The 63,301-nt window shown below is 43.8% G+C and overlaps 2 protein-coding genes and 1 pseudogene across 3 annotated transcripts; 2 read left to right on the forward strand and 1 right to left on the reverse strand.

The window, feature by feature from the left end:
• Positions 1-2,679: 2,679 nt before the first annotated feature.
• CAVIN3 (caveolae associated protein 3) lies at positions 2,680-4,814 on the forward strand. The gene is made up of 2 exons (XM_033120734.1): positions 2,680-3,125; positions 3,642-4,814. Exons 1-2 carry the CDS (start codon positions 2,742-2,744, stop codon positions 4,044-4,046), a joined length of 789 nt encoding a protein of 262 aa, XP_032976625.1. The 5' UTR covers positions 2,680-2,741; the 3' UTR covers positions 4,047-4,814.
• Positions 4,815-22,863: 18,049 nt separating this feature from the next.
• LOC117029692 (TBC1 domain family member 12-like) lies at positions 22,864-23,530 on the forward strand (annotated as a pseudogene).
• Positions 23,531-45,712: 22,182 nt separating this feature from the next.
• On the reverse strand, positions 45,713-53,899 carry CCKBR (cholecystokinin B receptor). Of its 2 annotated transcripts, none has more exons than XM_033121842.1 (5): positions 53,706-53,899; positions 47,401-47,652; positions 46,998-47,247; positions 46,528-46,685; positions 45,713-46,348 (listed from the first exon to the last, which is right to left on the reverse strand). In XM_033121842.1, the coding sequence occupies exons 1-5, from the start codon at positions 53,854-53,856 to the stop codon at positions 45,810-45,812; spliced, it is 1,350 nt and encodes a 449-aa protein (XP_032977733.1). In that variant the 5' UTR covers positions 53,857-53,899; the 3' UTR covers positions 45,713-45,809. The 2 variants fall into 2 exon arrangements, with proteins under 2 accessions (XP_032977733.1, XP_032977732.1); XM_033121841.1 differs by having other exon boundaries at positions 45,810-46,348; positions 46,513-46,685; positions 53,706-53,856.
• Between the last annotated feature and the right edge of the window lie 9,402 nt (positions 53,900-63,301).

Here is a 63,301-nt window from a genome sequence, read left to right on the forward strand (position 1 = left end):
ACTTTTCATGCCCACACCAAAGATTTTGAGGGAGTGGGTTCCAGCCACACCCTTAATTTAGAGAATAGAAATATTTAAACTAAGATCAGGTTACACTGCCTTAGATGGTACCATTCTGCATACTTGTTTCTTTTTTGTCTTTTCTCATCCTTATTGGAAACTATAATATGGCTTTTTCTTGGATACTCTATGATAAAAGGTCACGCTAGTATAATTTCTGTCAATCAGGGCTTTCTTGACTCAGGGTATTCTTCTGGGTTGCCCCAACTTAGTTTTACCCACCTTCTATTTCTCAGCATCAGTCAATTCCTGTAGCATTTATACTTGAAGCTTTTGGGAATAGCAGTAGTGCCATCAGTGGCTTTATTGATAAGTTTTAAAGTCCTCTTTGTTCTATATATCCTGAGAGGGACTTAGTAGGTCTTTGAATAATATCTATCCACAGTTCTTGCTTCCAAATGCTCTGGGCTCCCTTAGCACCATTCCTCAAGGCTGGTGATGCTTTTACAGACTTTCTGGAGTAGATACTTTGATTGACTACCTAGTCCTAGCAGTGCCCAGATTTTTAATACGGACATCCACTTTTCCTCCCATACCTCCTATATGCTCCTGGGGAAGCTGACCCTACGCTGCTCTGTAAGTGAGCCTAATTTGTTAAAAGGTGATCATCAGCTCTCTTGTCAGTGATGGGTTAAGGAACTCAGGCCTAAGCCCACCAATGCTTGACACTTTCCTAGCTATAGAATTTGTTTCTGGAATGGCCAAGGCAAATGGAAAAATTAAGGGGCGGGGTGCTCCTGGGAAATAAATATCCTAAATTTTAAGATGATCTTCTCTTTTCTCTTGACCTTATACAGAGATGTGGGGCCTGGAACTGTTGTAGTTACCTTGCTCTCAGCCTGGGAATGAACCTGACACCTGTAGGGGGGCACAATTGAGAGAAGTGTAGAGAATCAGATTGGAGCTGTGACTGACCTACATTCAATCATCACTCTACAATGGCCTTTTTAAAAATTATGCTTGGATTGGGTTTCCTGTTTCTAAGAACTGTTTGAATTGGGTTTTCTGTTCCCTCAGTTTGAAAGCATTTTAACTGGCACATCCTTACGGATCTCTCTGAGCAAATACAGATCCACTGGAAGAGATGGTGATTCCCCTCAGGTTCCCAAGGGAATCCATTTTCTCTTGTGTTAAACAGAGGGGTCATGGGGTGGCTGGATAGCTCAGTTGGTTAGAGCATGGTGCTCTTAACAACAGGGTTGCCGGTTCGATCCCCACATGGGCCCCTGTGAGCGGCACCCTCCACAACTAGATTGAACAAACTACTTGATTTGGAGGTGATGGGTCCTGGAAAAACACACTTAAATAAATAAAAGTTTTTTTAAAAACAACAACAGAGGGGTCAGGCTCCATGACCTTAGATCTGTAGAAGTCAGTCATCAACTTGGCATCAACAGATTTCTGGCAATAGTTGCCCATCCTCTGCTCTAAGTCAGACCTCAGGAGGCCCAGCTCAGTCACACCTTGGAAGCCCATGTAACTATCATGAGTGAAAAGGTTCCTTCAGCAGTTATTAAGCAGCTCTCACAGACTGGGTGAGGAGAGGAAGAGAGAGAGAGATCATCAGAACTGATGGATTGATTGGACTTCTGAGCATATAATCTGTTTATCAAGCATTGATACAAGCAAGGTGTGGGATTTTCCACACTGAGGACAGTACAAATTCATGACCCACATCTCTAACTGGATCCTCTATGTTCACTCTCTCCCACTCTACAACAGTAATTTCAAATCTCTTCTACTAGGAGCAGATATTCTCATCTATTTCAAGAAGAAAAAAAAAAATCAGGCAAGAGCCACAACCTACCTCCATGAAAACAGACATACCAGCACCTACTCTAACCCTTGTAAAGGTTTCAAAGGAAGAGGTGTCCTGCCCTCCATGCTTGGGGTGCAGGAGCCCTCCATGCTTGGGGTGCAGGAGCTAGGCGCTGCTGAGCTTTACCCATGACACCCAAAGAAAGGGAGGGAAGAGAACTAGAAGAAAGAAAACGGTAAATACTACACAACAGTAAGAACTAGAGGAGCAGGAAATGAGGCCTCCAGCTAAACCCTGGTGATGACTAGTAGGAAAATACCAGAGAATGCCTGCCTGCGGTTCACATTGCGCAGCCTGCGCAGCCACAAAGTGGCGCCTGGGGCCTGGGCAGTCTTAGTCTGTAGCGGACGAGAGCCTCCCTATTTGCAGCACACAGTTTGGGGCGCAAGTACAAACCTCAGAGGCGTCGGAGGCCGAGGGAGGGCTGCTGTGGAGGCCCCTCTGGTTATCCCTTTGCTGCACTCACATAAATACTACAGTTTCTCTGCCCACTTGATGCAGACAACAAAAATTTCCAAGGCTCGCCCTTTCTGGTGGAGTGTATGTTCCAGAAGAGGCACACCAGGGAATTGGGGCCGAGGAGGGGAACTCAAAATCTTAGTTTGAGGGATGGGGTGGGTCTCATATTGGGGCAACCTTCTTCCCTGTGGGTCCCCTGGGCGGGGCAACAAAAGGGGGGGGGGAAGCGCTTCCGAAGGACCCCGCCGCCGACATCCCGCTCCCCGCCCTCCCTCCCGCCGCCGTGAAGGCCAACTCCGCCTGCCTGAGTCACGGCTGGAGCTGGGGAGGAGCCGGGAAAGGCGGCCCCAGCCCAGAGCGCAGCCGGCGGCCGCAGGGAGAACAAGCGGGGTGTACGGGGATCATGGGGGAGAGCGCGCTGGACCCGGGACTGGCCCACGGAGCGCCTGCGGGGGGCCCAGTGCACGCCGTGACGGTGGTGACCCTGCTGGAGAAGCTGGCTACCATGGTGGAGGCGCTGCGGGAGCGGCAGGGGGGCCTGGCGCAAAGACAGGGCGGCCTGGCTGGCTCGGTGCGCCGAATCCAGAGCGGCCTGGGCGCGCTGAGCCGCAGCCACGACACCACGAGCAACACGCTGGCGCAGCTGCTGGCCAAGACGGAGCGCGTGGGCTCGCACGCCGATGCGGCTCAGGAGCGCGCCGTGCGCCGCGCCGCCCAGGTACAGCGGCTGGAAGCCAACCACGGGCTGCTGGTGGCGCGCGGGAAGCTCCACGTCTTGCTCTTCAAGGTCAGTGACCTCAGGTGTCCCCCAATCCGGGGCCTTTTCCCGCCTCTGGGCCACCATCTGCGGGCTCCCCCCTCCCATCCGCCTACCACACCCACATTCCTGACCCTGCCCCGTGGAGCAGACTTGCAGAGCTGTACCGCTCCCCACACCCGGCCCATCCTTCCCTCCCACACCACAACCCAGCCTGGCCAATCAAAGCCCAGCTAGGTCTAGTTCAGGCTACTTCCCCAGAATTTTCTCCAAGTTCCAGCCCATCCCGCAATGAAAATAACGGTGGTGGAAGTGGACCCCACGACAGTGCTTCGCTTCCTCCAATTCTTGCTCCTGCGGCCACCATCGTGGTCTCGCACCAACTTGTGCAGTTCACTCCGCCCCCTACTTTCCCATACCTGCCTTTTCTTTCCCACTTGGGCCCTAGAGGCTAAGGGTGGGGCAGGTTCCTCTACTGTAATTGAGGAGTGGGGCTGGTGCGTGGTAGGGGGCTGCCAGGGTCAGTGCTGTATCCATCACATGCAGGAGGAGGCTGAAATCCCAGCCAGAGCCTTCCAGAAGGCGCCGGAGGTCTTAGGGCCAGTGGACCAGTCCGAGCCCAGTCCAGAGCAGCCGGAGGCGGAAGTTGGGGAGAGCTCGGACGAGGAGCCAGTGGAGTCCAGGGCGCGGCGGCTGCGGCGCACTGGGTTGGAGAAGGTCCAGAGCCTGCGAAGGGCCCTTTCAGGCCGCAAAGGCCCTGCCCCACCAACGCCCACACCTATCAAGCCACCCCGCCTTGGGGCTGGCCGGAGCGCTGATGGCCAGCCAGAAGAAGCCAGGCCTGCGCTGGAGTCCAACCTGGAGCCAGAACCCCCTCCAGACACCGAGGAAGATCCCGGGAGACCTGGGGCCTCCGACTTGGCTGTGCTCCAAATAGAGAGTGCGGCCTGATGGCTGGTGCTGCTTCTCTCCCCTGTGCCTATGCCTAGTCCCAAAATAAATCTTCCTCCCAGAATTCAACATTCACGCCCAAATAAGGAGTGAATCCTGCACCCACAGCCCAGCTCTGGCCCTCCCTTCTGGGTTCCTTCAGCATAGCACCCTATGTCCTAGGAGCAGCCGCTCACACGTGCTTGCACTCACCATCAATAATAAAAGTAATGCCACCTAATCCAGATTCCATGTGAAGGGGTGTGTGGGTGGGGTGGGGGGAAAGGCAGTGCAAGGAATAGGACAAATGTTGGAACCAGGAATGTGGCTTCAATTTCAAACAGACCATTGTATGATTTCTCGTTTCCATGGAATCCTGGGCTCCACTCCAGTGGCCCATAGAAATATCCTGCTGGCTGCTTCCTCTTTAAGTGCTTTCCTCATGGGGAAGCCTCCGTCCAGTACAGTCCCTTGCTGTATGTACTCAACAAATGTCAACTAGTGGTTTTCCTCTTAGTCTCGTCTTCCTCTACCTCTAAAAAGTTGGGTTTTCCAGGATTCTGTTCTCAGCCCTCTTCTCATTCTGGATACTCCTGTTAACATTCACTCCCAGGCCTCTCCTACCAGCCACAGATACCCCAGACCACTGTCTTCAGCTGCAGTTGAAAAGTACTGCAAACTCAGTGTGTCCAAAAGAAGCAGTCTATTTTCTACCTTTTTGTTAAATTCTATTTCAATTCTACAGCTATGTATTGAACACTTACTATGTATCATTCAAAATTCCTCCTCCTCTTGTGTTTTATTTACCAGCGAATGGCATCATCATCCACACAGAAACCTGGCAGTTCTTGTTGACTCTTCCCTTTCAAACTCCCAGACCCCATGGAAACAGTCATCCTGTTGCTCTGACCTCCGCAGTCTGTCCACGTTTCTCTCTGTTCTGTTTCAGGCCTTATTGTTCACCTGACAGTTGTGTTATTTGCGATGCCCATCTGATCCCATAGCGTTCCTGATTCAGGCGCTTCAGTGGCTCCCCATCATCTTAGAGTCAAGGCCAAGCTCTTTCACGTTACCTTCAACTTCTTTATATGCCCTTCCATGCCTTTCATGATCTGGTCCCTGCCCATTTTTGTAGCCTCAACCTCTTGCCATTTCCCTTCATTCTATTAATTCGCACTGAGTTATTTATATGCTCTCGCTCTCATCTCTATTGTCCTGCAAAACTCAGCAAGGTTCCCTTGTTTTAGGGCCAGATGCTTCTCTTCCTTGCTCCCTAAATATCACCTACACACCTCAGTGCTAACTGTACTAATTGTGATTACTCCCTGTCCCCACTCCACTAGACTGGCTCCTTTGCAGTAGGGCCCTTTTTATTCATTTCTGTATTTCCCACCCCAAATACTATGCCTGGCACACAGTAGGGCCCCGTGAAGCAAGAGCACCACAGAAGTGAGAAGCAGGAAGGGTATGCTAGGGATGGGAGTACAGTCATCCACCCATTCATTCATTGTCATTCGAAAACAGTTTTGAGTGTCTGCCGTGTTCCAGGCTCTATGCTAGGTCTTGGGAACACCAAGATGACAATCCTTTCTGAAGCCTTCAAGGACCTCAGAGTTTAGGGAAATAAAAACATATAATTATGACGAATGATATAAGTGTAGTGATAGATGTAGGTTATTTTGAGAGGAAAGAAGGAAGGGACACAGCCTAACCTGAAGGAGGAAAAGTGGGGGATGTTTAAGGAAATGCTCTTGGGAGAGGTAAATAGTGGGACGGGATATGGGAATAGTGAGGGGCTACAGAGCTCAGTGGTTAATAGCTTATGTTTTCAGTTTCCTCATCTATAAAATGGGCTAATGATAGTCCTATTGGGCTGATGTGAGGATTAAGTAAGTGCCTAGCACAGTGCCTGGAACGTAGTTTGTTTCAGCTACGTAATTCATTCGTCCGCTCATTCCACAAATACATGCTGAGCTGAGTGTCTGCCAGGCACTATTTTAAGTGCTGGAGATACAGTGGCACATAAAGCCAAGATCCCTGCCCTCATGGAGTTAACAGTCTTGTGGGGGAGCTAGGCAATGAACAAGTACGCTTATAAGCCAGATAAAAACAGGTAAACATGAACTAGAAGGGCCTTCTGGTTACGAGCTCTGAAGAAAGCAGGAAGGGTACAGGTGACTGGGCAGGGGAGGACTTTAGATGAGAATATTGGGGATTAAAAATGGGGCCAGAGGTCAGTGACTTAAACATTTTGTTTTTCATGGATTCAACTCCCCACCTGCCAAGATTGGTGGGAAGTGTATTATTAATCACTTTAGCGCTCCTCCTCTTCCTTAGGTTGTGATGTCTCTCACTTTGGATGTCTCTGCTGCTATTGCTTCTTATGACCACACGATGCCACTGTTGGGGCACCAGTGTCCTGGCGGAGGCCTCATCTAAGAACCCTGGGGTCTGCCTGACCAGCTCTGTGCCTGGAACCAGAGGTTCTTCCTCAGAGGGCGGCTCTGCAGTAGCTCCATCCCCTCTAGTGAAATTCAGGGCTCTTCCTGCAGGCTTTCAAGCATTATGGTGCAGACTGTAACAGCTTCCCTGCAGCCACTCCATTAAGTTTCTGCCGTCACACAAAGCTGGTCTGAGCAGGCTCAGTTCTCTATCCCCAGGGAAAAATACATTCTTGTTCTTTTTCCAAATGCTTGGAAATTCAGCCAATTACTCCCTTTCAACAAACATTCAAAATTAAGAGCACAAATACACATTTCTCACAAAAAATGTCCTGAGAGCTCATTGGGAAGCAAATGAAGGCTCAGAGAGTCTGGACCCTGACCTAAGAATCAAAAGGCTTGGCTAATTTTGGTGGTATGGCGGGGTGTGTGTGTGGGGGTGTGTGTGTGGGGGTGCTACTATTTATTCCTTCCTGATACATCTACAGTAGCAAATAATAAAAATCACTTTAAAACAAAAGTAACTTAATTTCTTAATGGTTCTCTTTCTTATATTTCATTCTCCATTGTCACTGTTATGGTTGTTATTATTAATATAACTAAAGGGATTGGAGACACTGAACCAGAGTACCAAATTGTCATTCAGCATATGTGGCATTTAGATGGCTGCTTTAATCAGGAGGGAGGCATACTGGTAGATTACAAGGGTACAGAGATCGGTTCTCAGTTCCTCAGACCGGAAGCACAGATTTATTATGCGTTCCAGCATGATTAGGCGGAGAGGGACTGATCTGCAATAGCCAAACTCGGAAAACACGGATTAACTTGAGTGCTGGATTCATGAATTTCCCTGAGAAGTCTAACTGCTAAGTGAACCAGAATAGTCTAGTTAGTTAGTCAGAACATTTTTCATACTTCAACATGGGAAATCAAAGCAAGACCTTAAACTGTAAAGCTATAGAATAGTGGAAACAGGATGAAGATAATGGGCAGGAGACTCCAACCTGTATGCCCATTTTCTGCTGTGATATTCCTCCTACATGGGTAAGAACATATACATTCCTGGTAGGAAATTTATTCCCCTGTTAACTGCTGGATACCTTTTGACTTTGCTATATTGAGAGCTGTATCATATATCCTCAGCACTGAGAGGAACCCAAAAGCCATCGAATTTAGCTGCATTTCCAACACTTAAATGGCTGCTACCATCTGCTGCCTATCCTTAGCTGGCCTATACTTGAAAAAGTCCAGTGACAAGGAACTCACTGCCTCTCAGGCAACTATAGTTTTGGACACCCTTCACTGATAGGAAACTTTATACTGAAATCAAAATCTATCTATGATTTCTAACATGTGGCAATTGACCTACCTTCAGCAACACCTGTACAACGAAATTCCTTTATTTCTATGATGTGTGTATCCTTGGAGTCTAACTGCAACAGGGCACACAGGACTGGCTTATTTAGGATTTCTCTTGCAATCTCAGGCCAAACATGGCTGGTTTATTCAGCCATTCCTTGTGATATGTGATCAAATCTTGGCCATTCTTTTGTGAATTGTTCTCATTTACCCATGTCTGTTTTAGATATGGAGGTGGCAAGGTTCAAGGAAAAAGCATGGCCTTTATAGTCAAAGACATGCGAGCTTCATTTCTGGTGAATGATAATTCTACTTTTTTAGGTCTGTTTTGAGGTTTGCATAAGAGTTTTTACTTATTCATTCATTTGCTATTTGTTGTACTATGTGATGGGGATGGATGGCACATTACACAAACAGGGATGCCGCCCTCATGGAACTTACATTAAACTGGCAATTGTAATAAATTTTAAAATAAGTGCTATGATGACAGAAATATAAGATGCTATAGGAGGACACAACAGGGACCTCTAACCTGCAGAAGTGGTAGTAATTACGGAGGAGCTCTCCCAAGGAAAAATGATCTTCCCTCCAACCCTGATTTCCTCTTCTGGTTTTTTTTTTTATCTTGTTGTATTATGTCTTTAAGTTTCTCAAGTAACTTTTTAGAATGACTTGATATTATTAAAAAAGACAGTCATCTGAGGATCCAGTTGACACACTAAATCCAATATATCCCAAACTGCATTAATCTTTTCTCAAAAGCCAAGTTTCCCCTCTGTGTTTACCTTAGAAAGTATTACAAACAAAAACCTGACTCTTCACCCCTACTCCATCCCCATCCCTACATCCAATGAGTCACCAAATCCTACAGATTGTGTTTTAATAACTCTTGTGAATTTTTCTCTCATAAACAACTCTAATGAATTTGGTACCACTTTGAGGACTTGAGAAAAAAACCCCACACACTGGAAGGCAGAGCTGAGAAACAGATAGAAGTTGAGTTTGCACTTTTCTTTTGGGCAAAATGGAACTAGTCATATTACCAACCTTGTAGGTTTGTTATTACTTAAATGAGTGGAAACGTATAAAATGCTCAGAATTGTTCCAGGCACGTGAGAGCTTAATGTTCATTGTTGCGTTGTTGTGATCACTTGACCCCTACATTCAGTCAGGCAGGAAACCAGCTCTTACCAGAGATAACTTCATTTATCTGAGCTAATAAGTATGCTTTTTTGCTTAACTCTAGTTTTCATTTTTTAATGATGTGATTTTTCCCTTGTAGCTGAGCGATTGTAATAGGCATGGGCCCATTGGCACTGGAATCCACATGGAAGACAAGGGCAGCATCTTCCTAGCGTAGGACCTGGCACAGAGTAGGTGTTCAATGAATATTTAGAGAATAAATGAATTTATTCCAGTGAGGTACTAGGGACACAAGGATGAACAAATACCTGCCCTAAGGAGCTGGCTCACAGTTGAGACCTTTCTGTAGTTCTTCTTTGGGGCTCTGTTGGTCCTCTCAGGGCTGACAAAGTCATAGAGATAATGTCTGGGACCCACAATCCTTTCTGGGCCCATGACAAGGTTTTAATATTTTTTTAATCAGAAGAAAAAAAAAATTAGGTAAAATAAATGTTTTAAAATAAAATATTAATATAATCTTCTTTACACCAATACAATTATAAAATACAATTAATTATTTTTTATTTTTCATTTTATATGGAAGAAGGAGCCCTTGAGGGCAAAAGTGCCTAGGGCCCACAGAAGTCATAATGCAGCTCTGCTTCTTCAGTCTCTCCTTTGTCTTCTTCCTCCGTGGAGTTTTCATGGTTTTCGTTTTCCCTCTCACATTCATCCTCACACATTTGATCCTTCATGTGATGCTAATTTCCTTTTGGTCTGACAAATTATTTCTATGTTCTTTGGTTATTATTTAGAATTAATCTCAAATACATTTTATTAAAAATGCACTGGGCCTACTTTATATCCTTTCCCCATCCACCTAGCCCTACCTACCCTGCCCTCAGGTCCTTGGCTACTAGCCCTGCTTCCTGGTTCAGGAGGCAAAGACCTGAGAGTTGCCACATTTGTCTTATCTAACACTGCCTGTTGTGCTGACCATCTGACAGCAAGTGCCAGGCTTTGGCTTGAGCTCCATTGCACCAGCCACTGTAGGAGCAGCCTGCAGCTGCTCTAGCATTCAGGTCCAACCAAGGAGCTGCCCAAGGGAATGGTTTCCAGATGAAGTGGTTCCATATTGCCTATCAATTAATATTTTCTTCAGAAACTGTAGCCAGCTTGTTTCTAAGTATTAGGTAGATCTGTTATATCTCCTAGTCTTAGCTGGTTGGCCTTACGTCATAGGTGTCCTGCGGGGTGCAGTGACAGTCTCCCTGGTCACCTGAGCCAGGTGCTCCAGGAGTGTCCCTTTTGCAAGTTGTGTGTTCCCTCCTGTTATAGTTGAGCCTTGATTGCTATTGGCATGTCAGTGGGTGGGATTGACCCTCAGCCTGACTGGCTGTGAGGTTTGGACTCATCCACAGTTTATGAGCTGCTGTGTGGGAGGCTTACCCTACTGTGTGAGACTTGCTCCAGCAGGCTCTGGTGCCTGTTGAGGCCACCTTTGGTGTGTGCCACTTGTGGGGCTAATTGGGCAGTGCTCTACTATGGTCTGAAACCAACCTCCAAGTATGTTTGTTCTGGGGCCTCTTGGAGGGGGGCTCTGGTGCAGGCCTAGGTCAGCCACTGCCTGTGACTGGCCAGGGGCTACCTGGTAGGAGCTACAAAGTGATCTATGGTTGTTCGTTGCCTGTGCTAAACCTGGAGGCATGTGGGAAAGGCCACTCTGTGAACCAAGGATGGGTGCCATCAGTATCAAGCCTAGGTTAACCCTACAAAAAATGTAGGACACCTCGAGGCCTGCTGCCACCTGCCAGCTCCCGTAAGGTTCAGCCACTATTAAAGCCTTATGTGATATATGAGTTGGGTGAGGCAGGGCCTCAGGGAGTCACTAGAGTGGAAACAGTATTGTGAACAGGTTAATGTAGACTATGGTTTGGTGCCAGTGCTGAGACTGGAGAGACTCAATAAGAGTCTCAGAGCACACTGAGAGGCCAGTTGCCACTCACCTGGGGCCTGTGGACTTGGATAGTTTTCCAAGAAAGAGTGCAAGGTGGGAGGGGCTGGCTGCTCATGGAGAAAGTGCCTCTGGCTGTGTGCGAGTTGGATGGGGCTGGGTCCCAGCTGAGTCAGCAGGGCGGAGCAGAGGAGCTAACCAGGCCAATCAGATTAAGATTTGGCCTGTGGGGATGGGCTCAACATAGGAAAGATGGCGCCTGCCTGCTGGCTGCACAGTAAGAGGACTTCCTCACCGGGAAAATGCCGGCTGTTCTCCAGTCCTCCCACTGCAGCCACACAACTCAGTCTGCACCCCCCATATGTCTCTGAGACCCCTGCATCACCGTCCCTCCATTGGAGCTCAAGGTGAGTGCCTTTGAGTGAGTGAGTCTGTTAACAGACTGTTTAAGAGGACGTCTGGGTTTCCTGAAAGCTTCCATCCCACCCCACTGTTTCTCACAGCCAGATGAGGGGGCTCTTCTTCCTGGCACCAGTACTCTGGGCTTGGGAGCTTGGTGTGGAGCGCTGGGGTCCCTTGCTCCTTCCGCAGGAACCTCTGTGGCTGAGATACTCCTCCTTATTCTCAAATGCCACAGGGAAGTTTTGGGCCTGTTCCGCGTCTCTGTCCCTCCTACCAGTCTCAACATGGCTTCTTCTTTATATTTTCAGTTATAGGACTCCTGTTCGGCTAGACTTCAGCTGGTTCTCCAGGTTGATTTTTCTATAATTTAGTTGTAATTTTAATGTGTTCATGGAAGGATGCAGGCACAGTGTTTATCTACTCTGCCATCTTGGATCTCTCCCTTGTTTCTTTGATGAATGTTTTTCAGATGCCATTTATTTTTCTATTTCCTTTCCTCCTCCCCCCCCCTTTAAGTTAATATTAAGTTCTTTACAATTTTTAAGTGATTATATATTTGAAGGAGGTTCACTATGGAGAATGAGCCAGGGCAATTGTCCAAGTTAGCAGGAATTCTCCTTATGACACAGAGTTTTCACGTTTCCTTTGACAATTCACAGTGCAGAGTTTCTCTTCTCTTCCCTGAAATTACTTGCGGCAAGATGGTTGGCTGTTTGACTGTTTGATTCCTTGTTCAGCTCTGGGGGCTCTGCTATTATATGAATCAAACTACTTTTAAGGAAGCTTCTGCCAGCTGCCCATGGACTCATTCTCATTGCTACAAACTAAATTTCGTTGCTTCTTCACTTCAGGATGTACCTGTTCACCTTGGAGAGGTGTGTTCTCGTGGCTCTTTACATGTGCGTCTCTGTGATTTGTGGCTGTGATCATCCTCGCTTTGATCTTCACTGCCTCAGCAGCACTTCCTGTTTGTGGTTTGGGCTTTCAGATGTTTTCTAGGTTCATCAGAGATAGGCAGAATTTGCATTTATGGTCCTCTTTCCTACTATAAGATTTTTTCCAAGATGATAAGAAAGATGCACTGGTATAGCAAATATGGGGCATAGTGTAATAAATGCGTACAATTTCCCTTCTCCCTGCAGTTTAAAAAACTTAAAATTGATTTTATAGAATATATATCCAAACAGGTGTTAGAATCATTTAAACATAAAACAAATATCTCTGAAAATTAAAGAAAAATATAATGTCACCCAAGGGAACACAGGGGAACATGAAGACAGAGCATCTATTGTCTTATACAGCATTCCCATACAAATAATAGAGGATAGTAATTAATAGATAATACAAACACTTATCAATGGAGTTTTATTTAAAATTCTCTAGCCCTTACAATTTTGGGGGATTAAAGTGTAGACTTAACTTTTCCTTACAGTCATAACTTAAACCTGCTTGCTTTTTCATACACGCACACATACAGATTTTAAAACATTTCAGTATTTACCTTAGTTGAATTCCAGTTTCTCAGAAGACCTTTGGAGACCTTTCCATCTAGTTCTATACATACATACTTTTATATACCCATATTCATATGTATGAATACACACCCACATATATAGACACTTACATATATACATACACAAACACGTACATATGTTTTCTACCTCAGCACTATATTTCAAAACAAAAAGTTAAGTTACAACTAAGTTAATGTAACATTAAAACACAGTCAATACTAAAAATTATTAGACAAATAAAGATACATTTTTGAAAACTTAAATGAGCAAGTTTGTGTAGAACAATATTTATAAGTCCAGCTAATTTCCACAAAATCAGTTTACAAAAGATATTTCAGCTTTTATCTTGCTATCATTTACATTTAATTCTCCCAAATATCAAGCTAGTTGTTATAATTTTTTTTATAAAGTAAATAGAGAACACTTAGAAAACTTTAGTCATAAGAAATTTTAGCTTTGGTATAAATAATAACTGACTCTTTGAATGGATTAAAATATGCCCTTTCCATATCCCCCAAATGCGTTTTCTGTAATAATTTTTGATTATGACAGATAAAAACCATTTTTCAGTATTAAGTTCATAAATGACTTATTTCATCAATGAACATTTTTCTATTTTAATTAGTAATATCAAATAAGGAAATGCTGAAATTGAGAGATATTACATCTTTTAGTTCTGTTATGTTATTTAGTTTTACCACTATATTTTTGGGTTTAAAGCAAAACATTTAGAATAAAAGTTACCAAAGTTGAAGTTGTACAAATTAATTTAAGAAACCTCACACAGGAATTTTACTAAAATAGGAATTGTAATTGATTCCCTCCCATTCTTGATTCTGAAGCAGCTGTCTCAAAGTAGAATTTTTAACTGGCTCAAAAGACTCCCTTCACGCTTGCTTCTCCTTCTAGAATTTACATATGGGAGAAATTGTCTGGGTATATTTCATTTTAAGTATCTTTAGTTTTTTCCCTGATAGGTTGCTTGATTCAGCTCATCAAGGTTATACTTACCCTTGAAAGAAACAAATCATGGAAAAACCATTCTGAAATAAATTTATGACTTTAGACATGATTTAACTCTTGATGGCATTTTACTTTCCTCTGTTGGAGTCCATCTTACTTCAGTATACTTGAGAACCATAAATTATTCTGGCATTCGCAAACCTGGTAATTTAAAAAAATGTTTTCACAGACAAATCACACATTTAACTAGAACTGAAAAGATTTACAATTTCTCAACATCTCACACATATAAATCACACATTAATTCCTGTCACAATTCACTCTCAAAAAATAAGTTTTGAAAAGGAGTTTCTCACATTTATGAATGGAAATTTCATGTTCCCAATGAACTATTTTTAAACACTTACTTAGAAGGAAATGTATTTTGAAAATGTCACATAATTTCAAGGTCAGAATACTCTCTCCTGCCCCCCACTCCTGTAAGACATTCCTTTCTTTCATGCACAGAAAGATTAAACATACACATTTCAAGCATAATAATTCAGAGTTAAAAGCATTAATTTACAATCAGCACAGACACAAGTACTTAATTTTTCAATGTTTTAGCTTGTTTCCTGTCTTTGCCATTCCTTTAGAGAGGATCAGTGAGTTTGGAGAATATACATACATATATCCACTGTTATTCCCTCTCACAAGTAAAACTTTGACTTCTATCCAATATCCTTTGCTAAGTTAAGATTCTTCATTATTTCAGATCCTCTCTATTTTAAAGTTGACACAGGGAGAGACATTTTACCTAATGTAGCGAGTATTATTTCTTTGATTTGCTAGAATTTGCTGTTAAAATTTGCAGAACATTATGTGGATCTTAGGTAGCTGATGTGCTCGAGGGATCCACAAAGGGATCAGAGGATGAAGACATTAGCAAAAGGAAAAAGACCCAAATAGTATCCATTAGGGGAAGTCCTTAAGAGATCACGTCACTACCTGGCAATCTCATGGAAGGACAAATTTTGGTCCTGGGAGCTTGATGATCCCTAGATGATTATATAGAATCAATGGAAGCCATAGTGAAAACTGTGGCAAACATGAGATACATATGCAGAGAAGCGAAAAACTGCCCCCATCACCAAAGCAGCCTCCTGTCAGTTCAGTGAACAGGTGACATATATATATATAGTGCATACTAATGGAAGGGACCTCTATGTGTCTAGACAAGGATGTCCACTATGATTGTTATCATTCAGTATGATTTGGAAGTTCTACCCAGCGTAACAAGACAAGAAAAAAAATAATAAAAATATGTGAACTAGTGAATATGTAAATATGTGACACGATGTCATTAATGTTGTTAACTTAGAGAACAAATGTAGAACAATATGAATTGTATAATTCCCTTAAAAAACATACAAGTATATAAAGTGTGTAATATATATGCCATAGAAAACTATTTACTTTTCAGTAGTGGCATGGGAAAATACACTTACATATTTTATTTTCTATATTTCAGTTATTTGCACTTATAAATATGTATAAATTTTGTTTATAAAATTGGGAAAACTCTACCTAACTCTCTATTTATTTCTTTTAAATATATATGAATACTTCCCATAATCGTTATCAAAACAAAATTGTATATTTCTTAACTAAACGAGATACCTCTCTACGCAGAAATATAAGCAGAAATCTTGAATAAAAATTCTGTATTTTTTTCTTTATATAAATTTTGGCTTTTATTTTTTTCCTTTTTTTTCTTGTGACTATAGGAATATGCATAGCTCTGGAAATTTTCATTATAAGGAGTTAAGCAATCACCATATGAGATAATACCACAAAGAAATACAGAACATCCACAATAATGAAATTTCAAGCAGCTTTTAAAAATGATGACAAAATGATTTTAATTATATGAGAAAATTTTCAAAATATAATGGTTTAAAATATCAGAAAACTGAATCATTTACACAGTGTGATCCTGGCTATGTTTTAAAATTAATATGTGCATAAAAGGAAAAAGAATAGCCCAAAATGTTAACAGTGATGAGAGAACAGGTCATATATTTTCTTCTTTATACTTTCTTTCTGTTTCCAAATCAAATTATTTTTGCAATGAGTGCATATTACTTTTGTAAATAGGAAAACGTATAAAAAATGTTAAACAACAGTAAATATAAATCCAAATAAATAAATGTAAATAAAAGCTGTCAGAAATGAAAATGGAATTTATGAGAGTAAAGTTGAGGGAAGAAGATTGAGGCAATTCTATGCTGATGTGTAAAACTGAAGAGACTCAATTTAGTAAAAGTGCCTCATTTGATTTATAGAAAATGGTGTCCTGAGATGTGAATTTATTTTTCCAGCATCCAAATAAGGTACTTTCAGATTGTGCTGAGGAGGAAAAAAAAGTGCCACTTCCAGGGGCAGAGCGCTTTCCAGTTATACTTAGGAGTTTCACATCCTCCTCCTCGTCATCTTCTGACTCTGCCTCTTCCTCCGTAGCTACTAAGTGTTGTCCATTAATATACGCAGGCCCTGAACCACACTTCAACCGTAAGACCACAGGTGGTGTTATTTCAAAGCCCTCAAGGGTAACCGTAGGCCATACAGACATTTTCAAAGTTACCAGTGTTACTTTAATTGGACTGCCTTCATAAGGCATTGCCTCTGCTTCTACAATGTGCAATTCATCCTTTGCACCAGCCCCTACACCGACCTTTCTAAAAAATAATTGGAACTCATTTTCATCATTATCCACTTTAAAATGATAATCTTCATTGGCCTTTAGTTCACAACCGAAAAGATAGTTCTGGGGCCTCAGGGGACTCATGACCATATCCATCGAATCTTCCATGGGGTGGAGACATGCACTTAGGTGGGAGAGAAGATGGACAGAGATAAATGACTACTGCTCAGCTGCATAGTCACGCAGGACAGAATTGCACCAGGGCCCCACAAAGTGTTTTCTATGAGGCACAAGTAGATGCAGCTCCTGCACTTTGATAGACACAAGTTCTTCCCTGCAGATAATTATGGGGTGACTCCAGTTATACGGTCACCATTACACATGATGCTCTGCTTTCTTTTCTGGAGGTTCTTTGCTCTGCCACTAGGAATCTCAGTTCCTCAAACTCTTCTACTGCTCCATTGCCAGTGCTTCAATATTCTGCTGTAGAGTTGAACACCTCCCTCTCCGCCCTTGCTCCAGCTGTGGTTGGGAGTAAGATTTCCTTTTTGACCCCTGGAAGCCCAGCTTTTTCAAATATCCTTATTTCAGAAGGAAGGTCCTGTGTAATAGGATTTCGCTTCTGTCTTACCAGAAACTCACTGCAACCTTTCTCTCAAGGGAAGGGCTGGGATCTTGATCTTTTCTCCAGGTCCGTGGGCTGGGAGACTCAAGAGAATGCTTCAAACAGATTCGTAGTTCTTTGACTTTCAAGCATGTTACCTAGCCAGATTGTTAAATATACTAAACCTTACGATAGTGAGGGTTTTGTTCTGATAAGCCTTTGTTATTAGCCACTAATATGGCTCTAGACTTCCAGAGTATATACGCAAGTGAGCATAGAATATTTGGTTATGATGATTCTGCCCCCCGTTTGTTCTTCCTGGTAGACAGACACAATAAGACCCACATGTTTGCCTACTGTTTTTCAGGTTATACTAATGAGATGCAATTGAATAGGAAAAATGGAGCTCTGCTCTAAACAAAAATCAACTCAAGACTGATTTGAAGATGGCAGAACACTAAAACTGTAGGGATAGTAGAAATACCTGAAAACAGAAAAAAGCTTCCCAGACAAGGCAAGAAATCGCGATACCTACAGACAAAAATAAAAAAATAAATGTAAATAAAAATAAATATAATAATAAAGAGTTTAATACCATCAACAAGGAGCAAGTCTACCAAAGTCAAACCCTATAGGGACTTTCTGCAATGTGGTGAATGCTTAGTGAATTTTCCAGCACCCCTTAAAGGAGCAGCCACATAGATCCAGCTAGAGTTATGTTCTAATTTACTGATCCCTGTCCCCTGGTCACAGCTGACTGGCCCAGAACTAAACATTCCATCCAAGATAGGTCAATCATAGTCCTTTCTCTAGACTAGTGGTCCTCAGCTGGAGGTGATTTTTGTCCCTAGGAGACATTCGGTAATGTCTGGGGACATTTTTGAGGGTCATGACTGGCATCTACTAGGGGGAGCTCAGGGATGCTGCTAAACATCTTACAAAGCACAGGACAGCCCCACAACAAAGAATTAGCCTGTCCAACATGTCGACAGTGCTGAGGTTGCTAAACCTCCCAGTTGATGGATCCCTGGTGTGAGTCTTACCCAGACTGTTCCTAACTTATCTATGGTTAAGAATTGAGTGAAAAATATTCTCCTGGCATGCAATGAAAAGGTGAGAACAGGGAGTTTTAAGTTTTAGTTATTCCAGAGGTAAATGAGTCCTGAATATTACATTCAGCTCAGACAGGTTGGAGAGAGTCAAACAAATCACAGTTCTCGTGAGGGGAATGGCAGTTTAGCTGGATGTCGGAACTCATCCAGCTCACATTTCAAACATATTAGAGTAACTCAAAGCTTACTGCAAATGTGTTCTTAAACTTGGCAGGGACTGTTAGGAAGAATAGTGGTAAACAGAGGATAAACAAAACATTTTTCTGGTCAAGTAATGAACATCAAACATCTCCTGTGTCCAGAGTGGGCGGTGAGGTGTGGCTAACATGTGACCTAGGGTGGGAAAATGTTCAGCATATAAGACAAAACTTTAAACAGCCACTTTACAGGCCCTTCAATTTTCCCTGAAGCTGCCAGAAGCCAAGGCGTTTCTGATAAATAAGGGGGTACTGCTCACATCTTTTAACATGGTTTGTCAGTACTATGTATGCAGCTGTCAACAAGATGGTTCTGAGCAAATGAGGAGAATTAACAAAAGTCACTGACCCCTTTCAGAGTTATGCCGCTTATGGCTCTATATAAGCATTTTAGCCAAAAATAAAACAAAACAAAAAAAAACCCAGCTGCCTATGTCACACCTCTTCCTTGCTGTACCTCCTCCATCCAAAGATTGTGCTATTTGGCCCACAATTAGGGGCTATCTAACATGCGATGCCCCCCAACGAAGGAAGGGTCTTGTCAGGTATTACTTCCTGGATAGCTTTGCCCTGATCAGAGGAACTAGGTTGTCTTTGAGTTCAGTGGTTGTTCTCCCCCCACACTCACCCCCCATGGCTGTAAGAGACCACCACCCTGTGAAACAAATCACCTTTGGGCAACATTACAATGGAACTTGGGTTTGTTCTCATCATGTAGATGCCTCAGGTTTCCAGTATAATGTTCCTTTGAGCCACACTGTTATAAAACAAACCAACAAATAAGCAAGTGAGCAAACAGAAAACCCAAGAAGGGACAGCTCCTGCTTTAGGTCTTTTTTAGGTGTATCATTTACTTATTGCCTCTGGAACTTCTGGGATGCTCTTTTGTTGGAGGGTGGTCATAAACATGTGCTTAACCTACACCTTGTTTCACACTCTGGGAAGAGGAAACACTACCATCATGTCTTCACTAGTCTGTGTCCTCTTGTGAACAAGACCAAGAGCTACTGTGGTGGATATTGAAAATCGATTGACAGAGTTGGTGATTTTAAGCAATACTATTTTGGACTGAGGAACGTATAAGTGTAGCCCCACCCTGGGGCTGTTCTGTCTTGTCCTGTTTTCTAGGGTGCAGAAAAAGCTGATGTTCACGTGCCTCTGCTTGTGTATTGCCCAGTCACTGTACGGAAAATGGAACAGTCCTTAGCAGGGGTTTGGGATCCAGTGGAAATGGAGTGACCAACTCATCCTGGTCTGGCCAGGACTGTCCCTATTTTCACACCAAAAATCTCGTGTTCCAAGAAACCCTTTAGTCTCAGGCAAATCAGGGATGGTTGGTCACCTTACATAGAACTGAATATGGCTCTGGTCAAAGTATATGGGACTAGCAAGATAGATGAAGTCTAGTATTTTAGAGAAACTTTCACATAACTTTGGTGAATATGTTCATCTGCAACCTGTGCTATAAAAATGAGGTCTCCAATTTCTAAACCATGAAGTGCTATATAGTGAGGAAGGATTATAAAAATAAGATTTTGAGTTAAATGACTATGAGATTCATTCAATAAATATTGAGTATTTACTCCTTTTCATGAAGATGGAGCTGAAAGCAAAGAAGGAATCCCCTGCTCCTCCCAAAGTCAAAACAAAGCCAAAGTCAAAGCAAAGGCTTTGAAGGCAAAGAAAGCAGTGCTGAAAGGCACCCACAGCCACAAAAATAAAAAATATCTGCATGTCACCCACCTTCCAATAGCCCAAGGCACTTCAGCTCTGAGGCAGCCCAAATATCCTAGGAAGAGTGCCTCCAAGAGAAATAAGCTTGATCTCTATGCCATCTTGAAGTTCTCCCCAACTACCGAGTCAGCCATGAAGAAGATAGAAGATAACAATCCATTTGTGCTTATTGTGGATGCCAAGGCCCAACAAGCACCAGATCAAACAGGCTGAGAAGAGGCTCTATGACATTGACGTGGCCAAGGTCAATACCCCGATCAGGTCCAATGGAGAGAAGAGGGCATATGTTCAACTTGCTCCTGACTATGATGCTTTGGATGTTGCCAGCAAAATTGGGATCATCTAAACTGAGTCCAGCTGGCTAATTCTAAATATGAAAATTTTTCACTGTAAAAAAAATGTATTGAATACTTACTATAGGCCAAACACTTTTCTACGTATTAGAAATAGAGTAATGAGGAGAATAAAGTCCTTACTTTTCAGAGAACAAATTTTCAGGAGTATAATCAGAGGCAGGTTGGCAGGCTTCTTCTGAATGAATTGTGGGATAAGTGCTCACAATGGTCAGCCCTTCCCAATATCATTTTGGTGAGGATATCTGGGAAACCCAATAGCAAGATATTTTCTTGATATATGCTACTATTTTCTTATCTTGATTGCAAATGCTATAAGAAAAAAATTACACATGCATGTCTGTGTGTATATATATATATATATGTATATATATATATATGTATATATATATATATTTACAAATTATATGCATGTCCTATACTGTACTAATATATTAAACACATACACAAAAATAGAAAGGAAGAAAGGCTGCCCTGAGTCACCCCTGAGATGTGTGCCTCCAACTTTAGAGATGGCTAATAAATCCTGTGTCAATTCATGGATGATGAAGTGGTCATGGCTCTCTGGAAGCATGCAAAGGATACCTGTGCTGCTCAGACCACCTACATCTTCATGTACCAGTTTTACCATAGTATGTGCCGTCTTGGATCTTTATAACTTGCTTGACCATCTGAGGTCCTCCTTGAGGAAAATATGACCCCCTTCTACCTGCATGAAGGTTTATATAGTATTAATTTAAGCAAGCTTATAAAACCCCATGTCACAGTACTTCAGCACTATTTCTCTCTTGTCTGTGAGAGTTAGAAATAAGGGTCTTAAATTTGTATTTCTCCCCTGACGTATACTTTTGGGGTGTACACAGCCTTTTAAGAGGAGCCGAATGACCAAGACAATGCTTGTCAAGAAGTTCCAGGCCACCTCAAAACGTAGAACAGAAAAAACAACACACCAAGTGGCTTCTAAATGGGGCTGCCACCATAAAGCTTCTAGAAAGTTCCTCCACTAGGTTGCTTGAAAAGTCACCAAACTGGGCTCCCTCAAAAGTCTCTGATAACGTTTTTGTCTGAAAGTCTCTAGGCCCTCTGTGGCTGATGCAAAAACTCAAGGCACATGTGATCAGCCATTAAATGGTGGTTTAGTTCCATGTAGACATTAAAAGATAATTTTCAAAAGCAGGGAAAATCATGACTCTCATACAGATATAATAAACTTGTTGAAGATTTTATTTAACTCATTCATGATGAAACTAGTGAAGTGTTACAACCAGATCAAAGGAGACTCCTCAGAACAGACACAGGTACAGGTCAGGGCTATTGAAATGAATGTGCAAATAGAGTCCAGCTCTAAGGCTGGACCCTGAAAGCCAGGTACCAGTAGGGTTTTCTCAGCACTGTCTCCATTAAGTCAATCTTAATTCCCTAAAAGTGACTAACTGGTCAGGCACCGGAAACAGCTTTTCCATGTTACCAGGGAGGTTCCTCCCTCGCCCTTGTGGTCATATCCACCTGGTGGGGCCTGGCAACAAGGTAGCTGCTGACATGGGCAGCCTGTTCTCAAAGTGGCTTCCTGATGGTGGCAGACACCAAAGACCTTAGACTTGGAGCAGCAGGGGCTCAGACGTATGATCCCCTCTCCCAACTTCCAGAGTGCCCCTCCACTTGTCCCTGCTTATCTGAAACCTTTTCCAAAAAGGACGAAAGGAGCACAGATCAGTTGTCCATAGTGCCCTGATTGGAAATTATTTGGTAAAGTCCCTTCTAGACAGAATCTTCAGAAAGCTTCCAAAAATCATTTAGCAGAAATACGAAGCACGAACAGGGAGGACTTGTGAACCACTGTTTCAGTCGTCAAGATATAAGAATTTTGAATTTGAGCCACTTTCATTCACTAGTATGGTTCTTGAGTATGGGCAATCATATGATTCACAGTTGCTTTTGTGTCCTGTTTAAGATTTCTTTGCCCACTCCAAGGAAATCTTCCTGCCACATTTGTGGAAGAAGCTTTACCTCATCAACAAGAACATTAATCTTTGAGTTGAGTCTCAAACTTGAGAAATCAAAGCAGTACATTTAAAAAAAAATTAAGCAAGAAGAAAATATTGCAAATGCAATGGTAATTTGTACCATTGAAATATTTCCCAATTGGAAGTAATACATAGTATGTAGGAAGACGTTTGGAGAATTGAGGTGCAGTGATTGCCCTCTAGTGTTCATGGTAAAGTTTGGAGTCTTGCTGTGGGACGTGAACTAATACCATTTCTGAACTTTGTATATTCCTCCACAAAGGAAAGGAAAAGCTTCAGTGAAACACATTCTCTCCAGACATATCATTCTCTGTATGTAGGAGGTGTATCTGTTGATGGTCCAGATGCTAGTCTGGAAGAAAGCTGGATGTGACCTATGCATTTCCATCTCTACATCTTTCACAAGGATGACCCATGCCATGACGTTTTACACAGCATCTGGGGAGCATATTCATGTTACATACCTGATATTGGTTATGTCCAAGGATGTCCTTCATTGGGGCAGTGCGTATTTTCATTCTGGAAGGGGCAGATGCCTTCATTGCATTTGGAAAGCTCATGAATAAGTCATACCCGTTGGCCTTTTTGTGTGGATCACAGCAAGATGTTGAACTATTTTAGAACATTTGAAGTATTCTTTGAGGACAATCTCTTTAAACTGTTTCTTCACATCAAGTCTTAGGGTCTTGCATCAGACATATAGTTGACAAACGGATCTTCACACAGTGTCACAGATCAGTACTCTACTTGACCCAGCCTGTGCAGTCTGGGATGTACTTTGCAGAGATGGGAGACATTTTTGTTTAGAAGTGGGCTAGGAAATCCTCCAAGTATACGAACACATCTTCCTACAGATAGACTTTATTCATACAGCACAGCTTCTAACTGAGTTGGCAGAGGCTGTCACTCCAGAAGACCTGTTCAGCCGAATGGCAGCCACTCAGAGGCAGAGGAGCAGCAGTAAATGGACTCAGGTCTTTGTGTCTGTGATGAAGGATATTCAGGAAGGAGTTGAGAATCACAGTACCACTTTGAACAGCTAATCTTTGTAATAAATAAACAAATTGAAATGTACAAAAGTATTTTTATAATGGGGATTTGTTTCCTATGTAAGCAGCAAGGAGTAAAGTCAGAGAAATCCAAAAATGTCAAGAGAGGAAAAACAGCTGATTTTGAAATTTGTATTTGAAATAAAGGAAATGAATAATCTATTGACAATATTATTTTAAAAAGTAATTTGTAGGGAGAGCCATTTTACAAAGGAAAAAGTGTAAATGGCTAGTTCATACTCCATAATTTGGGATGAACAGTTGAATGCAATATCATTTTAAAACAGTTCTGGGGTAAAAAAAACAGTGGCTGGTTATACCCAATTAAATAAGCGTTATTCTCAAATATGACATTCCAGACAAGGCCTTGGTTGCATAAACAATTTTCCCAATTATATCTGGTAAAAAGGTGAGTAAAGTCTTATTGAACCTATACAAATAACTGTCTTACCATTTAAAAGTAAGATATTTAATAAGAGGTTCTGAATCGGAGAGGGTGGGTTAGGCAGGGAGAATAGATATCATTTAAGAATTTTTCATTTCAGTGTACAACATCAGGACCTACTAAATTGTTATGGGTTATGGATAACTTAATAAGAAAGAGAAAGGGCTTTCTTCTATATCCAGGAAGTAGAACATTAAAACAACATTAACAATATTCCAAACAAATAAGTACAATCATCTTTCATGAGTTTATTCAGTCCTATGCAATCAGTTCTTGTTTTGCTTGATCTTGGGTTAGTGGTATCATGAATCCATTGGCTTCTTGACTCGAAAGAGTTCTGGAAATCCTGACTGTATCCACTGAAAGCTGTTTAAGTGATATCAGAAGCCTGTACCTAAGATCTATTCTTTGAAGTGTCAATAGTTTGAAGTACCTGGTACAGTCCTTTTCCACAGTCTCTGAGACCATGCTTCTTTGTTGAAGATGTGAACTCTGGCTGGCAGCTGATTGCAGAGCCTTCACAGAAGCTTCTATGTAATACTAAGACTATCTGTAGATGCCAGAGACTTAAAATGACTGATAATTATTGATCAGGATTCATAACAAGAATGATGCTACTGACAATGAAATTTGGTGATTTCTGTATCATGAAAAACAAAACTAATCCAAAACAAACAAACAAACATATCTTTAGACACAATGTCTATATGGATAAGAATTAAAGCTATTTTCAAATAAGATGGTGACTATTACATTTGATTTATAATAATGGATGAATATACTTGTTTCAGAGGGAAAATTCTTGAGATGTGTAATATTCCTGAGTCATAATGTATACTAAATATACTCAATATACTAAGAATATACCAAGAATATACCAGGAGTAGATCTTAAACATTTGTATTTTAATTAAACTCTACAGATAAGTCTGATGTTTATCCCCAAATGAAAACCACCGGCCTAGAAGATGTGAGATTCAAATTAAAATAAGATTCTACCAAAGTAAACATTTTAAATAATAGCAAACATTAGGACTGGTAACACCATATTGTTTTTGCCTAACATCAGGCAAAGCACCATCAGAATATTGATAAATAGAAACATTGACAAATCCCCAGGGACTTCCCATGAAGCATTCCAGTTCTAAAATATTGATGTTAATAATATTTTACCTATACAAATTTAACCTATGGAAGGCTGAGCATCTTCTGTGGTTTGATGACACTTTTCATGAAACTCATCATTAGTAACATAACAAATAAAACCAGACTATTGAACTATTGTTCAGGTCGTCTAACTTTTTCACGCAGCCTTTTCAGCACTTCCAAATAGTAAACTTGGTTAACTGCTTGCCCTGTTGGTACAAATTCATAATGAATAATCCCTCTGATATCAGAAAAGGTTAGCAACATTGTTGCAACAAGTTCGCGTACTTAATTGTTGAACCTTGTATAAATATAAGAAGCGAAAACATATACACTTAAAATTGTGCTTAGTAATCAATGTTTCAGTATTCTATTTACTTGGGAATAATCTTGGTATCCATTGATAATCCATTAATTAATTCAATTTTAATATCAGCTTAAGGTTTTAAGTTACCTAAACCTTCAAGCTGACGTATTACTAAACAAAATTACTGTTGAAATAAAAAATTTTTCAGAATAGTAATTCAAGTAAAACATAAATTTCCATTTTTCATTATCGTAAACATTAAGTAATGTTAACTTATTTGATCAGTAAGCCTGTATAAATTTAGAAAAAACATATCCACATAGAATATTGTTGGCAATTATACTTAACATGAATAAGTCAGAGAAAATATAGCTGTTTTTATTAAACCCCAAATATTAAACTAGTCTCATTTTCCAAAGATATACTTAAATATACAAACTTGAATTCTAAAATGTTATTGAGTTGGTTTCTGTAAGAATATTTTATTAATGTAGCACATTTAAAGATTTAGAAGTTCAATTTCACTACTTTCTGGGAATTTTAGGAATATTCACTTTATTTACATGCTTATTTATCTCTATCAGCCAATCAGAAAAGAACTCCTTTAACATGAGGTTTTATAATCAAATTTATTAATACCCTCTGGAGGTAGGAAAATACTACACACTCACACAATGAGACATCAAGGCCTTTCTAAAGTACAGACACATAGACACACAGAGACAGATAAAGAGAGTTTATAGCTTCAATTCTAAAGTTTCAGTCACAGGTTAAGAATAAATACAGAAATGCCAAATCTCCCCAGTCCTGGTATGAGAGTTCTCCTTCCCCTTGAGCACAGGATTCTTAACTGATTTGGGCTCAAAATAAACAAACAAAAAAGACTAACAATCCAGATTTTCCATTGTCTCTCATCCAACAGAGACTAGATCTCTATAATCCATCAATCCATTTACAGAGATCACCAAGTGGTCAGACCAAATTCTCAGTCATTGCCACCACTAATGAGTGTTGTTGGTAAATGAACTGAAAACAAAAACAAACACAAAACAAAATTAGTAGAGAGAAAAATCAAAATTAGAAAAATAGCAAAGATGCCTTGTCACTTTAGATTCACCTCTGGGAGCCAAGCAGCGGTGAGCCAAGAGGAGAGGTGCCCAGGCTTAAGCAGCCCTTCGGAGGTGTACTTCTCTGGTGATGAAGTTGACCAGGCTGTCAGATGAATCCATGGGTATCTTGGTGGGAGATCTCCAAAACGCCAAAAGGCCAGTTTCAAAAGAAGAAAAAAGCATATTTCTCATACACATATAAAGTTGTATTAAAAATTTTATTTAACTCATTAATGAGGGAAATGGTTAGGTGTTACATCTAGGTCAAAGGAGAATTCAAAGAACGGACAGACATTTGTCGGATAGGATTATTGAAACGCATGTACAAATAGAGCCCAAACTGATTATTTTTTGGAGTGGAGTTGGGACGAGGGAAGGTGTTTTACTTGCTATTATCTACAACTTGGTTTTGTAAAATAGCTCCAATAGATTCAGAATCAAATAATGGAAAGGGTGTACTATAAACAATGCAGCATGTTATTGAAGCTCAAATTTTTTCCTACATAAGGTTATCATTAAAGTTGAGATGCTAATGCCACTCCCTATGGTAGAAAGATATGGTCTTACTGGACCTGCCTGTAATTCAGTCACTCTTACGTCCCAACTAGGGGTGGGGATTACTCTAGGATTATGTTTGCAACCCTTCCCCAAGCCCAACCACCTCAGGCTTTCATTCAATTACGCCAATCACTGCCGCCTAACACCCACAAGATGACTAGCCAGGCCACAAACAATTGGGAAAACAACTGCCTCCGATGTTTCTGAAGTCCAGATGTGAAAAACTCAAAACTAAAAACGAAATTTTTTTAAACCTGAAATTGTTTAAAATCTCCCTGACTTAAGTTTCAAATGTAAAAAGAAAACACGCATAAATCTAAAAACATTTTCCTTAAACTGCTTTCAACAAGAAAAACAGCAGGCTTCCCTACTTCTCTATAAAAATTATTTTCAACTCAGAGTTGTGATGAATTGCTCAGTCTCATTTCTAAATGGTTAAAAAAAGAAAAAAAGGAACTCTCACAAAAATGTACTATGATAAACTATCAATAAGGACAGAAAGAAAAAAAAAAGGCAGTCTCATTCATTAAGTCTAAAACAGTGTTCAAAAAAGGTAGGGAGTCGTCCTTCTCCCCCTAGGGTTTTAAAATGAAACTTCACGGGTGCATGGTGGAGCTAGAAAGCACAGCATGATGTTAAAATGGGCCCTCTCCGTCATGTATGCAGCTGAGGCCCAGAAGCAAAGGAAAAAACAGTAGGTGGCAAGTCCCCTTTCTTCAAGGTGGGTTGTGAAACCACCTGGGAGGACCAACAAAGGAGCTACTTGGAGACAGTTTTGTGACCCTTAGATTAACATTCATGCCTCATCCCTGTAAGGTTTAGGGTTAAAGAATTTGAAAAGAGAGATTTTGGAAAAAATAGTTGAAGCACTGTGGCATTTTTCCCTCTCACCTCCTCCCCCTTGAGGTGAGCTCCTCCTCACCTTGTCTCTTGAGAAGGGGCTTTGAAAGATCAGTCAGAAAACGGTGTCCCTTAGAATCGAGAGGGCCAAAGCAACTGGTGTTTGACCCATGCCAGAGAAGATGAAAGGCAAAAGGCTGTGGCTGGAGTCACGTGGTAGAACAAAGAAGAGGGCATAAACCCCTGAACACAGAGCAGAAGAGATGGGGGAAGGGAGAAAATGAGGGTCTTTTCAAGAAGCTCCCACAGAGGTGGGCTTTCTGCTACCGGCTGATAGGCAACAGGGGTTTGAAATCAAATGCAGAAGCCAGTGGAGCAGAGGAGGTGTTTTCAGTGGAGTCAACTCCAAGAGCCCCACAAAAGTGTCCTATAAGAGGAGGAGTCCATAGTGAATGTCCACCAAGGTCCTGGAACAGCAACAGTTCCCCTAAAGTAAGGCCTTTCCTCCTTTCGCTCCTTCCTCCTCCCACCTCCATTCCAAGCCCTGCCAGACCCACGTGCTAGAGGGAGTGGGGGAGGAGGAGTAAAAGTATTAGGTGGGAAAACAGAGAAGCCAGTTGTGCCATGCTCATCCCTTTAGCCCCCACCTCATTCTCCTCACTTCAGACTTCTAGCCTGAATTAGCCTTAGCTGGGAAAGGAGAAATATTTGCATTAAACAAAGTTCAGAGTCTTAACTATTACATGGGACTGGATATTTCAATGACAGAAATGAGATACTTTATGACTAAAATTGACTGGAAGACCTTTTAATTTTTCTGAGTGTTTAGAAAAGCTACAGGGACCTGCCTGAGATTTCACCCAGGGGCAAGAGAGAAGAAAATAGCCCCTGAGCAGAAGGAACATGAAAAAGTGAAGTTGCTTTCTGAGCACACCCTGTCAAATGCCACCCTTTTAACATAACGGCTGTACAAGTTTGCTCCAGAGAAGACAGCCTCTTTCTCAACTTTTAGTAAGCCAACCACTGCCCTCCTAAAATGGTTCAACAGGACTTCAGAAATTTCCATTCCCAGGATATCCTAACCAGAAAAAGACCCTGCAGGCTCTGAGAAACTTGTCAATCATAAAGAACTGATAAAGACTAATAGGAACTGTAAGCAAACATAATCAGTCAGGAGGGTTTACGGGAGGAGCTAGAGCTTATGGAAGTTCTTGCACTCTGCATAATCTCAAGAACCCTACAGGGAGAACTCTTACGTTTATAATAAAGCTTTATGGTTCTAACTTCCTTTTCCCTTCTATAAATACCCCTCCATCTTGGCATGCAGGCCAGAGCATGCACGTGGCTTGTCATGTCTGCATGCATTGGGTTGCAACACTTTTTCCTGAATAAGTAAATCCTTTTTGGTGACAAAACACCTAGTCGATATTATTTTTTTTTAGTTGACAGAACATAGCAGCCAAACAAGAAAATAATAGCAAGATTTCATGTTTTTTTCAGGGTCTTTTAGCATTGCCTTTAGATTTTGAATACTCCATGGGATTCATCAGACAGAAAGTTTTAGAGCTAAGGGCTTGTTTATCAAAGGAGGAAAAAAAATCAGTGCTGACTCATCCAGCTGATCAAAACCATGGAGAAATCAAACCACACAGAAAATGCAATGAGTTCTAAAAACACACTCACAGGCAGTTCTTTGTACTTTGTGAGACTTAAGTCCCGGGAAGCATGCCAAAGAATCTTTGGGTGAATTCTAGAGACTCTGCACCGTGGAGTGGCAGGTGGACACTAACTGGAGCCTTTCCAATCTCTCTGCTGAGAGCAGTAATATCCTCAAATCAATCTTTGATACAAGTTATAAGCTGGGGAAAAAATTATCTTTAAGGACCCTGTGCAGGTATAATTTCAATGTAAGCTGTGCTGTTTATTTCTCAGCACCATGAATGTATGCATCTGCTAACAAAATAGGTGCATTATAATCATTTTCCCATCCATAATTATTCAGATATAAGTGAATATTGAAATATAGTGATGTACCTTGAAATATATCTGAAGGAGAAGGTATTATGAAGTTACAGGTGCAGATGATTTCCACATTCCTTCAAAATCTGCCATTTATACTGGGTTGGGTTATTTTTTAATGGTTAGGAAATCTATAATCAACAGATGTGAGGCTGCTTAAATGGAACCCCTGAAGAACTGTGGCAGACACATGGGAGAGCATGCATGACACGTCACCGGCAACTCCCAGAAATACATTTCTGGTGAGAGGGGCTTAAGGGGCATGGCAAGAGGTAGAGAAGTATATGACCTCCAAAGGACCACATGTGAGCTCCGTAATAGCATGCATGGAGGGCATCATGGCAGGCTGTGTCAGCCAGAGGAGCAGTAACCACCTAACGAGACATGAGTCCAGCATCACTCCATCAAGGAAGGGGACACCTGCCTGTTTGCTTTTCCTTCTTCCCCAGCACTAGAGGGAAGAAGTGGGTGTATCTGAGAGCCAAACTAGGCTTCTTTCTTTCTCTCTGATAATATTTTTTCTACGAATTTGCATGTTTATAAACGTTGCCCATTTTCTATTGTATTTTCTTATTGCTTTATAATATCTCTTTATACCGGGGGTGCCAAAAAAAATGTATACAAGTGGTCACTTAGGTCAACGTTGCTCAAGCAGTAGTTCGCCGTAATCAGAAGTGTCTGGACACTAATGGTAACAACTTTGAGCACCTCTTGTAATTGCAGAAGTCAAATGTGACTTGTATTCATCTTTTGTTATTGGTATATATTGAGTATTACAATTTCAATACAGTTTTCTTTTCTTAAAATGTGTATACATTTTTTTCGCATCCTCTGTATACATTAATACAGTGAGGACTTACTTGTGGGGAAAAAGCCCAATAGCTTGAATTTTCAAGGTAATTAATTATTAGCAAGAATAATAATGGCAGCGAACCTTTATCAATCACTATTTTCCAGGTACTCTGTTAGATGTTTTACATGAATTCTTTCGTAATCCACCTCAGAACCCTACGAGGTAGGAACTGTTATTGTCTCAATTTTATAAGAACAGGAAACTGAGATTTAAGCAGTGTAGACAATTTCTCCAGTGAACCACAGCTAGTGAATACTGGTATTAGGATTTGACCAGGCACGAGCTCCAGAGGAGAGGACAGGAAAGGCATTAGCGTCTTGAGACTGAGGAGTCTTGGAGAAGGGGGTGTGCCAAGGCCTCAGGTTAGTAGTTACTAAGGTCACAATCCCCTCCTCCCTTCTTCTTTAAAACAAGTGTTAATGGCGGAAGATTGCTTTAGTCTGGGTATCCAGTAGAGTGATGACAGAAACAGGCTCGTGGAGCTTACTGTGTGAAGGGAGAGAGCCACAAACACAAACAAGCATGTAATCTTAAATATTTGTATGTGCTATGAAGAAAAAGTCTAATGGGTGTCTAAGAAATAATGAGTGGAGGACATTTTAGATTAGGGGAGTGAGAAAGGCTTTTCTGAGTAAGAAATATTTAAACAGAGACCTGACAAATGAATGTAACAAATGAAGAGGAGGACGAAAACATTTTGGGCAGAGGAAATTGCTAATGAAAAAAAGAAAGGGTTCCTGATGCTAGAACAAACAGGAGTTTTGAACAAAAGAGAGAGGCTGGGTAGGCAGGGATCAGAGCAGCTAAGAAAGTGGTTACAGTCTCAGGAGGGGATCTCGGGGTCTCTACCCACTACTTGGTAGCTTAGCAGGAGTTTTGGAATTTGGGGGCTAAAGTTTCAGGATCTCCCAGTCAGCTGTGGCATCAGAAAGTGATCCCTGAAGGTGCGGAATCAGGGGTCCTGAGGTAGGAACTAATCTCGGGCTTTCTCTCTCTCGGGGGCTCCTATCATGGGAGACTTTTCAGGTTTCTGCTCCCTCTTGTTGCCCATTCTGTCCTCTAATCTGCCCTGATCTTCTGCATGGGGTTTTCAAACTGTGCACTCATTTCCACCTGACTCTTCTACCTCCCCCATAGTCTTAGCTCAGGTACCTTCCCTGTAAGTATGGAAAGAATGTCTCAGTTTTCTTGCCTGGACCAACTTGGGCATTTCCTATCTTTCTTCCTTTGCTTAGAACAAGTTTCCTTTCCTGGAATTCCATTTCCTTTTTATATGCACCTAAAAAAAAAAATTCTAGAAGTCTAGAGAGTAGTCTAGTTGAGTGTACTTCATTCACAGAGCTTTCCCAGGTCCCCACATCAAAATCCCTCTTTTGTCCATTATTGCAATAGGAGCATAGTCTGCTTGCCTTAAAATAGTTAATGTACACCTATGTCTTCCAAAAGTTGGTGAACCTATCCAGACATGGACCATGTTACATCCACCTTCAGAGATCCAGCCTCTTGTTTTGTGGTTTCTTCTCTCCTTTCCTATAATAAGAAATATTGTTCACTCAATCAACCAATATAACATTGGCTTGGCCAATGCTATAATCCTCACCTCCTAGCCATATTCCCACTACTCCATGCAAGTGAGAATCACCTGTGTGCTCGTTAAAAAGTCAGATTCCTGGGTTTTACCCTGAACCTAAAGAATCATGTTGTTCAGGAGAACAGAACCAAAAAACTGTAGCAACTGCCCAGGTAATTCTTATCATGACAGAAATTCGGAAAATACTGCTGAGTGTAATTTAGGTCAGGGAATTATCGGGTGCACTCTAAGCTAGATGTTTGTTCACTCAGCTTTTTTTCCTGCCTGTGGCCAAACAGGTGTTATTGTAATAGGATTTGTTTTTATGAAGCCTCTAGCACTTTAAAAAGGAAGGAAGGAAATATGTTTTAGATACAGAAGTATTTCAAGATGGATGTTTGGAACTGGGAAGAAAGCCTGAACTGGCGGCCTAGATGAGAGAATAAATTTTTGTAGAACAGACCAGAAACCCAAATTTGGGAGAGAATCTGCATAGAACAGGAGAACGTAATATAATATATAGTAGGAGCTGTTAGGTCTTATATATAACTCAATACGAATTTAATCCTGACACTTGTCCTTACAAAGTACGTTTTGTTATCTATACTTTGCAGACTAGGAGACTGAGTTTCAAAGAGATCAAGTGACACAAGTCATAGAGCTAGTAAGCAGAAAAGCTCCCAAATACGTTGTGATAGTTTATTCATTCAACAAATATTTATTAAGAGTCTCCCATGTACCATGTACCTTTCTTAAACATAATTTATCCTGTTTTCTAGCAGCTTTTAAGCTTTTTTTTTTTTTTTTGGTGTTTTACAGTTTCTTATATTGACTCTAGGTGTTGATTTCCTTTATATTTGTTGGGATTCATAGGGTTTCTTGAATCTGTGGCTTTAATTTCTTGCTAGAAGCTGCCCTAAACTCCTTGCCATGTTTCTACTAACAAGACTGAGATTTTTATGAAATAACAACCTCGGGGGTAACATTCCATCACTTCGCCATATTCTGTTGGTTAAAGTCATAGGTTCCTTCCCCTACACTTGGGGTGGGGAAGAGTGGGTACCTTAGAGCCTGTTCACCACAGTCTCCTATTAGATTCCTGACTTTGCCAGCCCCTGGTTTTGATCTCTCTACGTTGGACTCACTATTCTCACAAAGCAAACATTCTATTAGGTTGGTGCAAAAGTAATTGCAGTTTAAAAGGTTAAAAATTGGGCCGGCCCAGTGGCTCAGGCGGTTAGAGCTCCATGCTCCTAACTCTGAAGGCTGCCGGTTTGATTCCCACATGGGCCAGTGGGCTCTCAACCACAAGGTTGCCAGTTCAATTCCTTGAGTCCCACAAGGGATGGTGGGCTCCACGCCTGCAACTAAGATTGAACACAGCACCTTGAGCTGAGCTGCCGCTGAGCTCCCAGATGGCTCAGTTGGTTGGAATGCGGCCTCTCAACCACAGGGTTGCCGGTTTGACTCCCGCAGGGATGGTGGGCTGCGCCCCCTGCAACTAGAAAACAGCAACTGGACCTGGAGCTGAGCTGCGCCCTCCACAACTAAGATTGAAAGGACAACAACTTGACTTGGAAAAAAAAGTCCTGGAAGTACACACTGTTCCCCAATAAAGTCCTGTTCCCCTTCCCCAATAAAATCTTAAAAAAAAAAAAAGTTTAAAAATAATTGCAAAACAGCAATTACTTTTGCACCAACCCAATGATTTGGGGAATACCGAAGTGCTTTCAGAGCAAAAGCGACTCCATGCCTTCTTACCCCTCTTAAGTCTTACCCCTTCACTGTTTGGCATAATAATTTCTTATTGTTTTGTCATCTCTTCATTGACTTTAAGAAAATGTTTCTTACATTTTGTTGAGTATTTCTCTTTCAAGTTGTTTTCAGCTAGAGGGTTGATCCAAATAACGTAGCCCACCATTACTGGGAAAAAGAAGTCCTGGTTTAGTGTTTAGAAGATTCAGACCGCTGTTTGAGGAACAGCCTGTAAAGATACAAGTATGGAAGCAGAAAGATAAATTAATTAGTTATTGCAATAATCCAGGTGAAAGACAATGGTGGCTTGGTATAAGGTGAAAACAATACAGAATCTCCAGACAGAAGCGGTGAATAATTTAAAAACAAGTCCTTTAAAAATAAACATTGAAGAGTTTTATATCATCATTTTATCTCAAGTGAAATCATACAGGAACTCTCAAGTGCTAGGGTTGTACAGAAACTCATTAGGACTCTGAAATCTATTAGGTAGAATTACATTCCAGTATTTTTCACCTTTTAGGAATTTATCTTCCATTGTAACCATACCTACCATCAGACAATCTGTTAAAACCCTATTTGTATATTCTAACTATAAATTTTTAGAGGACAAGCCCCCAGCCAGTGAGTAATAAACTTCCATGTGCTGCCATCGACAACATAAAAGTTCCCCCCCTTTTTAAATAAAGAAGACAGTGCATCTCCATCCTCAGAGGTGTCCACAGAGTTCTCAACAGAACCTTCTAAAAAGGAGTCACTTAAGATAGTCTGCACCTTTGAATTGGGTTTGTGGTCTCAAACAGCCTCCCAAACACCCTTCATTTTCTGGGTTTGAGACATTGGTATGGCTCTTGATACGGTTCCTTAGGTCACTGGCTTGCTGTGTTACAAACTAGTGGTCTTTGTGTTTCTTCCTGTTCATCCCACATCATCTCTACCAGCCTTCTTCATTTAGGAGGCTCAGACAGGTTGGCATACATTTTCTTGTCTCACCTCCTCTACTGCTCTGCAGTATTGGGGTCTCTAGGGGGACATTCCTACTGTCAGCCCACTTCTGCCCAAATTTCATACCTTAGCCTGCAAGGTTATGTGCTTCAGCTTCCTGGGACCTCTGTTTCCTGAGCTCATGTTTCCTAAGGTCATTCCTGCTCTAGAGCCTTTCCCTCCCCATTTCATCTGCCTGGAAAATACTTCTTTTAGACCTTTCACTGCCTGGCTCCTACCCACCAATTCAAAGTCCCTGAATCTCCCTTGGGTTCAGCATCAATAGATTAAACGAACACCTAAGTTATACGGATCAGAAGAAAGGTTAAACACTTTCTAAAATAATAAAGGAGGGCTGGCAAGTGAGTCTAAGAGATTAGAGGCTGTGGCTCTGCCTCACTCCTGAAGAACAAAGGATCGATCATTTTACCTGAGCATATTTGACACCATCTTAGCAATGAGTCCTTTACAGCTCTGCTATGATCTGCATCCTGTGTACCCCAAATTCATATGCTGAAACCTAACCTCCGAGGTGATGGTATTAAGTGGGGCCTTTTGGAGATTAGGTCATGAGGGCAGAGCCCTCATGAATGGGATTAGTACCCTTATAAAAGAGGCCAGAGAAAGCTCCCTTGCCCCTTACAGCAAAAAGATAGCCATCTAGGAAGCAGGTCCTCACCAGACATGGAACCTGCCAACACCTTGATCTTGCACTTCCCAGCCTCCAGAACTGTAAGAAATAAGTTTCTGTTGTTTGTAAGCCACCCGATCGGTGGTATTCTGTTATATCAGCCTGAACCGACTAAGACAGGCTCCCAATTTTTGAACTGTCTGTTACTCTGAGTAAAGGTACGCCTGATAGAGGGCTCCACACTGAGGACTGTCAGAGATGCTATAATAGGACCTGGAGACCTGAGGACCAGGGTGAGGAGCTTCTGCCTTCCTGAACTTTATGATGAGGAGGGAATGATTTTTGAGTCTGGAGACATTTTCTTGTGGGCTCAGCAAGTCATCAGGTTTGTGTCACTGAGTCACATCCTGCTATAATTATTTTTATTCCAGACTAGTCCAATAATACTGGCTTCAATAAGATCACAACCAAGCTCAGTATTACTTGATTTATGACTCTGGGCAGGTCATTTCACCTGAGTGTTAACTTCTTTGCCTGTAAAATGCAACCACATAACGACATCACAGTGTTGTTGCAGGGACCAAATTAGAATAAGGGAAAGTACTTTGAAAGCACTTTAAAAGGGTTATGTGACCAGGAGGTACGATTATTATAGTTATTTGCATTTTGCCAGATCACAACTGTTACAACCCAACACAATAGTTACTGCAGTATCTGCCAAGTCCTGCTGAGAGCCTTGCAGGGTTATCAAAACATATTAGAATCAAGGCTTACCCAGGCAGCTACTTCTGGGCTCCACAGCTCCAAGGGTTTTTCCTGTCCCTGGTGAGGAACCCTCCTTGCTAGAGTCAGAGAGCACACTGGCTCCCCTCCTAAGTCCTTTCTTTCCCCTAGTTTTCCGTCCTCTATTTCGTTTTTTTTCCTTCTCCTTGCCCATCTGTTCCTTGTTGCTATTGATCATTCACTAAAACTACCTCTCCCCCTGCCTCTGGTCCTTTGCTCTCATCACCTGCTCCTTATGTCCTATTCTTGTTGCCAGCTTCTCCCCACTGCTCACCCTCCTCCCCCAGCCACTCTTCTTTGCACTTCCTCCTACCCTCTCTCCCACTGAAAGCCCCTTTCAGCCAGGAACACCACTGTGCTCAGCCTCTTTCCATCTTAGCCACTCAGCCATTCCTAGCTCAGCCATTTCCAGGTGGTGCTTGGCTCGGGTTCTCACCATCAGACATCGGGAATTCAAAGCTTTCAGGAGTGCACTGGCTTACATGTGCCCATGAGTGGGGGTGAGGCGAGGGTGGCGCCACAGCACCTGAGGAACACGAAGATCCAATTTCCCTGGGGCTCACCTAGGAAAGGGCCTGGTGCAGAACCACCTCCCTTGGGCACACCTCACATCTTTGCATCTCCTCCTGAGCTGCCCTGGGTCGGTCTCTCCTTCACAGCCTGACCTTGAGATGAATTATGGCAGACAAAGATCAGACAAGTGGGACCCAGAACCCAACCCTTAGGAGCGTCTTCCTTGCCCATGCTCCCTATACAAAATAACTGATTTTATAATTTTTAGAATTAAAATGATTATTTGAGGAATGCACTGCATATGCTGTTAGTAAAATTGTACTTCAAATAAGCATCAGCAGTATTTGCTCCTTTAAAGGCTCAAATTAACCTCCCAAAGCAGCTCATCTCATGCTGGATAATTCAATAGAAAAACTAAACAGAATAAATATTACACTTTGAACACAGGCATAAAATTTTGCTCTCTTTTTAAACCGCACTAAAGCTACAGTTATCCCCCTTTCCTAAGGCAGTGTTTGCAATATGAGTGAAAGTGAGAGGAAGTTAGGGAATAGGATTTTCTCATCTACCCCAGGCAAAGTGTATGATATGACCGCATCTCCTGTGCTCTGTTACCCCTCTGGCAGCATGCTGAGGATTGCCCTGATCCTTTAACTGAGCTTAAAGGGATTTTTTTAAAGGCATAAATCCTCAGAGATGATGACAACATTTTGGAAACTGAAAAACAGATGGACAGGTATTGAATGACATCATGGACCCAAGTAAGCAGAAACCTAACACTACAGGATAAGCAAACCACCACTGCTAAATGATAGAACCCTCAAAAGGCCTGGTGGTTCAAGGTATCTCTGGAAGTGAAAAAATAAGAGAAAATTAGTTGAAAGCTGTTGAGAAGAAGGTAGATTCCTAGATCCCTTCCAGAACTCCCTACTGCTCTTCTCACCAGGTAGAAATAGTAGATCTGTCTGGAGAAGGTAAAACTGAGGGTCCTTCAGGCACAATTGAAGGCAGGGATACCATAAAACCACTGGAAGCTTAAGGGCACATATGCTTGCTAAATGCCTAGCCAGCCCAACCCACCCTACCTCACCCAATCCCACATCTTCTCCTCCCACTGGCTCCCCAAATGTTGAAACCCAGACCTTTATTCTCTATTCAGGAAATTGGAAAATTTTTCTTTAGGAGATCTGACTAGTCCAAGAGGAAAGATTTGAAGGTCCAGACATGGAGTTCCCCAACAGTCTAACCAGATCACCCTATAGTGAAGCTCCAAATTGAAAAGCCCCACCCACTGCTCAGAACTTCCAATCAGCTTTTAGTCTTCCATTGCTAAACTTTAAGTCCTGTCCTACTGTGAATAGGACTGACCTGCATAACCAACAAAATTCCAAAATCGACAGCCAAGATAAAGCAAAGGATCAGAAGTCAAATGACTTTGGATTTTATAAGAACAACATTAAAATATTGGTTAAAAAAATTCCCAACTTAGAATTACATACCTGTCCAAACTATGAATTCAATGTGAAAGTTGACTTAGACATATATAGACACAAAGTTATTAAAAATTTACTTTCCATGCATCCTTTCTTAAGAAGCTATTAGAATATGTTAGGGCTGGGACTAAAGTAAAGTGAGTGAGGTGCTTATATGTTTTGGGTGAAAAATTTAAAGGGGCATCAAAACATTTAGTGATTAGGATAAAAAGTATTTTAATGCAATATTTAAAAAATAAAATTAATAGAAAAAAATCCATTATGAACAAAACATCAACACGTTAAATAAATATAGGGCCCAACTGGGCTGGGTTAAGGTGAGGTGAGGCCAAGTCATTCAAGTGCTGAGTTGGATCCCATCTTTATTAAACATTTTGATATTTTGTTGGTCATACAGGTCAGCTCTACTTAAAGTGGGACAGGATTACATAGGGACATGAATATAAGGAGGTGAGAATAATTGGGGAATCACCTTGGGGCCTGGTTATCACAATAACAAAAATTATGTTATGATTTTATTGGGTGGAAAGGGGGTATAGGAATGTGTGTGTCTGGTAGGTTGATGGTGAAAATGAGAGTTAAACCCTCATCGTCCGTGGTCTGTAGTCAATAGATAATACTGCCAAACAGAAGACCCAAGAAGTAATATTAGTATGCTATTAAAAGATACAGGTATAAATAGTAAAAGGAAGTGGATACTTAAAAGACTTGAAAGTGGTGGGGAAAGGGAAAGGGAGAGGAACAATGCAGGGAGCTGGAGACTTATATGTCTTAATGTTGCAGAACTAGTTGACTCTTTAAACTATGTGCATATATGACAAAATCAAAATAAGTAAATCAGTGTTTGACATTTCAAATAAAAGACTCTGAAGTACTTATCATGGAGAAGGCAGAAGTTTATTGGACATCTTACACTATGTTATGATTCTGTGTTATTTTTATTTTGGATTATATATGGAGGTGGATGCTAAATTATGTCAATGCTAGGGCCTCTACCAGTCTTCCTGAGCTTGTACATTTTCTAGGGGAGATAGTCTCGTGTAACCCTTACAACTACATAGTAAGGCATGAAATAGCTCCCGGTGAGGGATATTGACAGATGAGGGAAAGTGAAGCTCAGAAAAGGAAAGTAACTAGGCAGAGATAGTCACTTCAAAGTTAGTAAGTGGCATTGAGGTAGACTGGGTACCAGATCCTTCTGCCGATGAGACCACTGTTCATACCAGGAAACTGGTCTTAGCTCCCTAGACTGTGACTGCATATTGGTCTCCTCTGGCCAGATCCCCAGTTTTGCTGTCTAGATCTGGTTTTACCTGCCTCACCATTCCAAGTTGGTGGCTGCAGCTATTCCCTGACACATGTGAGGGCCCTCCATCTCTCTGGCTGCAATACCTACAAATTCTGCTCTTAAAGCCAGACTTCCTGCCTCAACCACCCCATTGTTCTTGCTCTTGCCTCTTCTAAGCAGAACTATAAGTCCACACAGCCTGGTGGCTGACCCTCAACTGCCCTGGAGTGCTGCCCATTACTTCATGGAGGGCCAATATTACTAAATTTGGAAGAATTGGGGAGTTATCTCTGGTTTGAGGCAAGAAAGGGGTTTTTCCCCCTGCTCACAAACTGAGTTCTACCTGGAAGGCTCTGCCCCTGTCCAGGTGGGGCCTTTGCACCTGCCTCTCCTAGCGTATGTGTAGTGTTGTAGCTCTGTTTCTTGAAGGACAGAAGGGGTCATGTATCCTGGCCGGGAATGTCTTGTGGTTCTGCCTTTTCCACGTTGCTCAAAGCCTACTTGATTCACCCTGGGAAATTGGACAGCCTTATCACTCAAACCTGCCTTATCATTAAAGTGTACTTTCCTTACGAGCCTTTCCATGTCTAATCTCTCACTCCTTATATGCCCAGTTAGGTCTCTGGAGCCCAAAACTATTTGATTAAGACAAAGTGCTACTTCAGTGAGCCTAATTGGTTAACTATTTCCTTCCCTCATGATGTAGCTACATGGATGGGCTAGAATTCTGTTTCCAAAAGACCTGGCCCTACCAAGAGGGAGGTGCTAATCTTTGTGCTTGGTGCTAGTGATGGACCAAGAGTCTGACTGATCAAGAAACCCCTAAGGTTGGGGGATGATGAATGAAGCTCAGAGAATGGGAAGCAGCCAAAGGACCACAGCTAGACTCTGCAATAAGGGCGGCCATTTCCAAGAGGGCCCCACCTCCAGACATTTAATCCCAGCCACAGAGCTTTGACCCCTGGGGCCTGCTTTCTTCCCCACCCTTTCTGCTTGCTTTTCATCCCTCCTACCTGTCCTCTCCCAGAGATAACTCAGAGGAACAAAGTCTTTCCATAAAGCCTCCCTTGCTCCCCACTAGTCAGACCTGAGTAACCACAGTGTGTGGTCATCTAACACTCTGGCTGAATTGTCTGTGAGAGGCACCAGTTTCTGGCCTTAGGTCCACCTCTGTGCATGTTTACTGTGACACCTCCTCTTTTCTGGTTTGTCTCCATATTAGCCAGAGTTTCTGAGACTTAGCCAGGAAACCTGCTTTCCTGGAAGGTTTGAGGGGGTGAGTTTTCCAGGACAGCTGATTCACCTCCTCTTATTTTATGGAGATGAATCTCCAGGGGCTTCCCTCCAGGGATGAGGATGCTAGAACTGGGTTCGCTGAAGGATCCGGGCCTGCAGAGCTACAGAGTTACCTGTTCTTCTACTTTGAGCCCTGGGAAGAGGGCTGAGTGGTTCCAAATTGCTCCCAACTCTCCAGCCCTGAATGATCCCCCTGGGAGGTCAAAGTCAGGATGTAGAATGAAAAGAGCATGGGCTTTGGAGTCAGGAAAACCTGTCACGACAGAACCAGCTCAAAACGATCCTATCCTGTTTAACAAGATACTGAGTTGCTTTTCCGAGACAACAGACCAAAACTGCAAGTCATGCAACCGAAGCATGCACAGAGGAGAGAACTTTGACCTCCAGCTGCACCCAGAACTAAAGTCTACCCCCTGCCCCTGCCCATGAAACCAAAGGACCAGGACATAACCAGAACTTGAATACAAGAACCCTCTCAGAAGCCAAGGGTCTGTTGTCCAGGAAGATCAGGTGTTCAGGTCCCTTTACCATAAATGGCCAAGTTCAAGTTCCTACAATTAAAACTTGCTCTACCAGCACGTTCACATAATTTCCCCCCTTTAACCTCTTAAAAACCCTTAACATAGTCCAGCAAGCAAGATGGATTTGAGTCACCAATAGATCTCCCATCTTTTTGGTTGGCGGCACCTTCTCAATCAATAAAACTTTCCTTACTCCAAACTCTGACATTTTGAGTTTTGACCTTTCTGAAGTATTGGACAGACGAACTTTGGTTTCGTATGGGCCTGGGTTCAAATTCTGACTCCAGCACTTTTCTAACACCACCTCCTTGCAGGCCCCAAGCCTCCCTTTGGACTCAGAGTTCAGTTAGGGATGATCTTCTGTCTGCAGAGCGCCTTGTTTCCTGGTGTTTTTCCTTTATGTTGGTCTTGAGGCAACCTCAAGTCTAACCCTTCTTATGCTCTGTGCCTGGTACAATGATAAGCACTTTTGAGCTTTGCCTTAATTTTCAAAATGGCAGCATGCAGTTACCATTCTCACACAAATTACAGTGTGTGTGTGTGTTTGTGTGTTTCCATACCACCGAGCAATTTGCTTAGGGTGTCTGAAAATTATTCAACTCAATTCTGCTACTGTCTACCTGGAGATAGTGTCAGATCCCACAGATTAAGGTCTCAGTCCTACAAGACACTCCCCCCCCGCCCTTCCCCCTTAGATACCAATCACATGTCCAAGTTGTCATCCATGCTTCTGACTGACTAGCTATAGATTGGAAGTTCCCACAATCCCCTTCTTGTGTTTGATTAATTTGTTAGAGTGACTCACAGAACTCAGGGAAACATTTTACTTACTAGATTACCAGTTTATTATAAAAGGATATAATTTAGGAACAGCCAGATGGAAGAGAGGCATAGGGCAAAGTACGGGGAAAGGGCGCGGAGCTTCCAAGCCGTCTCCAGGCACACCACTCTCCCCCAAATCTCCATGTGCTCACCAACCAATAAGCTCTTCAAGCCCAGTTCTTCAGGGTTTTTATGGAGGCTTTGTTATGCAGGCGTGCTTGATTAAATCATTAGGCATTGTGCTATCGATTCAATCTCCATCCAGCCCCTCTCCCCTCCTTGGAGGTTGTAGAGTGCAGTTGAAAGTTCCAACCGTCTAATCACAAAGTTGGTTCCTTTGGCAACAAGTTTCCATCCTTAGGTGACCTAGGGGCTTTCCAAAAGACACCTCATTAACATAACAAAAGACACATTTGTGGCTCTCCACACTTAGAGAATTCTAAGGGTTTGGGAGCTCTGTGCTAGGAATGGAACAGGGATGATGACTGAATATATATTTATTATAAAAATCACAATGTCACAGGAGTTAATGTAACTCATTGAGACTGAGATTCACTGAGATAACTTGCACAAATCCACAACTTTTAAAAGGCAGGACCACTGGAACCCAGGTCTTTGAGGCTTGAAAGAAGGCAACACAGCATAATGGAAAGAGGAAAAGCTTTGGAGGCAGATACCTGAACTTAGTTCTTGCCTTCATTCAAGCTGCAGGACCTAAATTTCTCAGCTTCAGTTTCCTTTTCTGTTAAATGAAGAGAAATGCTCTGTAGAAGAGTTCTGAGAATGAAATGAATTGGTGTATATAAAACGCCTGTCATGTAGCACCGAGAAGCTTTAGATTTCACCACCACTCCCCTCTATCACTCGTAGGCCCAGGCTCAGCCATCTTCCCACTGCGTCATGTTGTTCCCAGTCCAATATGGGAAATCAGGCAGGATCACCAATAACTACTCATATAATAGAAGAGAGAAAGCAGTAAGTAATGTACAAGCTCATGAGTTTTGCTAGGGGGGTCAAGCAAGACTTCATGAAGGCAGCGAAATAAATCTGGACTTGAAATGTTTCGTCACATTTCAAGAGATGGGAAATAGATGGTAGACTCCCAACATTCCATGTCTAGTAACTAGATAGGCTGTAGGGAGGAATGATGGATGTGTAAGTATTTCGTAGACTAAAGGGCTGCCCAGTGTGTGAAATGGGGTTATACCGGCCATGCCTATGTGCTAGGTTCTAGGCTAGTCCCATCCCTGTAGTACCTGACCTTACACTGCATGCTGACGCTGGACGGAGTCCTCCCTCACTGGGCTCCCCACTGCCATCTGGTGGTCATGAGGAGCCCAGGTCCCAGCTGGAGGGGCTCACCAAGGCTGCATCTCTTCAGAAGGGATGGTAATGATAGTGGAGATGGGCGGCAGGGAGGGCAGTGAAGTCTATGGGCAGCATTACTTCCACCTTCTGGAAAAATTGGTATGAGAAAGAAAGGCCCAATATCTTGCCTTCAGCTCCTCAGACCAGCTGGGATTCTATTTTTAACCAGCACTGTCCTGGTTGACAGCTTGGAACGCCTTCTCTCTCCTTTTCTCTTTCCTCCTGCCTCTTGTAGCCCAGAGCACCGTTGGAAGGATGGATGGAAGCTGCTTCAGCAATGGTAAACAGAAGACCCTCTCTCCTTTCTCACTGTCCTTTGCTCCCTCAAGTCTTTGTCCAGGGTAGTTAGTGGGTGGATTTTAGAGGCATTATTAGCTGTGAAGCTAATGAGGCTTAAATTTCCAGGCTCCTCACTTGCACAGGCCTCTTCCAAGGGCCTAGTCAGTGTGCTAGCAATTTTATATCTGTAATTTTGTATTCCTTTTCTTTAAAAAGGACTTCAAATGTTATAAGCTCCAGGTGCCACAAAACTTGGCTACCCCTTGATGGGTATGGCTACTTTCCCATCTCTAGCTCAGCGTCTACTTCAATAGGGTTATTTCTGTCTTGCTCTAATTTACTGTATGATCTTGAGCAGTTTTCTTTCCTGCTCTGGGTCTCAGTTTGCCTATCTGTTACAAGATGATGTCAAAGAAGCCCTCTCCCAACATACCATACCTTTGATTATCCATGTATGTTCCCTTGGTGAGGTCATCTGTTTTTCCCTGTTTGTCATTGTGTATATGGGGTGATGTTTCTGTCTCTACTCTCTCTGGGGCTGGATCAGTCTTACAGTCAAAAGGGAGGCTGAGCTGTGGGACTCCTATTCAGGTCCAGCCTCCTCCCCCTGATGCCCGCCACCTCGCCCACACACCCTTTGTCACTGCTGGCCAGAAGGGATGCTTCTATGGGGCAGAAGCTTGACCAGGTTCTGCTACTAGAGAAGAATGCATTTAAAAAGCCCTAGCTTTTAATTAACTTCTGTACCTTCTGTATATCTGTCATGGTCTGATCTCTGATGTTTCAAACACACATTGAATAAACTGAGTCTCATTATACAGAGCTTCTTTTATTTTTTCATTAAAATTTTAATAAGCATCCATTAACATGAGTATAGTACCGTAACAATGGCATCACTTTAGGAAAACGTGCTCAGGACTCATGATGTATTATGGATATCCCACTTCCCACCCTCACCCCTATCTGACACTGGTGTGTAGGTGGGTCTGGGATGACAACCCAGAGAGAATACACACAGCCTCATGTAGCTTCAGATCATGGGCTTTCTGGCAGGGGGTCACACTGTGCATGAACTGACAGGGAAGATCACAAAACCCCATGCCGCCTCACCTGCCCCCCAAAAGTCCAGAAAGGAAGTTTAGGAGGAAGCCAAGCCATTTGTTATTTCTTGAAGAGGTCAGGTGAGGGAGGAGGGGGCGGGGGCATAGTATTTAACTGGAAAGGAATGAAGGGACTTTTCAGTGCAAACCAGCCTTTTGGTCAGGCATGTGTGAGATGAGGATGGTATTTCCAGTGCTGATTGGGGAAGGGCACTGTGAGGTCAAACTGGCGGCAGCCTGGAGCATCTCAGGAGTCAGCCCCATGCCAGGCTCCTATAGCAATTAGTGCCGTTACTCTACGTGTATGAGAGGCAAGTCACCCATCAGAGCTCCCACTGTGGAGGGATAATCCATTGCTAGGGACGCTGTGCCTGGGTATGTCCAAGGTCAGTGCCATTTCGATGTGCCATGTCAAGAATGTGCCTCGTTTCCTTTGGGGGGGTTTGGTTTATTTCCTGTGCGTTGGGTTTAATCCACGCTATTGGCTGTCAGTATTTTGTGTCAGTTTTGGTCTGTGTCTCTTGTGTGTCTGGATGGGTCAGTGCTTGTAGGAATTGGTCTGTCCTGCCTCAGTCCCCACTCTGCCCCCACCCCTCAGCCAGGCCCCAGTGTGCTGATGGTGGTGTAGCTCAGCCTGGACAGTGAAGCAATGGAGGGGGTGGGAGGGTCCTCGTCTGGAAGAGGCCTGGGGCGAGCTCGTGGTGGCCGGGGGCAGCAGCGGGCGCAAGTATCGAGACAGGCTTGGCGAAAGCGACGGTGCATGAAGCAGTAGACCAGGGGGTTCACACAGGCAGAGGCATAGCTCAGCAAATGGATAAAAGAGATGGGAGCACCTGAAAGCGCGCGGTGGGCACCAGGGCCATCAAAGGCGCGCCAAGTGTTGGCGCTGTATACTGGCAACCAACAGAGGAAAAAAAGCACAACGATCACTAGCAACATGCGCACCACGCGCTTCTTCGCCAACAGCTTGGCTTGGGCAGGCCGGGGGCCAGATCCTGTCCCAGGAGTGGGCGCGGTCAGCGCCGACAGCTCCAGTGCAGGCCGGGAACGCGGAAGCTGCACATAACAGCCATCACCATCCTCGCCAGCCATCCGGGTCTCCGGCCGGCAACGCGCGTTTAGATGAGCAGGACCTGAGCACAGAGGGTGGGCGCTCAGAGCAGATGGCAGTCCTCTCAACCTCCAGCCCAACCCCACACCTGCCCCCCATTTCTAGCCTCTCTTCTGACTCCTTTTCGCCCCACCCCCCTAGGCCCTGCCCCTTTCCAAAGCCCCGCCCCTTCTGGATTTCACCCACCTGTTCCCGCCCCACCTGGCAGCCCTCCTGGGCTTCGGACTCGGCTCTGGCTCTCGCTGTCACTGTCACCGTCAAAGCGAAGCCCTAAGTAGAGCTCGCGGGAGATAAGCCCGTAGGCCACTGCCATAACCACACCCGGGATGAAGAACAAGAGCAGAAGCAGCAGTACCGACCTGGAGGCAGAGCACAGACCAACCATGCGGGTCTCTGTCAGCTATAATTACAGGTGGAAGAAGAGCCAAGGATTGATGTTTCTAGGGTTGGTGATCAGGCCCTAGAGACAGATGTAGGATTTGGACTTGCTGCTGGGAAGGGCTAGAAAACTGCAGAAGGTCCCCAAATAGGAATCTTAGGGTGGTGGGTGCGGAAAGGGAATTGGAGTGGTAATTCTTGGAGCAGCTAAAGGAAGATTCTTGGGAATGGTTCTAAGCATGTGATGGAGATGGAGAAGGGAATTTCCAGGTGTAGGTAAGGGGCACCCTCACCAGGTTTGGCGAACCCGCGCACTGGGCCAGCGATGCACGCACTGCAGCACACGGGGCCCCGCTGGCTGCACAACGGTGTACACGGGATAGGGCACCATGAGCAGTCCAGACAGCATCCATGTGGCTACGATCACACGAGCTGCGTGGGAGCGCGTCTGCCACACCCGAGCCTGCAGTGGTCGGCAGATAGCGCTGTACCGCTCCAGGGCGATGGCCACGAGGCTTAGTGTGGACACACTCACAGACACCCCTAAGCAAGGGAAGGGGAAAGGGTCACCTAGGAAACTTGTACTACACATTCGCTAGTGGCACATTCCCAACCCCTACCAGGAAACACCCTGATTTCTGCCAAGGACTTTAGAAGAGGAGAGGGGTAAGGGGGCAGGGTGGTAGTCTCACCTACCCATGAGGTAGGCAACCGCCTTGCAGACGACTGTGCCAAAGATGAATGTACCCATGAGATTGGGCAGGAGGGTGAAGGGCATGCAGGCCACAGCCAACAGGAGGTCGCTGACTGCCAGAGAGAGCAGGAAGGTGTTGGTGACAGTCCTCAGGCGGCGGCTCAGTCCCAGGACCACAATGATGAGCACATTTCCTCCAACGCTCATCAGAAAGATCACTGCATAAAGGGTGACTCTAATGGCCAGCTCCAATTCTGGGGTAGGAAAAGGGAGAGGTGACAATAGGGGGTCTGGCCTCCACTCAGCCAGATCCTCCAATCCCACTTATCCCCAACCCCCACTACCCAGCCAGATGCTCTGCTTTCCAAGAACACCCCCACCCCCCCGCACTCAGTAAATGGTGAACTTGAATTCCTTGCCCTTCTAACCCTTTGGGGCTTAGTTAAATTGGCTTAACTCTACCCTTCCTTAAGACAGCCTGTCTCTAGATATAGAGAACAAACTGATGATTGCTATACGGGAGGGGGGTGAGGGATGGGTGAGAAAGGTGAAGGGATTAGGAAGTACAAACTGGTAGTCACAAAATAGTCCTGGGGATGTCAAATACAGTAGGGGGACTATAGTCATTAATGTAAAGACTATATAGGGAGTCAGATGGGTACTGGACTTATGGCGGAATCACTTCACATATTATATAAATGCCTAATCACTGCACTGTACGTCTGATATTCATATAAAATAATATTGAATGTCATATATATATATATAGTCACAGGATGTAAAGTACAACATAGGGAATATAGTTAATGGTATTATAATAGCTATGTACGATATTAGATGGGTAGTAGACTTGGTGGGGTTATCACTTTGTGAAGGGTGTAAATGTCTAATCATTATGTTGTTTTGTACATTGAAACTAATAAAAAAACAATAGAGAGGTTATCCAACTAGTCTTAACCAAATCATATGAATCCGTGAAAAGCCAACAGTTTTCCCTGGTTGACAGCAGAAGAGGAACTTCAGGAAATTTGCTTGTCATATGGCCCCCAGCCATCTCAAGCCAGCAATACACTGTTGCTGGCTTGAGATGGCTGGGGGCCATATGACAAGGAATGAGGGTGGCTATGGCTCACTGGAAGATGGAGAAGGGCACAGAGCAAGTACCTGAGGATGGCCTCTGGGTGAGAGCAGTCTCTGGCTGACATCCAGCAAGAAAATAGGGACTTCAGTCCTACAACCACAAGAAACTGGATTCTGCTAATGAAAAGAATGAGCTTGGAAGCAGATTTTCCCCCAGAGCCGAGACTTATGGCCTACAAGTCTGTGAGCTAATAAATGTATGTTTTAAGACACACACACACACACACACACACACACACACACACACACAGAGAGAGAGAGAAAGAGAGAGAGAGAGAGAGAGAGAGAGAGAGATAAAGAAAAAAAAAAGCCTGTTTCTTCTCAAGCTTTACTACAAATCTTTCCTATTCTTTGCAGCCAAACTTCTTGAAAGGATTCTTTGCATCTTTCCATTCATTCCTCAACCCCTTACAATCCAGTGCCCTATCTGACCCCCATCACTGTTAGGACACTTCTTCCCAAGGGCAGTGAGCTTTAACTGCTAAATCCAAAGGCCTCTTCTCAGCCTATTCTACTTGACCAGGTTGACCCAGGCACCCCTGGGTCTGGTCCTGAGATCTGCCCAGGTCACCCTGGAACCCCTTCCCCCCCTGGGGATAGGTCAGATCATGTCCTTAATTGTCTAAAAAAAACCACCTTCACCTACTCTCTACTGTCTAAAACCCATTAGCATGTCATGCAGGTTCTCTGAGAACTGCCCTGTTCCTGCTTCTACCTCCTCCCCGCGATGCACCCACTTGAGCTGCTGGATGACTCAGTTTCCTGAAGGCATCATGTGCACTCACGACTTCCTCTCTAGCTCATGTTGGTTTCTCAGTCTGGAATGCTCTTTCACCACCCTCCTCCCCACCGCCCCCATCACAAACTTGTTGTCTGTATCTGGTGCATTCCAATTTACCATTGTCCTTAAGACTCAGATCAAATGCCGCCTTTTTTGTAAGGCCTTTCTGGACATCTCAGTTGGAGTTAATCCCCCCTTCTTCTGACTCATGCATGTTCCTTACACATTTGTTAGAACCTTTTTTACTTTCTGCCTTGTATTTTAATGATCTCCAAACATTCATTCTCACTCACCAAACATTTATAGAGGATTCCCTTTATGTGAGGCACTGGGGACAGAGAAGAACATGAAAAGAAGGAGGGAAACTCAGACATATAAACAAACAATCACCACACAGTGTGATAAGGAGTGAGGTTGAGGAATACACAGAGTGCTGTGGGAAGTCACAGGAAGGACACTAGGCTTGCTGGTCTAGACAGAGGGCCTACCCCAGATGGGATTTGCATGACCATCTATTGGGAGATGTATACATCTTTGGGCCTCTATATCACAGCAAAGCAGATCCAGACAAAACTGAATTGAATTAAACTGGCCTAGTTACCCACATCCATGGCCTCAGCATGAGGGAGACTAGAGCTTGAAGGGAGAGAGGACAGAGCCTTCCAGGTTGGGGGTAGAGAAAAGCCCAGAAGTGCAATTTCCTCTTCCACAGCCCCTATATATTGGCTTATTTTTGCCTTAGCCCCCAAATTAAACTGTTTTCTCATAAAAATAACCAACTAATTCAGAAGCTGTCATAGCCATCAAGAAAATGCTATTTACAAGAGATCCCTGAACTGAACCCAGCAGTGACATAATTTACTCAAAGCACACAACAAGTAAGGGGCAGAATAAGAATAGAAGCCAAATCTCCACGTCTGTAAAATGCTTTGCCTGCTACTGCTCCCACACTCCTCTGTCATTCATCATGCTGCCTCCTTTTCCCAATCAAATCTCAATCTCAGTGCCTCTTCCTTCCTCTGTTCTCTATCATGGCATTTCTCACTGTATTATGATGACGTTTAATTCTCTGTGTCCCTCACTAGACTATGAGCTTCTTAAGGATGAGGACAATGTCCATCTCATTCTCCAGCATATCCCTAGCACTTGGCATAATGTCCCACACATAGGTGTTAACACATGCTTGTTGATGAATCTGGAATGAATCTGTCACTCGGCACACAAAGGCACCTGCTTTGTTCTCCCTCATTCATCCTTCATCTCTGTGCCTCTAAAGCTGGAGACTGCCCTCTCCTCTCTGCCTCTGTTTTGTTGGAGATAGAAGTTATATCCAAGTATGTGTGGACAGTATTTAAGTGAGTATGGACGTGGGAAGTTAACGTGTTAAGATGTTAAGTGAGATGTTAATCTGAGTGAAGTAACTGAGCACCCGAGTGAATATTTGAATCTTTGGGGGTGGTATCTGAATGTGTGAGAGTAATATCTGGAGAAGGGTTACTTAAGTGAGCATGGGTAATATCAGATTGTGTGTGGATAATAATAAAATGAAAGTGAGTGTGTTTGATGGATGAGTAAATCTAAATGATGTGGGCAATATTAATGAGTGAGTGTGGGTGACATCTGTTTTTCTGTGGGTAGAATCTGAGTGAACATGGGTAGCACTCAAGTCTGTGTGGATTATACAGAATAGTGTGGGTAACATTCAAATTTCTACTGGTAACACTGGAGTGAGCCTGGATAACAAGCACCTGTGAGAGTAATATCTGAGTGAGCATGGCTAACAGAGACTTTGTGGGTAACTTCTGACAGCCTGTATAATAACATCCCACTGTGTGTAGGTAACTATGGCCAGATAAGAAGCCAATTCTTATACCTGTGCTTTGAATCCCTTACATTCTGCTTTCTTAGGGTCCCTTGCTCTATTGACTATCCCTGCTATCTTCTCCATGTTCAACCGTCTTGGATTTTCTTGCGTCTGTCTGGCATTTAAATATTGGTCTTTTTCAGGGTCCTGTCTCAGGACCTCTTTTATTTTCATCCTATACAATCTTTGTATAATTTTATCTATTCCCATAGCTTCCATTACCTCCTCTAGGCAAAGACCTTTCAAGTCTATATTTCTAGCTCATACCTCACACTTAGATTCCAGACCCCTGGGTTTAATAGTTTACTGGGTGACCTCACCTAAGTATTGCACCAGCATTTGAGCTCAGTGTGTTCCAAATTGAATTTATTATCTCCTCTTTCAAATCTGTTTCTGTTCCTTTGTTATCCTTCTCATTATATACACCAACATCTATCCAATTGTCCAAGCCAGAAACCTGGATGTTATCCCTTGACCTCTTCCTCCCTCTCCATTTCTTATAAATAGCTAAATTCTGTTGATTCCAGAAGTGCCTCTCAAACATCCACTTCTCTCCATCCCTGCTGCCAGTAAATTAGTCTAAGCCAGTATCATCTTTCCCCAGAACCAGTGTAATATAATAGCTTTCTAAAGTGTCCACCCACCCCATCCCCCTTTCTTACATGTCTTGTCCTCCGATCCATCCTCTACACCACAGAATGAATCCTGGCAGCACTACTGAAACTTCCAGTAGTTCCATGGCCCTCAAGACAACATTGACACTCCTTAAGTCTTAAAGCTCTTTAGGCTCACCTTCATTCTGAGTGTTCGTTATTCCTTTCTTACAGTATATGTTTCAGGCATTCAGAAACTATGACACACTGAACAAAAGTGCCTTGGTTTTAAACTTTGGGCTTTTACACATACTATTCCTCTGCTTGGAGTGCTTTTTTTTTTTTTCTTTTTTTTTCTTTTTTTTTTTTTTTTTTTTTTTTTTTTTTTTGCCTTTTCTGCCATTCATTTGGCTGGCTTTCTTTCATCCTTTTTATTTTTATTCAGTTCATACTTTGCCTCCTCAGGAGGCTAACTGATTTCCCAACGATAGGCTAGGCTAGCGGTGCTCCTCTTCTGTGTTCCCACAGCTCTCTCAAGGCACTTTGTGCTGCAATTCCTTGCTTACTTGTCTGTCTCATTCACTAAACTGTTGGAGTCATGAAAAAGGAACGGTGTCAGTTTTGGTGCCTAGCACAATCCCTGGTTCAATAAGTATTTGTTGAATAAAATAGAAATCTAAGTGAGAGTCTGTATGAGGAAGCATGCGTTCTTTGTGGGGTAACAAAGTACTTGAATTATAATTTATTCCCACCTTCCCTTTTTGGGATTGGCATAATTTCCTTCTGTTTAACATTATTTCCCCTCCTGGAATCCCACTTCTTCCTTGTCTGCATAATAAACTCCAACTTCAAGACCCAGCTCCCAGGTTCCCTCTGTGAAGTTCTTGAATCCTTTTGGGTGCCCACAATTCAGACCCTTTTGTGGGTCTTCCCTTGCTGACTGTGATTTTTCCGTTGGTTTTTGTCTCCTCTCTGCACTTGACTATGGACCGATGACAGTCCAGACTGGGTCTAGTTCATCCCTATGTCCCCATGGACTACAATAGCAGTTGCCCAGTAAACATTTAGGGAAAGGAAATGTACAGGAAGTAGAAAATATATAACTTGAGCTGGGTCATCAAGAAAATGCAGATGTTGGCTGATGGGAAGAGTGAAAGTTATTTTGGGGACTGGGTGAATGGAAGTAGTCTGAAGGGGTGGTGGCCACGGGGTGATTCAGGGGCCAGCTAGGCTCTAGGATGGTGAAACCTAAGGAGAGGCAGTCTGGAGGGGAGGCTTGGAAGGCACTTGGAGACGTTACTTGGTGATAGAGAAAGAGAGTTCAGACCTTGAGAAGAATTCCATGTTGGGAGGCAGGAAGATTTGAGGATGAGTGAAATGGAGACAGGCAGCTCTCCGGAGCAGCACCCAGCCTAATTCAAGTTTGACAATCTCTTCCGGGAAGATTGGGGGTTGGGGTTGGGGACACAGGAGATTATAACTCTAACTTCCCACTCAGGCCTTCCAGACTGCTCCCTTCCCCAAACAGCCCCTTTCTTTTTCCCAATCTTGCCTTCTTTTCTCTCTTTCCTTCTCCATTGTGGCTCTGTGAACTGGATGTAAAGGCAAAAGAGAGACTTAGAAGAATTAACTCCCCACCCTCTGTGTATTGGGGAAGGTACTGTGTTTGGGGGGTGACTAGAAGCTCCGGGTATGACCCGGGAACCAGGGTGTGTAGGGTTTCTCACCAGGCTGTGTGAGCTGGGATGGAGTTTTATGAGCTGAGGGGGACAAATGTCCTCCTCAGGGGAGCTGTTTGGGGACTGAGGGAGTGCCCTGAGGGCATGGTGTGGGTGTTTGAGGAGGCAATGTGGAGGCAGTGGGATCCTCTATTCGTGTCGTGGGTGCAGTGGGAAGGAGCTTGTGGAGGGGGCTTAGGGAGGCACCCACCTCGTGTCCCGGCTTCGCGGATGCGAGGGGGCTCGCAGCTGAGGTTGCCAGTACCGCTGCTGTTGAGGAGGGGGACCCCCGGGCGGCACAGGGAAGCCCCTGGCCCGGGTCCGGATCCCGGCACGCTCCGGTTCAGCTTGAGCAGCTCCATGGCCCTGGCCCCGCTCCTCCGGGCGGGCTCCCGCGGCGGCTCCACCTGCACGCGCTGAGATTCCGCGGAGGCGCCCGCCTCGCCTGGTCCCGCCCCCAACCTTGGCTCCTGCCCTCAGCTTTTCCGCGGTGCGCCCCGCGTGGGCTCGGGTCCCCCCAGCTCGGGTCCTCAGCTGTCCTGCCAGGTGACCTCCGCCCCCCTCCCCGCTCAGGACTTGCCCCCTGCGTGACTGTCCTCCAGGCTTGAGCCCTCCGTACCCTAAAATAAATCTCTCCGTTCTTCTTTTAGAGATTTTCTTCTCGCCCACTCCCCTTCACTACAGTCTCCGCCCCCGGGGATGCGGCGGGGGGAGAGACAGAGAGAGAGAGAGAGACAGAGAGAGAGTCAGAGAGAGAGAGAGAGACAGAGAGAGAGAGAGAGAGCGCTGAGATGGAAGGGTGGGGTGGGGGTTGGGGGTGGATGTAGAGACGGGGAGGTTGCGAGGAGGTAGGTTTCAGGGAAGGAAGGGTAAGAGGGGTGGGGTAGGGCGAGGCTGCTGCCGTGGAGTTTAGCATCTTTCCCTGGAGTGTCGGGGGACGTGGAGATGGAAACAGCCGGTGGCCGCGTGCGAGGTCACTGGCTTCGGCGCAGATGGCTTAGCTCACAGCGAACGCTGCAGTTACGATACTGTGCCGCAGTGGCCGCAGTGACCGCAGTGACCGCGATGCTATCGTTCCCGTAGTTCCCTGCAGCTCCTCGCCGCATCCTGCCTCAGGCAACACCCAGCCTCCCACCCAAAGGTCCCAAGGAACCCTCAGCAGCATGCGAGGATGGGGCGGGAGAGACAGCATTTGACCACGGGGAACCCTGGCGGGGGAAACGGCTGCCGGGAGGAAGAGTCTGACTTGGGTGTTGAGGAGTCTGGGGGTGGGGGTGTGAGAACTACCTAGGATAAACGGGGGTGGAGTGGGGTGAGGGTTGGGGGTATGGTTCTAAACCAGCGCTGCGTAGGCCTAAGAGGGGAGGAGGCTGCTGGTTTTCTTCGTGGTCTCCAGGCAGCGCCCACCGTCACCCGACACACAGACGCTCCCTGTTTGCTCTCCGCGCAGGTGGAGCAGCTTGTGTGGGGCGTCAGGTTCCCACGGGAGGGGCCAGAAGGGGGCTGGGTCACTGGGGTGCAGCGGAAACAAAGCTGTTGAGAGCATGCGCAGGACTGAGTCGGATTCAGCTCCTTGGGCTGGACTTGCCTCCTCTAATATTTTAGCCTAAAGAGCAGATTAGACAGGGGATGAGGTCTGAGTTTGCGGGGAATTCAGAGAGCCCTATCCAGTCTTTTGGAAAGGACCTGGTCCGCCTAGCGCTGTGTGTAAAGGGGCTGGGCGTTTAAGGAGGATTTAAGCCTGAGGTGGGTGGGGATGTCGTCACCTGCTTCTCCACCCCTCTATCCCCACCACACACACTTTCCTCCTGGCACTGCCTGCCTTTCCCATCAGAGAGTCCTGGACCAGAGGATCCTGATTTGCTGTTTGTTCAGTTCCAGCACAGGTGGGGCCTCAGATAACATGCTGGGCTTTTCCCACATTGGATGACGGTAGAGTGTGGAGGTTGGGGGAGCAAAGGTAATGTAGGGGAGAGAGGAGTGGAAATAGAAGTCGATGGGCATTCATTTATTCAGCAAGGTATATGCCAGGTATAAGGCTGTGTACTAGCTGTTCCATACAGTCTGTGCGTGAGTAGCTTCCACTCTAGTGGGGCAGGGAGGAGGGGAAAGAATGACAAGTAAGCCAATGATTAGAAGGTGTCGTCCACCAAGATTACAACATACAACATCGACCAAAATGCACTAAGCAGAAATTTAGGGACCATCCTGGCTGCCTTACTGTCTTATGCTTCTTCATCGCTGTGGTGGAGGCTGTGAGGAAAAGCCCAGACTCCTCTTCAGAAATGAACGATTTATTCTCCAGCTGCTGAGAAGGCTGTTGGAAGGCAGCCCTCAACTGTCAGCCCCTTCAGGAGTTGCCTGAACGGAAGAAAGTCGACTCACCCAAAGTCCTGTTGCCTTTCTGGGGCATCCTGCAACCAATGACTGATGAGTAGAGAGGTATAAAAGTTCAGTCCCCTCACCCCAGCAGAGAGCAACTCTGAAAGCTCTTCACAGCTCCTCCTGGAGTTGACTGAGGCCTTTGTTGAGGCTGAATTACTGTTCAGTTTCTCCCTTTGTCCAGTCCTTCTTTCACCCTCTCTTTCCCACAGGTGTTGACTCGAAGAGCACTCCTTAGTAAACATCCTCCACAGTAATCTCTGTCTTAGAGTCCACTTCCTGGGAACATGACTGCCTCACTCCCGTATTTAATCAATCATGAAGCCCTGTTGGTTTTAGCTACTGAGTGTTCCTTGAATCCGTCTGCTTGTATCTCCACTGATATCACCTCACTGTTTCTTGCACTACTTTCTAAGCTTCCTAAGTGGTCTATCTCATTTTACTGATGCCTCCTTATACCCATCCTCCATTTTATAGCCAGAAGGAAGCGATCAGAATATAAATCTGATCATGCCATTCTTCTGGCCTCTGCTTTTTGGATAGAGAAAATCTTTAAAGAGAGTTTTTGAAGCCTGCATGGCTTGGCTCCTCCTGACCTCCCTAACCACCTTATTCCAAGTCACTGTGCTTGTTCTCTCTGCTATAGACACACTGGTCTTCCTATAGTCATTTTTTTTTTTTTTTTTATTTTTCCTCCGATTACATGGCTTTTGCACATGTTCTGTAGAGGCTTTCCTTCCTTATCTAATTAATTCTCACTCATCCTTCTGATCTCAGCTCAAGGTCCCAGCATTTCTCAGGGGTGTTTTTCCTGGCTTCTCTCCAATAGTAGGCAGAATTATAAGATGACCCCCAATGACTCTGGATAATCTTCTATAATCTCACTCTTGTATAATCTTCCCTGAGTGTGGGTGTGAATATGAGGAGATACTGTGAATACGAGGAGATACTACTCCCGTGGTTATGTCATATGGCAAAAGGAATTTTGCAGATGTCATTAATGTTACTAATCAGTTGACCTCAAGATAGAGAGGTCATCCAACTAGTCTTAACCAAATCACACGAATCCTTTATAAGCCAATAGTTTTTTTCTGGTTGGAAGCAGAAGAGGAACTTCGAGAAATTTGAAGAATGAGATTCAATACACTTGCTGGCTTGAAGATAGCTGGGGCCAGATGGCAAGGAATAAGGGTGGCTGTGGCTTGCTCGATAATGGAGAAGGACACAGAGCAAGTAAGGACCTGAGAATGGCCTCTAGCTGAGACACTCTCTGGCTGACATCCAGCAAGACAATAGGGACTTCAGTGCTACAACCACAAGAAACTGGACTCTGCTCATGACAAGAATGAGCTTGGAAGCAGATTTCCTCCCAGAGGCTCCAGGAAGGAATTTAGGCTGGCTGACACTTTGACTTCAGTCTGTGATACCCTGAGCAAAGAACCCAGCCATCCTACACCAGATTTCTGAACTACATGTCCGTGAACTAATAAATTTATGTGTTAAGCTACCAAATTCATGATAATTTGTTACAGCAGCAATAGAAAATAACACATGTCTCATTTTGGAAAGTAGCAAATGCACACCCTTACAAGCTATGCAAGGAAGAAATGGGGGCATTGGAAATTTGTTAAGATTTAGAAAGGTTTGGAGAGATTGCAGTGGCAGCTGGTGAGGAGAACAATTTAATGGGTGGGATCAGTTGGGAGTCTATGGTAGTAATCAGGTGAGAGATGACAGTGGCCTGGACTAACGTTGTGGAGTTAGTAGAGAAGACGATTCAAGAGCTATTTAGGAGGTAGAGAGACAGAATGTAGAGGCCGTTTGCATGTGGAAGGTGAGGGAGTGGATGAAATTAAAATGAGTAAGGTTTCTGGTAACTTAGGATAAGAAAGGTTTGATGATAAACTACTATATTCCAAGCATATCCTCACCAATAACTACAAATCTAGGTCAAATAGTATCGATGACTATTTTAGACAGAAAAATAAAACATCCAAAACTGGTTCAGAGAGTTTTAGTAACTTGCCCAAAGCCACAAAGCCACTAGGTAAAAGAGCCATAGTTTAAAGCTAGGGATTTTGGAAGTCAGAATTCAGATGCTCATACTGTGCTGCTTCCCAGAATGAGTAAGTTTTACTAAAAGTCTCTGATCACTTTCTTTCTCTCATTTTATAAATATTTTTTTCAAATTTTCTTGACTCACTAACTCTCCAATTTCACCACACACACACACACACACACACACACACACACACACTCCCCATCCTTCACTCACAATAAGTAAGTCAGCCTCCCACTTCATAAAGAAAATAGTAACTATCAAAATAGTTACTATCAAACAGCAACTCCAAGCAGCAAATCTGTTCCATTTTGGACATGTTGGTTTCAGATGCCTGTTAGACATCTAAGTAAGAATGCCAGTAGGAAGCTGAATATACAGGTTGTAGAGGAAGTAATGTAAACCATAGCATTAAAGAGAGTGTGCTGAATAAGAGAAATGAGGAACCAGATCAGAAGTCTGGAAAAAAAGTATTATTTAAAGGTTGTATATAGAAAGACCAGCCTGCAAAAGAGACCAAGGGGAACAGACACAGGGGTGGGAGGAAAACAAGGAGAGCAAGGCATCATAAAAGCAAAAAGTGCTGAACTGATTCAAATGGACCAAGACAATGAGAACAGAAATGCTCTCTGAATTCGGTGACCTGGAGACCCTTGGCAATCTTGGAAAAAGCACCATTATGGTGAGGTTGTAAGAGAAGTTAATCTCCAATGCAAGATTCCTGAGAAGGTAGGGGGGTTTGGAACCCAGAGCACATTTGCAGGGTTCTAGATTTTGATAGGAGTGGAGATTCAATTATAAGAAGAAGTTAGTAGAAGAGAATAATTATAGATGAAAATAACTCATGGCCAACTTGGTAACAACTATATCTCCTAGATTATTTTTGCAGCTAAGTGTGACTTCATGACTATGTTCTGGACAGTGGCTGTGGGTAGAAGTGATAAGTGCAGCTTTCAGGTCAAGCTCTGAAAGGGGAGAAATGGCTTCTCTCTTCCTTATTGCCCTTTCCTACAGGTTGAATGTGGATGTGGCGGTAAGCTACCTTTTGTCACGCAGTGAGGGTAACACACTAAGAATGGCAGAGTGACAAGATGGAAGGAACCTGGGTCTCCTATAGTCTCAACCCATTTTACCACCCTTGGTTCTCCAGTATGAAAAAGAAAGAAACTACAATTTTATAGCCATACAACTTTTTTCTCTCTCCTGTCATAGCAACTTGATCTGTATCTTAATTAGGAAAGTAGGTGTGTAGATTTGGTGGGGAGCTGCTGCTGTCTGATACTTTCTATTTTTTCTATTAAGTTGGATATCTGATTATATTGAGTGGTGTGTGTGTGTGAATAGATAGGGTTGAAATTTTAGGAGTCAAGATGGTTTGAGAAAACTGTATAATGGGAAAGGGAAAATGCAGACCAGAGGAATGTAGTAACATAAGTAGGAAACCACTGAGGACCCACCGAAGAGTTAATAACCAAGAATATCTCGTGGTATCAGTTTCTCCAGCAGAGATGGTTGGATGCAAGCATGGAGAATGTTGATGGTTCAATTCATCCAAAGGTAAGATTTTACCAGGTGGGTGGGATGGAAAACCAAAGGGACAAGGATAAAATAATGGGCCATGAAATCTCAGCTGGACATGGAGAAGGCAGAACTATGAGGTAGGTGACAAAGTCTAAAGTGAGTAGTAAGTAGGCTCTGGAAGGGTAGTAGTTGTCAGCAGTGAGAAAGGGAAGAGGATTGTACAGTGGACATCTGAATGTCAAGGAGCAGAGGTCTATTGGGAGTGAAGAAGCGGCATCCATAAGTGCAGAGGATCCCAAATCTACATACGTGGTTTGTGAGGGGATGAGACACCACCCCTTTTTGCACCATCCTTCTGGATTGCTGCTTTTAGATAACGCAGGAGTCGGGAAAGTATTCGAAAAAGTTGGGGATATGAGTTTGCTAATGTTGGAAAAAGAGTTTCAGACGACAAACTCCTCTGAAAGCTTTCCTGAACCCCACAGGTGTGGGGTACGTGCCTCTCTGTGTACTTCTGTAACACTGTACCTGTCACGATGGTAATTCTTACAATTACATGTTTTGTACTTGCCTTTTTACTGTGTATGTTCCAAGGGCCTGCTCCTGCCTGTTTCTCCTACAGTCTCCCAAACTGCTCTCCATACTCACGTTACTTATTTTCTATCTTTTCTTTATGCTCAAGGAACCTTGAGTTGCCTGTCGTTTAATGGTGCGTTCCATATTTTCATCCCCCTTGTGCCTCACTCATAATCTCCCCTCTAAATGCAGCTGGGCGATGGGAGGTGAGGGCTGGGAGATGGTGGAAATATATTATCTCACGAAGATGGTGTGTAAAGAGAATAAACCCTAAGGAATAACTACAGTGGAAGAGGGGTCCAGACCAGGAGTAGAGGAGGGGGTGAAAATGCAGGGCTAAGAGGGTTGACGCTCATTTCCAAAGTCAGGAGATTCCATCAGGCCTGGGCTTAAGTCAGCGTTCAGAGCATGGGATTGCTCAGGGCCAGGAAGCGGCCCTTTAGATCAGAACAAGGAGGCAACTGGAAAGTCAGCATGGGTAGCCAGAGGAAAGAGACCTAGACCCCTGTCCCAGAACAAATCAGACACCTAGGAGGTCAAGGAAGCAAGGTGTCTTGAAGCAGAACCAGACTCAGTCCTGAAGGAAGCCGCCTTTCTGACTCAAGCTTTGACCTTCCAAGGTTGTCAGTTTTTCTGTTTTTTATTCTCTCTCTCTCTCTCTCTGTCTCTGTCTCTTTCTCTCTCTCTCTCTCTCTCTCTCTCTCTCTCTCTCTCCCTCCCTCCCTCCCTCTCTCTGTGTTTTGGAGGGGGGTGCTGGCCTACTTACCTTGACTCTTGTAGCTAGAACAATTTATATTCTCTTGGGGAAGTCTCAATCACCCAGCTACTGCCCCTACTGGCCCAAGTGTGGGCAGGTCCTTTTTCAACATTCTATATCACAATTGAGATAAGGGGAATATTTAAACAACACTTCAGTAAATGTTGAGCAGAAACATTTACTGAGAATACAGTGAGAATTGAGAATATAGTGCCTAATGCACAGCCAGATAACCTGCCTTATAAGGTACTGCTTATTCTAGGTAGCTCGCAGGCCCACAAAATATCAGCCCTTTACTCAGGAAACCCAGTAGTAACACACACAGTGATGTGAATGTCAGAATAGGCTTGGCCTTGGGCGCTCCTGGCAGGTGGGATGAAGTGTAGGAGAGAAACCAGTCACAGTTTAGTCCTTAGGCTGTCCACTCCCCCATTGGTCCAGTTCCTCCCCCTGTGGCTGATTAGGCTGCTTTCTCCCCACATCTTTCAAGGCCTTCTTTTCTCTGCATTTCTATGATATGCAGATATGCTTATGTGCTGAGCTCCTGCCCACGTAGGAGGTCCTTCTCTTCCGATAAACAAAGAAGGAGAGGGCTGAGAAGACAGATGGGCTGGAACCAGAGCAGGCAGGAATGTTGGGCAGAGGAAAAAAACAGGTGACAGGACAGGCCTTCCAGAGCCTGGGGCTTGTGCTGGGGAGAGTGAAGGCACACCCCTAGGGGCTGGCTCTTACTGGATGGTTACACTTGGCTTCAGACATAGGCTCTCACAGGTGGGTCAAGGGGGGCCTGGATCTTCCCATCAGGGCCTCACTTGAGGGCTGAAAAAGTCACAGGAAAACTCGCTCAGGAAGTCACCCAGAGAGAGGGCTTCAGTGAATACATCCATGTTATTAGCCTCTGGGGAGTTATGGGACCTGTTGGTCAACTGCAATGCTGAGGGCAACAGGCCAAAGCACTGGCATTGGAAAGGCAGTGCCAGACACACAGAGGACCCATGCCTTCTGTGTGAAAAGTACAAGGATTTTTCAGGCTGCGTGGAGGGCAGTCCTGAATGCTCCCAGCCAGTAGATGGTGCTGCCCCCAACAGGGCTGCCTCAGGCTCTGATTTGGCATGGCTTCCTCTGTAATGTCTCTCAGCACCACCACTGCTGCATTTTAGTCTTTCTTTAACAATCTGAACAATGGTTTTCACAAACCAGTCGAGACCACGATTCTGTCCCTAAGTTTCCATTTTTCCCTGGGTAATTCTCCCAACTTTACAAAGCAATGCAATCCTGAAGCCTGGTAGGGAGCAGGTAGGAGGGGAGAAGGAAACTCCTGTGCCCTCTGCTGGCCAGGTCTGGCGTTGCCAGCACAGCTCAGAGGCTCAGGTTTAAGCAGGGCCAGACAACCTGTGCCGCAGGGCCTCTCAAAGGCACAACTGCTGCTAGAGGGATAGGAATAATGGTCATAGCTACTATTCATTATTAAGCAGTTGCTATCCGCCAGGCGCTTATAGGCAGTTTATATTCATTATCTTATTTACATTTAATTCTCCAAGTGTTTTTTTCAAAAACCCTGAAAGATTTTGTAGAGGGCTGAGAATCCCCCAGCTAGTAAGTGATGTTACAGAACTAAAAGCTGACTCTAATTGGCTCCAAGCACCTGATTGGCTCTAAGCTCTTTCCCATCTGTTGTGCTTTAAGGCCAGCCTAATACTTGCCCTGACTTGGGCCATGATTCTGACCACAGTTCTAACCAAGATTAACCATCCATCTCTGATCCAAGCCTCAAGCTAAACCCTAGCTTCAGCCCCAAGCTAGAATCCACCCACCCTGCCTTCTGCTCCTAGTGTTTGCACTAGATACCTCCTTTGGTTGAATGGCTCCTCTCCCTATGAATCTGATTTCCTCCAAGCTTGATGCTTTATTTCCATCTGTCTTTGGGGGCTGGGAGCCAAATCCTCAGGTTAAAAAAAAAAAAAAAAGGAGGAAGGGGGAAGGGCCAAAGAAGCTTCTGTGGGGAGCAGCTAACTGGGAACACTGAGGAGGTGTATATATCCCAATTCTTAGCGAAGCTGAGGTGTCCTGAGGTTAGTGACCCAAGGAAGGAAGTAGATGAGGCTCTAGGTCCTGTGGGAGGGAGAAGAGCTAAGCCAGAAGCAGCTGGGCTCTCAGTAGAAGGGCCCTTGGACAGTTCTTGACACCGCTGTAGGAATCTGCAGTGACTCCAAAACTCCTGCCCTCCTCCCACAGCTGCATGTAAGAAGACAGGACAGCTGGAATTGGCAGTTCTTATCGAAAGCAGTGGGTAGTCCCTTGTCTTTGGCTGCAGCCCTGGATCACACTTCAGCACATTAGGCAGGCTTGCTGGTGATTCCCAGTCTTTGTTCTGTACGACTGGCTCCTTCTCCCTGGTTACCACTGTTACTGTCTGCAACAGCCATTCTCAAGAAAGGAAGGCAGCGTGCCTGGCCTCAGCTTAAACTGAGGTAGCCTCTTGCTTTATCTCTCTAAAAGAAACAGTAAGGTT

This window comes from Rhinolophus ferrumequinum, chromosome 11, assembly GCF_004115265.2.
Source record: "Rhinolophus ferrumequinum isolate MPI-CBG mRhiFer1 chromosome 11, mRhiFer1_v1.p, whole genome shotgun sequence".
Lineage (NCBI taxonomy): Eukaryota > Metazoa > Chordata > Mammalia > Chiroptera > Rhinolophidae > Rhinolophus > Rhinolophus ferrumequinum.

Excerpts from the sequence above, each read along its gene's own strand:
- CCKBR (XM_033121841.1), bottom strand. The coding sequence starts at position 53,856 with ATGGAGCTGCTCAAGCTGAACCGGAGCGTGCCGGGATCCGGACCCGGG. Across the intron at positions 47,653-53,705 it reads CCGCGAAGCCGGGACACGAG|AATTGGAGCTGGCCATTAGA; the intron begins GTGGGTGCCTCC and ends TTCCTACCCCAG. Across the intron at positions 46,686-46,997 it reads GCGCGGGTTCGCCAAACCTG|GTCGGTACTGCTGCTTCTGC; the intron begins GTGAGGGTGCCC and ends CTCTGCCTCCAG.
- CAVIN3 (XM_033120734.1), top strand. The coding sequence starts at position 2,742 with ATGGGGGAGAGCGCGCTGGACCCGGGACTGGCCCACGGAGCGCCTGCG. Across the intron at positions 3,126-3,641 it reads TCCACGTCTTGCTCTTCAAG|GAGGAGGCTGAAATCCCAGC; the intron begins GTCAGTGACCTC and ends CATCACATGCAG.